This window comes from Leuresthes tenuis, unplaced genomic scaffold (genome assembly GCF_036924035.1).
Source record: "Leuresthes tenuis unplaced genomic scaffold, fLeuTen1.0.hap1 SCAF_2, whole genome shotgun sequence".
In the NCBI taxonomy this organism is placed as follows: Eukaryota; Metazoa; Chordata; class Actinopteri; order Atheriniformes; family Atherinopsidae; genus Leuresthes; species Leuresthes tenuis.
In genome coordinates this window covers 12,741,989-12,814,077 of record NW_027325356.1, presented here as the reverse complement: position 1 = coordinate 12,814,077, position 72,089 = coordinate 12,741,989, and the positions used below count along the sequence as shown (strand labels likewise).

The 72,089-nt window shown below is 38.8% G+C and overlaps 3 protein-coding genes across 5 annotated transcripts; 2 read left to right on the top strand and 1 right to left on the bottom strand.

The window, feature by feature from the left end:
* Nucleotides 1-20,873: 20,873 nt before the first annotated feature.
* On the bottom strand, nucleotides 20,874-30,757 carry ube2q1 (ubiquitin-conjugating enzyme E2Q family member 1). Of its 3 annotated transcripts, none has more exons than XM_072380235.1 (14): nucleotides 30,669-30,757; nucleotides 30,058-30,241; nucleotides 29,538-29,642; nucleotides 26,344-26,466; nucleotides 26,071-26,124; nucleotides 25,612-25,752; nucleotides 25,032-25,116; nucleotides 24,618-24,678; nucleotides 24,448-24,538; nucleotides 24,294-24,352; nucleotides 24,147-24,195; nucleotides 23,954-24,049; nucleotides 23,221-23,287; nucleotides 20,874-21,543 (listed from the first exon to the last, which is right to left on the bottom strand). In XM_072380235.1, the coding sequence occupies exons 2-14, from the start codon at nucleotides 30,214-30,216 to the stop codon at nucleotides 21,512-21,514; spliced, it is 1,122 nt and encodes a 373-aa protein (XP_072236336.1). In that variant the 5' UTR covers nucleotides 30,217-30,241; nucleotides 30,669-30,757; the 3' UTR covers nucleotides 20,874-21,511. The 3 variants fall into 3 exon arrangements, with proteins under 3 accessions (XP_072236336.1, XP_072236334.1, XP_072236335.1); XM_072380233.1 differs by having other exon boundaries at nucleotides 30,332-30,751; XM_072380234.1 differs by having other exon boundaries at nucleotides 30,058-30,752.
* Nucleotides 30,758-50,840: 20,083 nt separating this feature from the next.
* chrnb4 (cholinergic receptor, nicotinic, beta 4 (neuronal)) lies at nucleotides 50,841-60,333 on the top strand. Its single transcript, XM_072381216.1, has 6 exons — nucleotides 50,841-50,889; nucleotides 54,856-55,001; nucleotides 56,575-56,619; nucleotides 56,868-56,977; nucleotides 57,251-58,304; nucleotides 59,692-60,333. Exons 1-6 carry the CDS (start codon nucleotides 50,841-50,843, stop codon nucleotides 59,854-59,856), a joined length of 1,569 nt encoding a protein of 522 aa, XP_072237317.1. The 3' UTR covers nucleotides 59,857-60,333.
* A 2,463-nt stretch (nucleotides 60,334-62,796) lies between these two features.
* Nucleotides 62,797-69,144, top strand: chrna3 (cholinergic receptor, nicotinic, alpha 3). The gene is made up of 5 exons (XM_072381215.1): nucleotides 62,797-62,928; nucleotides 65,295-65,339; nucleotides 66,763-66,872; nucleotides 67,028-68,228; nucleotides 68,364-69,144. Exons 1-5 carry the CDS (start codon nucleotides 62,908-62,910, stop codon nucleotides 68,490-68,492), a joined length of 1,506 nt encoding a protein of 501 aa, XP_072237316.1. The 5' UTR covers nucleotides 62,797-62,907; the 3' UTR covers nucleotides 68,493-69,144.
* Nucleotides 69,145-72,089: the final 2,945 nt, after the last annotated feature.

Below are 72,089 nucleotides of genomic sequence, written 5' to 3'. Positions count from 1 at the left end.
GATGTGCCGTATCTGCCATCAAGCTTGGAGAAAACCTGCCAACAGGGAGTAATCTGACAGTTTGTTGGGGACAGTCGCACCAAGAATCCCAAAAATGAGAGACAACTTCAGGCAGCCCATGACTTTGCAGTTTGGCAATTTTTTTGAGGTGAGTGATTTGTTGAAATCTATTGGAGTCTCTCTGACTGGACACGCCAACATGCTGTCACTGCGCCCAAATTAAACTTGTTTTAACTTCAGTGCAGAGCACGAGGACGGCATGCCCCACTTTGCTCCAAGCTAGACCCAGTGCAAATCAGTTCTCACATCATATATCCCATAGACATGAATGAAATTTAGAAACGGAGTGCAGTGCTCCTTTGTGAAAGCAAATCAGGTTAAAAAGGGAACCACACACTATCCAATTACAGCCGTCTTCTACGTTCAGTCCAAGCCACTCTGTACAACAAGCATCTGATGAACTTGGCTCCCACTGGTTTGATGTTTGCAGAGTGTATGGTGATGATGATACCTGCTGAGTCGTGGCAGGCTGTGACTGTGAAGAGCAACATGGCTTCGGAGTGTCACATTAATGTAAAGAAAATTTTTTTTGATCTTACAGACTGAAAAATGACCGCTTTGCTTACTACAGCACATATTAAAACTTTATACTCACTGGTTTACTACTCATTTAGAAGTTATATCTGCTCCACTAAACCTTTTAATTCCACATCTAGGATGATTACCTGAATTTTCTGCCACTCTTAGAAATTTGTCTCTTTCATCACAAGATGGTGTCAACGGTGGTGTTTGAACCTTTATCACAGTCAAATGTATGGCTTCTGTTTTTGGCCATGATCAAAGATATCTCCTTAGTTCTTTCATGTTCTTCTAAACAAGAATTGCACAGATTGTACAAAGCTTAGAAGCCTGTGTTTGCTTCATTGCAAAGACACGAATTGTCTGGTTGTTCCTATCATCATGAATTCTTCAGGACCGTATCCCATGCATTCCAGCTGAATTGCGTTACGAATAAAGACAGCTCAGTCACCACAACACAGTCATTTGTAGAGAACCATCTGCACACCCAGTGTTGATGACAATTAAACTCAGAACCCCAATAATAACTCTACCACACTTTTTTGCATTTACTGCTCTGACAGGAACAACACCCCTGTAAAAAAAATAAAGGAGATGTCATCTCGCAAAGCAACTACCGTAGATTGTGATGAGATTCTTGAGATCGCAATCACAAGAGAATCCATCTTTCTAGGTTCCAACACAGGCTCCATTTGTGGCTACAATGCATTGTGGGCCAATCAGCATACTATACTATTAGCTACCTATCCAGGAGGGTTACAACTGTGACAACAAATAACACTTGTAGCTCCTACTCACTGACTAGTTCCACATATAATGTCAGTTCATCTGTTTGGTAGAAGCTCACTCATGACTGATAGGCAGATGAATCACTCAAGAGGAGAGGAGGAGTGGAATTGAGGATGCAAGCTTCTTATAAAATTATTATAAGAGGAGAAGCCATGCTTCGAATCAGTAATTTCAGCAATCATAGTCTTACATATACATCTTTTACTGTTTGGGTGACGCATTTCAATTTGACGGCCATCTCTGCTTATTTGAGTTGGATTGGAGAATAGAACAGCTCCAACAAATTGAAGAGAGGACGAGGAGGCAACGGATGAACTTTTGCTAAGCCCCACTCAATCAGCAGCAGTGCTTTCCACTTTCTAAATGGAATGTTTCATCAGTAAAAGGTACTTTGGCATACATTTCTTCTCCTGTCTGACAATCAGTAGTCATTATGGTCAAAATGTGCACTTCAAACATAACAGACTGCAATGTGTAATGGGTGATCAGGGATCCAGATGTAGTACGCTTCGCCAACAACTTTAGTATGTCTCTGCCTCCCAGGTAGTCTGTGAAAGCTTTGTCAAGTGTGGCTTGACATTTTGAAAGCACAAACATGCGCTAGTGTTTGTTTTTTTGAAGACAATATTTCCAGTCGTCTGCAACATTACTCCACTTTTGAATACCGGGTATGATAGTGCTCAGGTTGAAGAACGTTTCTTCAAGCTAGTTTGTCTTTGGTAAGGTCAAGGCTACTAGGTTTTTGGTTGTCAACTGATCAACCTTTAATTCAAACATTCGTAATAGCCCTAAACTCACAAGTGATAGCTTTATGACATACTGATAACATTGTTGCTGCAGCCCTTGGGCTCTTGTGTTTAAGACTCTTGCGAACAAAGAAATATCAACCTGACGGATGACGTGCTTATCCCTGCTGGGTTCCCTCTAGATCCCTGCCAACACTCATCTAATTATACAAATCCTTGTGAAAAGGTCATCAACTACAGGATAGATGAAATATCGTCAGCATTTAGAGCCCATCAATGAAATAGTCTGCCATCGCTCCCTTACCAAAACGTACCTTTTGTATGATTAAAGTTAGAAGAATTATATTCTAATTTAAGAAATAGTAATAAGACAAAAAGAATGCTGTTTTTTTCATCATAACTTTTCCAGTCTGATGTTTCCTGCTGGTAAGAGCTACTGACTGGGTTTAGCTGGGTTTACTGATTTCAGTTGTTTTTGGAAATTCTGGCTCATTAAGGATATTAAGTCTCTAAAACCTGATGTGTTCCTGATGTTGCTTCTGCTAACATTTGACTTGCAGATTCATAATTGCATACTAAGAATGGCGTGACATGCTAAAGGTCTTCTGAGGCACTATGATTAAGATGCACACAAACCTCCTCTGCACCACCTGCAAGGCCAAGTGATATTTAAGCAGCTGGAGATTAAGGGACTACCTATATCACAGAACTTTTTCCATAACTTGGGATGGCAGTTATAAAATAAGAGATTTTCCCATGACTCTCATACCACAAAAACCTGTGGGTGTTTGGGACATTAGCTTAAAAGAAAAATGCTTCATCTGTGTTTTCTTTCTGGCATTTATGCTACTGTCACTTCATTCAAAACTAAATACAGAACAAAACTAAGTGTCAAATGTGCAACTCACTAATGTTCATTGTATATTTCAGTCAAATCAAGAGTTAATGCGTAAATATTAGAATTTTTCTCATTAACATTTACAGGAAACTTTAGGTTTCTTTACTGTAACAGATGCTAATCCTTGAACATTTGGCACTGACATAGCATGAGAGGTATAGTTTAGTGGCGTAGTCCACAAACTTGTCATGTCATGTTTGAGACCAGGAAATTGATTCAGGGACACAGTAAAGCCCACGTGCTATTACTCATGTGCACGACTGCTGCTCTCAAAAGGAATACTTGTGATCGCCAGTCACACATGCCAGACCAAGAATGAGATGTTATGCTGTGAAGTTGATGTTACAAGACTAAAAGGCCTGTTTCTATTCATCATTTTGTTCCTCTATCACATTCATGCACAACAAAACTTGATACACTTCTATTTGATGTTACACAAACATTAAATGATTACAAATAGTTTCCATTTAATGTAATTTCACTTTAATGAAGCCAAAGTCAAAGAAGACACGAGCAAATTCATTTAATTCAGTTAATTAAAACCATACATACTAAAGCTCAAAGTCCCTATTTTAGAAACAACTACAACTAAACCCGAACACACCTTCAATCAGAGAGATGCTGTTCTTATCTCATGCATGCTTGTATTTTCTCATTTTTAAAATGTTTTATTCTTTGAAAACTGCAGTTATAGTGCAGTTGATGAATGTAATTTCCGTCCATATGCAATTTAGTGAGTCGATTTATCCTGTGGAAGAAATGTAAAACTGTTTGAGGTCATCCATATCAGGCATATTGCTATTTCTACAGTAACAGTTTGTCTATCTACAACAACAATATGTTGAACAGCAATATTGAAAAATCAAATTGGTTTCTTTTTTCAACTTAAAAAAGGTTTCTTGGAGCAATGATCCTACTGGAATTATCATCTCCTGTTCAGTGTTCTGGTTGACTTTCATCTTTTTCATGTAATTTTTGACAAGGGCGAACAGGTGGTTTTAAAAGAAAGCACCAAAAGGGGGGCTAACCTGCACTCTTGACTGAAGATACTGTAAAATAACTGTGTTGCTCCTTAGTGCAAAATGTTACAGAGTCACAAACAAAAAGGGCTCCAAAATTGGACCATTTCTGTTTCCCATGCTTATTTATCTATAAAGACAGGAAGCTCACATGATGATGTATGTGTTCAGCGTCTACCCAAATTCTCGCTACATGATGACATAATTCACCGGAGATGCCTTGCTACATGATAATCTACACATGGCAAATCCCTTTTACGAGACACTGCAAAAACATTGTGTTCGTTAGATAAGACACAAAACATTTACAAATCAATGTGAGAGGATAATGCAATCTTTTTTGTTGTACTTTCTTGAAAAACAAAACTAGACTATTGATTTATTTGCGCTACCATTTGCAGGATATTTAGTCAAGTTGGTGGCATTTCCTTTAACAAAATCCCTCCTGTCGCTCAATTTCCTGTCTCACCTGTTTTTCCCAGTGAATTTGTGAAGATGAATATCAGAAACAAATCCAACAAAAGGAAATGAGACTGACGTGTGAATCACACAGTAATGTTTTTTTCCTAGCATTAGGAGAAAAAAATTAGGACAGTCAAATTTTCCTCTGGGATATAACAAGTTGTCTTTTGACCACAAGGAAAAAAAAAATTGTTGTATTGTTGGATATTGTCATCAGCTAACTATATATTCTTTTGTATCAGTCCACATGTCTCCTTAAACATTTTTTGAATTTACCAGGTAACGCAGAGGTTATTTCAGTGTCCAGATACAATATAGATATATACCATATATAAATATACCCCATCCAGACACCCGGCGTATAGATCCAGTTTCTGTGTCAAACAGCCCTGCTTTAGCCTGATATGTGTGTAGGAGCTCATGAGGAAGGCAGTAGCATTTCTCTTGTCAAGGACATGACAGGAGAAAAGGAAGAAGCAGGAGAGATTGTCAGCAGCGTTCATTCACTCCTCTCCCAGTTGACGATGGGTGGCTGTGTACCTCCCTTGCTGCTGGCCTCTGATAAGCCCTTTTTTTGACGCCCAAGGTGGAAGGCCTTTTTAATGGAATTGCTCTCATCTGGGCAGCCGTAGACTATCGACTGCTCTTGCCAATGAAAGAGAACCCCCTTTGTCAACAGAATGAACTAAGAGATTGATGAGGCTTGCCTGTGTGAAACCAACCTAACCTCCTATCCAGCCTCGAAGCCTCCAAAGGTCCATTTAGAGGGGTATAATGTCTAAATGTATGTGAAAATGAAATCCCTACATCTGGTTGTTGGAAAAACCAATGACAACATATATCACAATCAAGTGAAAATGCCTGGAAATCCTCCATGTAATTGGCAACAGAAAACACAACATAATGTATGTTGCTGTCTATGCTGTGTAATAGCAGTCTCAGGAAATTTAACCTAGACTAAAATGACATGCTTAAAGTGCAAAAAAGAATGGCATGGCACAAACTTTTAATTAGACCTGATTTCTTTCTGTCAGAAATGACTTATGAGATCATTGAAACACCATCAAAGCGATGTTTTGTCTTTATTATATGTTGTGCAAAGGTAAAAAAAAAAAACAGAAAACCCTTTATCTGCTGGTGGCCATGACTGTAATACAACAGATATCCTCTGAGAGTTCAGGAGGCAGGCAACAAGCTGATAAGATACTTATCACCACTGAGGCTCTATAGTCTCATCCCTTATATAGAAGCCCTTACCTTTTGGCACTCACACAGTCAGACAATGATCCATTCTCAACAGGACATTCTGTTCTAAGTGGAGGAGACCGTTTTTTTCTCTTGATTTCTCTGTCAGCTTTCTGTAACCTGGACACTGTCTGATCTGCTGGTGTAAAAAATACGTTTGTTGACATCATCTCTGGAAAAGTGGTTACAATTTTCAAGAGCCTGTTGAATGCCTTTTTAAAGTCATATCTGCAGGGTGAAGTATTTTTTTCATAGTCACGATTTTCACCTGCATTAAAACTATACTTTTGTCTAATGGCAATTCAAATATTACATCAAAGCAAAAAGCCCATCTTGTCAAAGCAATTGTCCCCCGGTAATGGAAAGTTCTTTGTCTTTTCTGTCCATCCCTGTCTCCGCCATGGTGCAGCAATTTAACAACTGTAGAGATCCCATTCATCAGGCCTGTGAGTGCCCTCATGTCTGATCATCTGTCAGCAGTGTCCTTCTGTCTCCAACATCCCTCTTGCTGCTTCTCAAAATAGAGCCAAAGATTAGGGATAGGGAGGCATTTTAGTCTGTTCCCAGGAGGTCAATCATTCCCCTCATCCCTCCTTCAAACCATCCTGTTCTCCACTTCCTCCATCCCTCCTTTTAATATCCACCTTCCCTCTCCTCCTCCTCCACTCCTTTTCCTCTAGCTTCTTCACCTAATGGAGCCGTCGAGGGAAATTATTGTCCAGTAGATATGTTGTGTGCTTCAGGGGGCAACCATCAGTCAAAGGCAGACACACTACCAAAGGAACAGACACATAGTGGGTACAGAAGATATATTTTGAGACAGAACAAATAGCTGATCAAAAGTTTGTGGAAAACTTGTTTATGCATTGTTCTTAAATTCCCACACACTTTTATTGGAAATTGGTGCAAATCTAGATTCTGGTTAGTAGGTGGGGATGAATTTTAAGCAGGTGTTGCATATTTAAATGAAAGAGTCAGAATTAAACTATAAAACACGCTACAAATAGCAGCTGAATTTAAGCCAAACAGTGTTAGACCATCAAGCAAGATTCTAATAAAAACTTCAAACATAGTGAAAATAACTTCCAAATTCACTTTTTATTTGGGTTTTTTTGGGGGGGACAAAAGGGTCATTCATTATCAACCTAAAGAGGAAATCACATCCAACTGCTGTAACCTAATGTTACAAATAGCTGTGCAGCCACTCAGGAGGATCTTCAGCCATGAACTGCCAACCTGGTCTCCCAGTAAATTGTGAAAAATTCCTCATGAAACTAGGATTCCCTATGTATTGGCAAACTTGATTTCATTTTTTTGTATGTGAGTTTTTTTTTTTTGAGCCAGCATGACTGTCAAACATGCAGTGACTTTGTGAGTGGGGGTATTTTGTGTCAAGCTGTGGTGTTTTTTGTGCTGCTAACCACGCACCATATTTGCGTGACAAGCTCCAGCACCCATGAAATACAGCCTCACAAGGGAGGGCTTCTGCTCATCCAGCACAATCATGCAGGGAAAACATCAGAGGGCATATCATTGCATGTTTTCTCATTGTTTCTAGGGCTGTAACAACATATACTGTAGCGTATTAAGAGCAAGAAAGTGAAAGCCACTTGCCATTTGAATCAGAGAGTCAATGTAAAAAAAAGGCAGAGTGATATCATATCCACAAATAAAAAAGGTGAGAAATTATGTACACTATATATGTTGTGCATCTTTAGTAAACTGTCCTTTCAGAAATAAAGATGATATTCTAACGATGCTGCAGTCTTTGCCTTCTGCCCTGCAAAGGTACTCACTGTGCAAAGATATTTTAAATAAGACCTCCGAATTGCTGCAGCGAGCTTTACATGTTTTGGTAGTAACTACAGCAACAAAGGACAAACAGAAGATTATCCTTCTAACCTAATGCAATGAAACAATAATGAAGCAACAAGGCTTTGCATTAATCAGTCTACAAAGCTCTGCACATGTCATGGAAATGTGATAAATCCAATAAGGCTAGATTCATTTTCTTTTGAATCAATTTGTGTGACTTGTTCACTCCGTTGATGATATCATTGTTAATTTTCTCTTTAATCTTGAAACCATTTAGAAGTTTCTTGGCCATATTTTAGCTGATACGATCGTTTTTTGTGATGGAGGTGTTAATAGGAGTAGGAGAGAGGGGAAAATTTGTATGATCAACAGAACCAACAAAGGAAGTTAAGATTCAAATTCTTATTCAATTTTTTAAAAAGTTCAACTTGCTGACCTATACTTTCATTTGCACAGAGCATGCTTTTGAAGATGTATACTGTAAAACACTTTAGGAAAGGCATCTGCTTTTCTTGGGCAAATGCTCTATTTCCATTTAAATTACAGAGAAGTTTTAATGAGATAAGGTTTTATATCCATGCTTGGACAATGATTCATTTCCATCTCTTCTCTGCAGTTAGTGTACTGCATGAGTGAATCACAGTAAGATGGACGCTCCATTTCACTGAGATCATTGCTTTTCCTATCGATCGCTCCATGCAGGTCCAGCCTGAGTCCAGACATAATGCTGAAGAGATGCATACATTGCGAATAGGGGAACAAAACATGCGCTCACAGCCTTGAGCTCCACCACACACAAAACAGATGATGATTTATTCTTTCATCTTAAGCAAAATGATGGGTCAAAAACACATTTCAATCCAAAGAATTACAATCAAGACTGTAGGGCTTCAGGAGATCATTATTTTCCTGCTTTTTCTGTGGACATTTTTCCATTTCTTTTTCACTGTATGGATGGCGTAGCATTGACAGCATTTCCACCTAATGTTAGGCACGCTTGTTTTGCAGAAGGAACAAAGCACAGACTTCTATAGACACTGTCCTATACATTAGTCTTTGGCTTTGTTGTTGCATTTTATTTTGTCCTGAGGAAACTTTCTGCTACACTGCCCACACAGTATTGAGTAAGCATCTGGAATGAGTCATAGCCCCTCTAATGGAAATCCATTTAGCCCGCTCTGAAGTATAAGTCTGCGCAGGGAAGCATAGCGTCACGCTGAACTGAATCTCCAGCTATCTTTCACCATAGGGAGGACAAGAAGGCAGCACTCAAGGTGAAAAGACTCCCCCTTAACAATCACCAAAAAACTATTTATTTCGCCATTGTGGAAGAGCAGAGGTTTTTGCTACTGATTGCATCTGTATCAGACTACTTTTAAATTGTATCATTTTTGTCTTTGCATATTTTTTAGAGAATTTTTGAGAGATGCAGGTGTCAGATTCCTGTGCAGTCAAGCGCTGGGTCTTAATAATGAGCAGCTGAAAATTGAGAGCCCTCACTCGGAGATTTATCTGATATGAATGAAAAGAGCCATGGCATCTACAAAATATGGGGCAAAATGCAGATTCACGGAGCATTAATATTTACATATGCATTAAACCAGGGAAGAAGTGGATTTTGAGGGCTGGCCTTTATGAATTCTGGCTTTTGATTGTGATGTTACTGCAGCCTAAGAGGCAAATTTGTGAAAAAGTGAATCTTTTAATGGAGACATGAAAGAAGCCCTACGAAGGTTGGAGTCTCAGTGCTGTGAGCAGCAGAGCTCCGCTAAACTGTTTGATTTACTAAAAACTAAATAAGACTTCACTTTCTTTTTGGTACTGTGACGTAGTGACAAAATTATGCAGTTCCCTCCAATATGACTGTAAGTACAAAGCTTAATGTTAGAGACAGAGTCTCCAAATGCTATTTGAAATGAGTATGCCCATCTTTTGTAGCTGTACTTTTATGAAAGGCATCAAGCTTTCGACTTGCTGGATTATATTACTATAAACTCTACTAGCCACTCCTGGCTGATAGACTTTATACATGATTTGTGAGGAAAAGAGGAGTCAAACCCAAAGACACTATCAATGCTTATCAATACTGTTGCAAACTGTCAATAATAAGGTGGCGCCATCTATTTTACTCTAAATGATGAATGCCATATTAAAGGAGATGTGAAACAAGTGACTGATACCATAGTTTACTGAAGTATTTAATCATGAAGGACGTAGGGTCATCTTTTCATATAGTTCTATACAATTTGACATATTTTTTCAATCACAGACATTAAATCGCTGCTGGCCAAGTACTTTTGGAGGGATTTCTGTTTTCAGAATAGTCGCCCATACAAAAATCAGCTATCAGGTTAGACACCATAGTTTAGAAATCTCCCGCAGCAACAGACTTCAAACTGTATTGGAAGGTCTCAGAGAACATGATAAAGAGTCTGATATGTATATAATATAATTTGGTTAACTCACACGTATTATGAATGTATCTGTGAATGTATTCAACCAATGTACTGGTTGAATCATACTAAAACACAAAAAGTAAAGTTTTCTAAAAAGGTTTTTTGTCCAACTGCCTGGTACCGGCTGGAACCGGCATGGTGGGACACCATTACCTCATGAAGAAGGAATTTGAGTGGTTGGTTGAAAGCCAAACCAATAGGGTAGAAATATTGGGTGTAATCTAAGAATTTTTTTTAAGAAAAGGCAGGGCTTCAGCAGAAAAGCTGTACGATGGCGACTGTAAAATAAATAAGTCTCTTTCCTGGGGAAGGCTCGGGGTGACTTACTTTTTTTCTTTCAAGTAACTTTGAAGGTGTTTTTCTTAAAGTGTTGAGAAGCTGGACCTGAGTCAAACTCTGGTCCAGGTTGGGTTCCCAACACACACTCAGATGTTCTTTGGCAGCATGAGGATAACCTACTCAACATTAGGCTGCTGGTCATAATGTTATGTCTGATTGGGTAAAGTGGATACAAACCTGAGCTCTATGGTGGACACTCATTTGTCACCTCTTAATTTGATCACACTCCCAACCTGCACTCACTCGCTTGTTAGATTTAACACTTGGGCTGGGCAAATATTAAGTTCTATAATCGCGTTAATCGCATGATTTCCTGTGATTAATCACGATTAATCGCATTGTTATATGCAAAATCCAATGATGTATTCAAAATTAAAAAAATATCACAAACTTTTATTGAAACTGTACAGTCATATGATTGAAGTACTCTGGTGATAAGACCATTCAACGTTGCAGTGCTTACAAATGATTTTGGCTCTGTCAACTGTGCCATCTGGTAAAAACCTTGAAATGAAAATGGCCAAGTAAAAGTTCCGTAACCTTCTAAACCTCTGGTTAGCCCACTTCATTCGCCATTCTTTTCTTTTCTGACTGTCTCCTGTGAGTGCTGCAGCAGTAAGCAACATACTAGGCTAGCCCACAATGGACTTTTTCAAAATAAAAGCCAGTGAGCAACAGACGTTTCAATAAAAATAATAATAAAAACGGTGTTAATGGGAGACAAATAAAAATTTCGTGATAATGATTTCATTAGTTAATGCAAAATTAATGTGCCCAGCCTCATTTATCACATAAACTTTTGTTGACATTGCTAACACTCAAAACACACAGCAGTGGAAAGAAGATTTCCCTTTTTTAGCATCACATTGTGTGTCTATAGGTTTTTTTTTGTTTTTTTTTAACTTTATGTTTCATTTCAAATTCTGTGCCCCATGTCAGCCGGCAATTTATTCCAAGGTCCTTTGAGGTAAATTTGTCATCAGCGACTGGTGATTTGAAGGGAGATATTCCCTGCGAAGGACAGACCTGGAGGCTATAAAAGAGATGAAAGGCAGACGGATTTGTATCTTTTTAAATTCTGCATGAGTGCCTTATGAGAGGTTTTGCTTTAGTATTTGTTTACTAACCCTTTGGGGGATTTGTTAAAAGAAAACAAATCCCCCAAAGGAACCAAAAGCTGATGTTTACCTTCCAGCACAGATGAGTTCTTTCTGTGTTTTACACTCATCGAGACATTTAGAAATGTGCCTTGAAAGCATCTTGGATCTTTGGTTATGGTCAATACAAGCTGTTTAGAATGGACAAAATGTATATGCCATCCCCTGAAGAACAAACCCCCCCCCGTCTAAACAGCAGGCTGGGACTTTAGACATGAAGGAGCCAAAAGAGTGACCAAGATAGTAAAAGCTTGGTTCTCAAAGCCCTTTAGACTGGTGATAAAACCAGCTAACACTCGGTAACATCTGGCTTTTAAGTGAATTGGAAAAGAGTTTAACTGGCGTTCAGTCCCGCACCAAATGAACCTGCAGGAATTAAGGTCATCAATCAGCTCCGCTTCTGATAGGAACCCAACATCTAGGTACAGGGGTTCATTTCTAATGAGGTTGCTGCATTTGGAGCTACAAGAATGTGCACAGTTTCACTTTTTCCTGCAGGACTGTAACGTCTCATATGGAGTCTCTTAAACTGACAGAATAAAAAGAGACAATTAGATCAAATTACCCTTTTTGTAAGACAGTTCACTCTCAGTCCTGCAGCACAGGTGGACTTCTGTGGTCCATTCATCAAAAAAAAAAAACACAAGATAAATCAAATCAGACAGCTTTTATCATCAGAAACTGTTGTTCACTAAAGCATGCACGATCCAGTTTATTGCAATCATTTGTGTTGTCTTATCTTGCGGGTATCAGGGTGGGCACACAGAAGGATTCGTGACGCAGACTCGGAGACAAAGGTGGAGGTTCAAACTGTTAATGACAGTAAATGTACAGGCGAAGCTTGTTACCTATGAGGTAGTAGAAGTTAATGGAAGAAACTAGTTAGTGAATATGAAATGTTTCTATAGATTAACCACTATATATCGCTGAAAGAAGGTTCCTGGTTGAATCTCAGCTTGGGCTTTTCTTTGTGGAGTTTGCATGTTCTCCCCTAGTCTAGTTAGAGTTTCTCAGCTAAGCTATCAGCCATGCTATCACTTTAAAACCTATATATCTATCGGGCAAAAATGAAGAAAATACAGTACAGTCATGTGTAATGTAATGCATACTTGTCAACTTTCTTTAGTAATAATGTACAAGGACTTTCCGATTAATGTCCACCAAATAAAATGTGATTATTCATAGTGTATGAGAAGGAGATTTAAAAAAATCCCCCGACTGCTGATGTCATTTGGGTGCCAGATACCCAGCTTTATTTTTTCTTAAAGTGCCATGTCACTGCAAACTACTCAGCTTTGTGCACCTGCGCTGTACACACTAAATATACAGTACTCTTAAATCTCAAACAATATAAGTAACCAGTACTCATAAAAATATGAACGCCACACTTATTTTCTTTTTCCCTCCAAAGTACCAGGTAGGCAACCAGTAATTTCAACAATACTTATGGTTTACTATAATCAGTGCTTCTGTTTCCTGTTTCTTCTTTCTTCCAAAATACCTTGTAGGTACCCTGTAATTTCTAAAGACTAGTTGTGTATTTAGTGTTCTAGTTGAAATCCTTGTTGTGTACAGCCAATCCTGGGCAGGTTTGAATGTGCACTTACCATGCCATGGAGGAATTTTGGAAAGAGCCAGCATCACACCACAGTGTATAAAAATGTTGTGCACTTACTCAGAGTGCTGAAGTTTGAGGAGTAACCATGTTCGGTGGATTGATTTTATGGAGCTACACAGAGATAGAGAGTAAAGGACCATAGCAAACACCCGTCTCATTTTTTTACCTGGCAGTTTTGCAAACTTTTCCTGGAGACAGCCATTGCTAACAGATACACTGATACCCTGCCGCAACAGCTGGATTGAGACTCTTCCTCCCCTAATGGCCACCTCACATTGAATCAGTATCTCGGCTGAATCCTCGGCAGGACATACCCGCCACGAGAAAGTAGGTAGTGTGACTTTTCAATGTTGACGATTTAGTCCCCAGCTTGAAAGCAGCCAAAATATATCTGCTGTTCATTTAAGCAGTGTGGCTCAGTTAAAACAAGCTTTCTGTTTGTGTGGTAGAGTTGTTCATTTGAACTGATCTGAGATCTGTCAGTCAGCTTCCTCAGGCAAACATGTCCTCAACGACTCAGAGCTGAGAGCACTGCTCATTTCCTCATAATTCAGAAATCTGATTATATACGTTCGGTGATTGTTTTAATTGTTGTTGTTTGGTAGGCATGATTAATGGCATTTTTTCTGTTATGAAAAATCCTGGTTTGGCTTAAAAAGCTGCCTTTCAGTTTACTATTCATTCCTCAAAAAGCATCTCCATGTGGCACGGCGGGAGTCAAACCAAGCTCTTTTGGCTGGGAATAGTGTGAATATATAGGTATTTATTGTTTCTTGACATGCAAAGTAGCAGTGGTTTACTCTGGTGGCCAAGCAGTTTTTGCTGAATCAAATAAACTGTCTCCCTTTACAAGTTTGCCTCAACACTGTGCAAATACAAATAACTGTATTTGCACAGTTATTTGCTCTGTATTTTCAAAAGTTTGCTGTTGATTCTCACGGGAAGACCTGCATTCCTCTGTACCCCTCTGAGTGTATCTGGCAAGAATTCATTCCACACATACATGAAATTATTCTGTTGCCACAATAGTCTCCACACAGACAATCATTCACAGCCAATCAAAAATACTATTTCTTAATCATGTGTGGTCTTAGTAGACTGTCCTATTCCTCAGCTACAATTTGAACTTTACTATCTGGTTCAACGTATATGTGGCCCGTATATGTGTTAAACAACATAAGCAATTTCAACCAGTTTTTTGATCAACCAGTGGCAACACATGAGCGGTGGAGACTTGAAAGCCGGTGAGGTAATGATGTGTGTTGGTGACACCTTTCTTGTTTCCCAGATGATCTGTAACATCGGGTCATTGTGGGGCTGGCTGCTTCTTCTCTCATAGACAGACATCATTACTGCAGCTCTGCGCCAGTGTTCTCAGTTTACTCTAACAAGGTTCACACAGACCACTATAACATTTCTGCCTGTCTATTAACACCAGAAAGCCCCAGCTGTCTGTAAAAACATATTGTTTCGTTCCTGTATTTCTGCACTGTTCAGTGCATCTTTGGGACAATTACTCAGCAGGAACAGATTACTTTAATTAAATGAATCTTAAAAAAACTGCAGTTTGTATTTTTTTTTCTAACCTGAAGTATCTCTGCTGAGGTGAGAAAACTCCCACGTGCAAGAAAGCGACATATTGTGCATATATGTTTACCGTCTGTTTCTGAGTTTAAAAGCTAAAAAGCTTTACACATTATCAACAGATGAGTGAGATTTTGGTACATTAGAATTGCATTGAGATCCTTTTTTATCATACATAACTGAGATGTAAACGACAAGCATGTTTCCTCCACAGGTGGTTAAGAGTTTAGGTTTTACGTTAGTTCAGAATCTTTTCTTTCATCTTTAAATGCTCACGCCTTTACCCTTAAAGTGTAGCTAATTGTGCAAGATTCTGTTGCTTCTGGACAGAGCCAGGTTTGCTTTTCTCTATATTCTAGTCTGCTTGTTAAAAAGCCAAGCTAAAAGCTAGCTTACTGTTGCCTTTTACTTGATATGAAAACTGTTTTCTGAATATTTTTTTTGTGGAACTGAAATCAGTGAGAAAGAAATCTTTTCTCCATTCAGCACATACAAACGACCAGGGTCAATTTCACACATCTGCTCATTAATCCATTATGTGGCATCTGACCCATCACTCAGGCAAGGCAAAAGGCTAAAATCCTCACGACTCCTCTGATACATTCAGTCTGAATCTGTATATACACTTTAGTATGTTACTGTGGAAGCCAGAGCAGTGAGGGTCAAGCTCTAATGGACGCAGCCGTTCAGCCGCTGGCTATCAAGCAACCCCAGCTGATTTTGAATGCGGCCCACCACGTGGTGTGCTTTTGCTCCGGGTGAAAGAAGTAAAAAGTCAGCTTTTCCTTTCTTTTCCGTGTGGACACGTGCACGTTAACCACAGAGATGCACAGCCACTTTCCTCCAGGCCCAAAGCCTTATTGGTCTCCTCACAGTGCCGTGTGTGGCAAGCGGCAGACTTAACAAACTGTTTGGCGCAAACTGGATATTAAGGCCAGATAACCAAAGCCACACATGAACAAAAATAATGATTGCAATTAGCCTTTCATTTGTGAACCGCTGGGATCCACTTATCACTCTCATCGTTGTGATTCAATGTGAAGTTATTTACACCTTGAAAAATTGCGTTCTGGTTCAAGGTTTGAGGGATTTCTAATATCTATATTCATCCAGGACTGAGAGAAATTGATCAGCTATTTATCACAAACCTGACATCTAAGAGAGGTGTGCTTGCCAACCACACAACGATATCTGACTCTAAACACGCTGACGGGAGAATATGAGGGATCCAGGTCCATATAGGACTGCATCCCATAGTTCTCACTGAAAGGAATTACCTATTTGTTCATTCATTCAACCTTAAAGAAGAACAGGAGTCATTGTTATAATGAAGCACCTACTATTGACTAATGTAACAAGCCTGCAGAGCATCTTGATTTTGTGAGGTAGCGAGAAAAAGAAAAAAAGTACAAAACCTGAAGTTACAAGAGTGCTCCAGTACCATCTAGTGGTGTGATACAGCACACACAGACATAGATGAAAAATAAATAAGAGTATTTAGAAACGTACACACAATCTTTACTCAAATACAAATAGTTTTCTGATTTTTATTTTCTTTACTTTATTTATTTTCTACATAAGAAGAGACAGTGATTAGACTTATTCGCTCAGGTAGACAGTGGGATCTACAGACATTGTTTGAGGGGAGTTGAGGTGAAGGAAGAAGACAGGGGCACAGGGTGAAAAAAAAGCATCGAGATTTTGGGAAAAGATAAAGCTGTTTATCATACCTACAGTGGTTATTTCAAGCATAAAAGAAAGTCAAATCTCAAAGCACATGGTGAAAGGTATTATTGAACTGCTATTGTTTATTCAGGAGTACGCCTCTGACCATTATCAGAGGGAGGTTCTTAATTACATTTATGCTGAGACTTGAGATACTTCACTTCATAAATAGCAAACAGCCTTGACAGATACATATCACCACCGATTTAAGCACCTGGGAAGATCGTGACGTGCGAGAGCCGCACCAAGATCGTGAAAGTGGTTGTGTTAACGTAGGAATAACAGGACTCTCCAGATAAAAATGTGCTGGCATTGAGACACTGATATGGTGCGATCACCTGCAGCCAAATGTGCAGCTGTTCACAGAAGTGTCCTCTGAACTTGCCAGTATGGTTTGCAATCACCACAAGGGTTTTCTAACTTTAGCTTTTTGATGTTTGCTACCACAGGACTGTTTCCCATGTAATGCTTCATAGTTGCAGTGGCTATTTTAAGGCTGCTTAGCCTTTGGTAATCTTCCAAATCATCAAACATAACTTAACTGTGCTTCATCTAACATCACCTACTGCATTCACTTGCACTCAGGCATAATCAAGCTCAATATTTCTGAATGTTTTAATTTGATTGTCTAGTAAAAATAGTAAAAGTAAAAGTACCTTTTAACTAACTGAAGCTCACATCATACTGTAATTTGAAGAATATCAAATATATTATGTAAAAAAGAATCACAGACACAAAGCATGCAGTTAACTTAAGACCAAGAATTACTCATCTATCTACAGTTTTGTCGGCTTCTCTCCCATCCATGTCACTAGTTCTTGGCTCTTCCTGTGCCAGACATTACGTTCAAGATATCCTGTCATTATGTCTGTTGTGTGCTGATGAAATCTATTCATCTTATCCAGCCCAACATGTAATCCAGACATAAGTCCCAGAGAAGGTGGTCAAAGTCAGCGCCATCCGAAGACAAACAAAACGCGAGCAGAGGAAGTCTACCCAATGATTCGTGTGCTCACACTTGTCTTTATATGTCACAAACATTTTCTTGAGATTTAAGGAAAATAAATAATAATTCAGTATTCTTTGTTCTATCAATGACTGACAGCGATCTTTGGCCAAAACCACGATACGACCACCACGGTGAGGTTCTTGTGCTGGAATTAAGTGTTTTTATTTCTTGAATCATAACACTTGAAACCAGAATGTTCTAAACTCTGAAAAATGACCTGACTTCAGTTTCAAATTCATTTTTACTCCTCGGAGTTCGGATTTTTTGTCGCTTGCTAATTTAAGGTCATAAATGATGAAAAATAGCCCGTTTGTCTTTTTTTTTTTTTGGTTTCTCCTTAACTAGTTCAAGCATCAAGATTAATATACGATTATTTTTAGGTCCTATATTGACCTAATCCCTTGAGTGATTCACAAACTTTCAAATAGATGTTTGTATGGAAGCTCAGGCAACCACACAGTTACAGACGACACTGAATTATTATAAATTCAATCGAATCAGGTAATCTGACAAATGATCTGCCTCTATCGCTTTACAACATTTAATTAAAAGAATGATTTGAGCAATACAGGCACAATTGCTTACATTAATAAACACGAGCTGCGATTTCGTTTTGTAAAAGTACGAACAAATTCTTACAAGTTGAGCTGTAGTCGTCTGCCTCTGCTGGAAAATATAATAAGTGTGTCAAAACACCTGGAAGAGCAAAACACATCTATCGCAGCTCAGGAGCTATAAAGCGGTTCATTTATGGTTGGAAGTATGAACCTTTAGTCTAACAACTCAAAGGTAGCATTTGAATTTTACTTCTCTGTACACAGAAGCCCAAACAGTTGGCTTCTCCGTATTATCTGGGGCTCAATCTTTTGGATCACTTAACTCTGGCAATTTTCTCAATGAATTATATTAATGAGAGCAGAACCCCTAGTTATTTCATAAAAGTCTTTATTCATAAACTTGATGCAAGTTTACAAATTACATTGTCAAAATCACCCTTGCAATGGAAAAAAAAAAAAAAGAAAAAAAAGAAAAGAAAAAAAGGAAACCAAACCAAAGCATGCTTACAGTGCATAACTTTATAACCCGGCCACCGCAGTTAATGAAGCAAGGTAACAAACCCAGAATAGTTCAGTTCTCTGGCCAATGTGTTACTCGTCTAAGCTGAGAAGTTCTTGTTAGTCAGACATGTGTTGATGTAAGAGAAGTTGTTCAGTGTACAAGACTCAAGTACACCCATTTCTCCAGAGATCAGCTTCATGACGCAGGATAACAATGGTTCTGATGGCACCCAAATCTCAGCCGCTGCTTTTCTTGGGAACCATCCTGGCTTCTTTAAAAGATAATTCAAGCTCCATTGTCGAGTCTGTGTCAAGTCATGAAAAGATGGATTTATCTAGCCTTTCTAGCCACCAAACACAACCACTCTGTCTCCCAGAGTTTGTTTTTTTTTTTATTTTGGGGGGGGGATACCCACTGATATACTGACATGCAAAATACAGCAATATCAAAGAAAAATTGTAGCTGTGCTCTGAACTCCTCATCAAGCGCAGATTAATCCGAGGATTGGGAGCCATCTCTGCTCCACATATCCAATCATTCAAAAACACTCAATTAGTAATCCTTAGCCTAAGTAACGATGTGTGTGGGATGCGACAGCAAAACACATCACAATGCCGACAGGTAAAAACGAGGGCGTAATTTTAAAAGGAGGAGAGAACACACAAAAAAAAAGAAAAAAATATTGAGACATTCAGTCTTTGCCATTTGTAATGATACTCTGAACCAATCCTTTGCAAAGAAGAGTGTGCAGTATGTATTCCTGAGTTTGCTTCTCCAGAGAATGCACGGGTGGGCTCAACAATGTGACCAGAATGAGGTGATTAGTACATTACCAATGCACATCACAACAGCTAACAACCATGCCAATGATTCGTAATATGTCCGATTTAAAAAAAAAAGAAAGAAAGAAAAGGATCATCCGTTTTATTCTGCAAGTCTAAACAAATGTCAGATGTGCTGAACGGGAACACGTTTGTTTAAATTAATCCATCCATTGGGACTGAGGTTATTATCACCCTGGGATTTCAAAAATCAACTCCAAAATGAGGACTGACTGTATGAAATGGCATAACCAAGCCTTATACCCCGGTTATCAGGACAATATACTTCAAAAGACGCAAAGAAGCCACACAACAGAACACCCACAACAAACGTGGAACTGCATTAATTGGAATGCTCCACACAGTTTTCTGCATATTATTCACATTACATCAAAGCCTCAGCATGCTGAGGGGTACAGCAGTGCTGAGAGTGGTCATGAATAGTAACCAGAGAAGTGGTAATGGGAACAGCTGAGTCTTTCCTGTGGTAAATCTGAACAAATATTTATTAAACCTGAACAAATATTCTGGAAACGGAACAGACTCCAGTTGACTCCCAGGTGTGAGGCTAGAAGGTATGTGGTGGAGACTATTGCTGTGAACATGTAACTGTGGCTGCATTTTAAAGCAGCCTCGAGTTTTAAGGAAAAGTCAAAAGGTAAAGGTCACTTTTTTTCCCCCCCAGACAGCTGAATTGGGCTGGTAGTCAGGATGCTAACCAACTTCAAGAACTAAGCAGGTGACGACAAACTTTTTTTAAATTTTTTTTTCATAATACCGCGTCCCCGCTGCATAGTCTTACTGAGGTTTATGTAGTTTAAGTGGGTTAGATATGAATAGCCAAACCTTTGATATGCCACCAACAGCTGTCTGTCATTATTGTTATAGCAACTGTTGGTATGATGTGCCATCAAATGAAGGGTGGGAGGGGGGGGGTGGCATGGTCACTGTTACCAAAAACATTAGGATTACAAAAAAAAAAATAAAAAAAGAGGAGAGAAATGAACAAAACTGCAGTAGTCATTAAGCTTACATAAGAATATGGTGCACTTTTGTTTTCTTCTAATACTTCAAGATAATCCATGAAGCGACTTTTTTTTTTCTTTTTTTCTTTAGTCTAAACAGGTCTTCAGAAGTTGCAGTGCCCCAACCATTAATAGTCAAGTGTATATAGCAATACGGTCTCTGCCCAGCCAAAGACCTCGACAAGGTTACATTATAAACAATTAAATCCATTTGCAGAAATACAAATATACATGTTTACAGCGGAGTTAAAATCAACAACATAACAGTGTGATCCAATCCATACATGCCCCTGCTTTGCCTGATCATGCTTGTTCTGCTGTCAGACCGACCACACATCAAACCTCTCCCACAGAGAGTTGTCCAGCTCCGGTTTGGGATGACGGTGGAGAGCTCCAAGTTTGAAAGTCAGCAGCATGCTGTTCTTAATCATGGCATCTCCCTTCATCCTCCTTCCAGGTCAGGGCCTTAAGCTTTAAAAGATAAGAGGTATGAAAGCAACTAGCCTCTGAAGTTTTTTTTTTTCCCTCACCCCCTTCTCAAAGGAGGGGTCTTGGTATTAAAAAGATGATGCATGAGCGCAATATTACAGAGGCCATCCCAGGAGAGAAAGGGCAGCGTTCTGTCCCCACCACCAGCTTTTTCTAAATGTTCATCCCAGCTACCACAGCATCATATCAGGAAATGTTGCGTGCCAGTCTCAGATCCAGTGTGTGGCCAGAGAAGCAGAGTCTGGCACCTGGAGTGTCAGACTGCCACTGCAGGAGGATAAAGCCATGCCGCACCTTTCAACTCAAAGCCACAAAGTAACCTCGGCATGCTTGATGCCAAAACCAAAGGGTGAGACTGCATGATATCTAGACCACCAACTTTCGGGGTATGGGATCAATGTTGCCGTCAGAGAGAGGAAAAAAAATAAAAAAAAACCCTGCATCACACAACAGATGTACAGTGAGACGAGTGTCCCGTTTTAGGCTGGGGTGAACGCATCTGTGTCCATGTGCTCGCTTTTGGGTGGTCAATGTATGAGGAATTTGGTCTGGAGCTCAAACTGTCATGTAGGAAACAAAATAACTCGCAGGATAAAAAAAACAAAACAAAATTGGTCTCAAAGAAAAGAAAAATCTAAGACATGTGGTCCCAGCGCAGGAAAGGCAACAGTCTGTATTAGCCGTCCTCCTTGGGGGGTGTGTACCAGCCTTGAAGAGAAGCACAGAGAGCACAGTGAGTACAGGGTAACGGGACAATGAAACCAAATCCATTTGAACATGTGCATCATTTTCTGCCTCATTGGCTTGTGTCTGCATTTCCAACCAGCTCTGATTAGTCCAACAATCAAGACACAGCATGCCACAAAGTGCTGAACGGTTTGCACTCAGGACACATGGTTCAGCAGGGCTTTCAGCTCTCATTTTAGTTGCAATTAAATGCAGCTCTATGCAGCCCGACAGGGGTAGATACAACTTACATAAAGCCGTCAGCAGCTTTATTTTTAAAACACACGGTCATGCTTGAATGAGGTCACGGACAACAAGAAATTTTCTTCTTATTGCACATTTTCCCCCCAACAGAATATAAATCTAACTTTACCGAAAGGACTAATCAGAGGTGCTGATCAGCTCTGTTTTTATTCGAAGAGAGGAAAGGTGAGCTGAACGGTTACATCACTTAGCATCTTTCCGCTTTATGGGCACTTCGCATCTATGTGAGATCGTTTAAAAGGAGAAACTTTATGCTTATCCGATGATGTCAGCAAACAAGCAGTGGGGAGATGTCACCGAGTGAGAAGAACGTCAGGGTTGAAAAAACAACTTGGAGCCCACAGGAAGATATTTTATTGTTATTGCCTCAGTATAATTCATGCCCAAAATGTGGAGAGCTGTAAACACTCCATTTGACCGTTTTTAACTCTGATTCTTATTTCATGAAGTGTCACTTGTTTAATACTATAACAACAGCCGTAATTCGAGTGTCAAACTGTTTCCAATACTCAAGTGCAGCGGTCTACGAGTGGACTTCTCCTCATGTCCACATCGAATACCTGACAAACAAGGTGAAAAATCACAACCATTCACTTCATATGGAGAAAAGGTGCCGCGTCTGTGAAATGGTGAAGGTCCGGCGATCAAAGGTTCGGGATCATCACTGTTTGATGGCATTTCAATGATGGCACTATTCAGCCATGTTTGACAAATGGAAAGCAAGACAAGTCATCTAAATAGTACAAAGACCTGACTGCATCAGTTACAGTACGCATCTCGTAGCAGTTAAGCACCCCGATTATGTTCCAAAAACACCAGCTATACAGAATGCCAGTTAATAACCTCCTTTTCTCATTTATGTCATGTATGTGGACTGCTCACAGAGCAGCTGCTACAATGATTGAAACATGTTAGTGAAACATACTTCAGTGTTTTCATGGATCCAAAAGGTGAGGGAAAACTAACTGGAATTAAAGCTTGCTGTATTGTGCTGCTTGTGACTGGACAGTGCACGGGCTGCAGGTGCATCCGGTAAGATGAAACGTGCTACGGCTCATCTGCTCCCTCAATGTTTCCCACATTTTACATGTTGAGGTAGGGATTAAAGTCCAGATGACATTACAGCCAAAGTGATATTGACATCAAAGTTTGAATTGTAAACAATTGCTGTTAAATCACTTGCACAGTATACAGTCTGCAACATGTTGCCTTTATAGATCCTGTTAGTATAAACCCCAAAGACACCAGTTACATAAATGTAGTGTAATCCTGTGGACTACATGCTTATAAATCCAAGCACCAACATACCTCCGCTTTGATGTAAAGGGGAGATTTGGTTTCAGTAAACAAGGTCATTAATGCAGTCTGTATGAAACCGGAGACGGAGACACTCACCGTTCTTTTCATGGATCTGAACCAGGGATTTGTATGACTGCTGTGCTCTGGCAAGATTGTACTGGTTCTGCATCACAAAGTTCAAATGAAAACAACTTCAGTGTTTGCATCGCAGCATCGGGTTAGGGTGACAGAACAGAAAGAGAGACCGTGGTCTTCTATGGATTGTTGATTTTTTTTTTTTAAAAAGATTTGGAAAGATACATTCATCACACTCCCAACATTCTCATCCGCTCAGGAGTAAAGTTAGAAAAAATACTGTGACTGAACCCATCATATGTAGCTTCTGTTTAGCTGTTTAATATAATTCTCTAAAGTTACTGGAGTTTCAAAGAACTTTAGAGTATAAATATTGTCAGGCTGAGCAATTGACCCTTCAACACAGGACCTGACACTGGGCTGTCTAAAGTCTTGACCTGCGCACACGCTGGTTTACTCCAGGTCACTGGCTTTATATAGCAACAATAAGCTGCACCTGTGACACAAATCTTTCAATCATTGTTTTTTCTTATTTTCTTTAACTTCTGAACATAAAGGAGAAAAGCCCCATTAAATATAGATTTATGAAAAAAAGTAAGTGAAAACTAAGGTGCTGCCAATAGGAAAAAAGGAAGAATGGTTACAAATATAGCACATAGCTAAATTTGGCAGCAGAAAACCAACAGATGGTCCAGATAATTTATCATGCAAAGCAAACGATGTCACAACTTGAAACAACATCATCCTCACTTACTTTATTGGCTCCGAACTGCACTCTGGCTTTTCCTTTGACTAAAGTGGCATTGATCTGCATGATGACAGACTCAATGGAATAGGCACTGCTCCAACCCTGCAATCATGAAACCCAAGGACATGAAGAGCAGGTTTCTTTTTCTTTCTTTTTTTTTTTTAATGTGAACAGATACTAAATAATGCACTCAACACACCTGCTTGGTGAGAAGTTCCATGCACAGGGCGCCTCCTCCAAGAACATAACTGCAGCAAGAGAAAAAAACAACAACACTTAATTGTAACATGAACTGTGCTTCATGGTGGTAACTCGTGATAGAAGAAACTTCAGCAAATGTACAAACCCTCCAGAAAGCACTGGTGACACAACCCGGACGAACGGTGGATCGAAGGGGAAATTATCCTGCGCGGACAACCAGCAAAGATGCTTCTTAAACAGTCTTCAAAGACGACAAAATTCTAGTTCACTTACATTCATGCAAAGTCACTTTTACTCACTTTATATGAGAAGTTTAGTAATATGTAATCCATTCCTTCCTTTTCCTTTAAGACTTGTAAATCACTGTGTAACGGGCTATCCGGATCCACCCTGTTGGCCAATAAACAGTGCAGTCAGTCCGTGTTTATGCTGACACGAGGAGAAAAAGGCAGCAACACACGATACTCACGTCCTCAGTTTGACGTGCCACTCATACAGGCTGTCGTTAAGCAGCTCCACCGAGTAGATGCCTGAAAAGGAAATGCGTTTCATGAGGCTTCGGCAACATGTCCCACTGCAGTCAATGTATCAAGATGAGTGATTTATTCTCGTTTTTCATCCCCTTCTAAAAAGTAACACAATGAGGAAAAGCACATTACGCTTTTCAGGAGAACAAATCCTCTCATAACACCACATAACAGCAAGTTAGAACAGTCAGTATGCCTGAGGTTCTACAAAACTAAACCCGATACGAAGCCCTTTCTCCTGACCATGCATGCTGCAAGCTGCAATGCTTCCTTGATGTTAAGCAGTGCTCATCTGTCATAACTACGGGAGATAATCTATTACGGTATGTTGGATTTGTGCAGTGTAATGTGCATACCTGTCTTGTAACTCTGAGACCTATAGATCTCTCTAAGCTCCTTCATCAGGCGGTCAGAAGCTTGCACTGAACCCGACACGGCTCCCTGCAAAATTATACATGCAAAAAAATAAAAAATAAATAAACAACTGTAACAACAAAGACAAAGAACACGGTGCTTTGGAATTTACCGCCGAGGAAAACCTGTCATTTGTACTTCATCTGGGCTGACATCAAAGACACAGTTTCGTCTGTCTCGATGTTAATATTTAGATCAATGCAGCCCTTGAGAGAATGTTTCAAAAGATCCTCAAAATATATATATATATATTTTTTTTAAAGTCAAACAAGTGTATGACAAGTATGCAATATTGATTTCACAGCGATAATAATATATTTCTCTATTTTTGACACCTTTCAGATCCTGAGTCAGCTGCACAGCTGAGTCACTGAACAGGATTATGGAAAAATCTCATCCCTTTCAAAGTGGAAATACAATATCTTTCATGTTTTTGCTGCCTGGAGAGGCACACACCAAAACTAACTTGACAATAGGCTGTATACAGGTGACAAATCTCAGGTATAATTCACATAGACATACATTCAAGTGGTCTTGTCTCTGGTTCTTTCGGATCTTCTCCAGGATTGCCAGATTCTCCTTCTCGATGCCATCGTCCTCGGATTTCTTGCCATCCACGGGCTCCTCTTCTTTCATTTCATAGTGGTCCAGGTCTTCGATGTCCTGATCAATGATATTTTTAAAAATGCATGATTGGCGAGCAGTAAAAAAAAGAATAAAACTAAATAAAACAAAGAAATGCATATCAGTGATTGTACAAATGTACTGTTGCATCGTTATAATGAAATAAAGTGAAGAACTAACAACAGGAGCAGGAGGGAGGATGGAGGGCTAATGCTCCCACAACTACATTGCATTAAAAATATCCACCACCTAAAACACTCCTCATAAAAATATGTGATTAAGATGACAGCAAAAATACTGAAACCTGTATCATCACAAGTCATACTATTAAAAATACAATCAAAGATGATAACTTACCTCTCCCATCTCCTCCTCCTCCTCTTCTTCAGATGTGACCTCCTCTGTTCCATGCTACAAACACAGACAAAACCCCGTTTAATAACCAAGGCTCTCTATAAATCAGACTGATGTTTCGTAACCATCTCAAGTAGTTTAGAAAAGCAAGTAAATGTCCTATTTCAAATGAGCATCTCACAACCAACAAAAGTGATCAAACAGTGGACAACAGTCAAACTGTACGGTCGCTGGGCGGCATTTCCCCAACACGAACCGACTCGCACACACACTTGCCTTACGGTCTTGTCCCACAGGACCTGCAGGCAGAGGCTGGTCCAGCATCTCCACATCAGGATGTTGTGGAAGGTTGTACAGTCGACAAAGGTCACAAATGAGTTTTTTCAACTGCTGCAAAAGCTGGAGGGAGAAGAGCACAACGATGAAGGGACACAGACTTACATTAGATTAACTATTTAAGTTTGCAAATGCAACTTATGACCGATGTCTTCTGGCAGAAAAGTCCATGTGTGTGTGTGTGTGTGTATATTCTGTTTGAATGGGCAGGACTTTTTTTCTTCTTTCAAATCACATGTTCATGGAAGCAAATGGGGTGATCCATGACTGTGCCAGGTTGAAGATAAGGAATGACTTCCTCTTCAGAAGGTGTGTTACAAATAATTCAAACTGAAGATGAGGGATGTTGCAAAATTGTGCAATCTGTTCAAGTAGCAATAAATTCAGAGCAAGGTACTCCCTTATGACGACTATTACAACATAAAGATATAAACATACAACTCACTAGAAGTGCTGCAAACAAATGTGGGGAAACTAAAATGTTTGTACTCCCAAAGAAAGAGATGGGTGTTAATCATTAACCGATGAACATGGGATGCAACATATGTGCATCTCCCTTTCAGACCTGGAGCCACTCTCCAGGCTTTTTACCCATCACCTTGAGTGTTGCATTAAAATTGTTACTTTCAAGACCTATTATACAAATCTTTTCTTTCAAAATATTGATTAACACTATACCAAAAAATGTAGCCTCTAAAATTAATTAAATTTCATATTTATTGCTTTATCAGAGGATGAGAAATAAATGTTTTAGTTGGGAGCAACAATTTTGTCAAACTGTTCAGAAACCCTGCGGTTATAGGAAGCTGTTTTCAACCTATGTTTGGGTCTTACAACCTTTCCCTGAACAGCACCCCAAATCTGATTGGGTTAAACTGCCAGGAGAGTGTTCTGCCTTTTGCAAATCTGGTGCAGTTCAAATAAGGCAGACCACTAAAACATCTGTGCAACAGAAACAAGCAGACTGATCTTATCGATTCACAAAAGTCGAGGTTTGCTCTAAACTAACGCTCATCTTTAACAATGCTGTAATCTGAAATAACTGAAATTCATGCACAAACATAAATAATAATAATAATAAACCCAGACAACATTTCCTTATAACACACATTTTGAGTTGTATCAGGAAGTAAGTAGGCTAACAGATCCCAGGATTTCTACACATAACTGGGATTTCAGAAGGAGCTGCCTGTCGCAGACATCTGGGGTCTCGTGTATAAAAGGCCGAGCAGCTTTCCAACTAGAAGCGGGCATAGTCACATAATCTGAAAAGTATCTACGCCAAGACAAACTGGATCCCGCACACATTTCCTTTCACAGTTTTAGAACTGCAGTAAATGCAGTCAGCTCAGAGAGGTGCACGGATGCTGAAATCTAAAAAAATAAATAAATTAAAGTCTTCAAGAAAAGGATGACTGTGCAGAGTGTGGCTGACACAGGTCGGCGTGCAGGAAACCTACAGACACGGTGGCTGTAATTTTACTGCTAATTTACAATTAAAGAAAATCTACATCACTCACAATAGGTAGGCTGGACACAGCAACACAATGTAATGATAATCAGTGTCACACATTCTGAAGCGGAAACTAGGAAGTCCAAAGAGCAAGCACCACGGGTCCATCCGACTCAAGCAGACTCGCAGATTTAAGAGAGGGACCATCAGAGAGCACCCAGAGTCTCCACGGCAGCTGACTGTTTGCTCCTGCAGAGACCAGCTGTGCACCAAACCCCGACTGTGTAGACACAGTCTGGTCGGGTCCTCACAAGCACTGGAGTCACAGAACGAAATTGATGAAAACATTTGCCATGACTTACAGAGGACTGATAGATTATTTTTTCATTTTTTCTACCTTTGTGTTATAACCTAATGACAATGAATAGCAGCTGTATTCACCAGGGGTTTTCCTTTCTGGAGAGATTGATCTGTACGCCTCGGCAACTGGGCAGTCCCTGACGTAATTTCGTCCAAATCACAACAACAGAGTTGTCCAGTTTACTGACGATCGTGGTTGTGGCAATGTAAGAAAGCCTGTCAGTTGTGGGAAATTATATCCAGATGGTTTTCAGTAATAACAGTTCAGGTTCTGGATAAAATTGCATTTGCCTCCAGTGCTAACTTAATGGTAATTTGTTAAAGATGATGCTAGGTGGGGTTTAGTTTCTGATGTTAATCTAATTCCTTATAGATTCAAAGATAGATTGTGTATCAGCTTATATAAATATGATTTTGAGATGTACAAGAGTCTGCAGGACATTCGTCGTTTTAACGACGGCTCAAGACTTTGTGCCGATGCCGGCTCATTCTCACCACCCTCATTTCAACACACACTGAACAATGCGTGGAAACTGGCTTCGATAATCCAACGTCATGGTCCTCTTGCCTACTGAAGATATGGTCGTCGGCACGTTCATCAAATGCCAAAATAAAGTTTCCAGATTTGAGCACAACGTGCAGGCTGTTTTGAAAGCCCTTGTAAAACATGGAATAATCTTGTAGTTCTGAATATCAAAGATATAGAACACTAAAAAGTCCAAACTCAAAAGTACAATGAACTCTTTCCAAAGTAGTGCAAGTCTTGCACTTCTGTGGTAGTCTGGACTAACCCCATAAAAGCCAACATTAAGTGTTTATCTGACTTCAGCAGACTGGAATTAGGTCTCAAAGATTTAAAGAAAATCTTCCTCGTGTAGCAGTCTGGTCAGTGCTGATTCAGTAAAGCACAATTAGGTATGTTAAGTTCAAAATGTGGTCTCCTTTTGCAGTCATATACCTCTTACTTTTGGCAGAGTATGAAAGTATTCAGGTCAAAGCTAAATCAGCTCTCACTTGACATAGGGACACATATAAAAAAGAGTCAGGTGAGCATTACAATTATCTGCTGGACTTCATTCTTGTTTACCATGAACCAACCAAAATAGCAGATTATTTGTTTGTTTGTTTGTTTTTTTACCTGAATTAAGCCCCCTGCCTGACTGTGAGATCCATACCATCTAGTGTATTTCCAATATCCAATCAATATTTAAGATGTCAAAGGTTTCCAGGTAAATATTTGCAGTGATAAATAACGCTGTCAGAAAACCTTTCCAAAGTGCCCATTAAAGAATCGCTAAATAACCAGGTATGGCTGACCTACCAGAGTGCTTCCTTTTCGCACATCTTCCAACCTCTCCAAAACTTGCGCCAAGCTCGGGTCATCAGAGTCCACAAACCATATCGGTGGCGTAGATGGATAAGACTCCTGAAGACAGCAGTAAACAACATAAAAAAGACAGTTGCAACAATATATTTGACAAACGCTCTTGTGTATTGCAGTACTAAACACACATTCAAAACATAAAAACAACATACGTAAAATCTGAGGTGACGACATTAGCATTCTGGACGCATCATTAGCCGAATGCTAGGATAGCTTCCAACACGTACAATGTCTAGTTGACCGAACGATACAATTGCCTGACAACAGTACTTAGCTCCCATTGACACTCGCTAACGAAACTACGCATCACCTGTCCCATGCAGCAGCAATTTGTACAATTGTAGAGGTAGACTGCTACCAGATTAGCAAATTGAGAGTCTAACTTTAGCTTGCTAACACCCAACAAGGGAAGTATATAACTAGCTACACCCCGGTACTTGTGTTTCTTTCTACTTACCGTTATATTACAGTGGATAATTAACAGCTTTTCCCCAGTTACATTAAACTGGCAGCTCAGTTCGTCAGGCTTCCAGTCAATTATCCTGAACCTTTCGTGGTTTGGATCAAAAATGGACTCCAAAAACTTCAGTTCGGCCTTCAGCCCCGACACCGACATCTTCCACGCATCTCCGGCTGGGCCGCTGGGGAGGGGGAGAAGTCGGAGAACTTAGCTTTTTAGCTAGCTCGGATAACAGCGTACATTTGACAACAAAACAGATGTTTAAAAGTACCGAGGAACAACTGGCTGTCCCGATAAATGTTGCCGATTTTCAGTGACAGCTAGAACCTTCGTCGGGTCAAATTTTAGAGCAACCGGATAGATTTGCTAAAGAAGTAGCTAACGTTAGCTAGCTTCTAGTTAGCGTATGAAAAAAAGCGCAGTGCTTAGCAAGCTGCTAGTGAGCTAGTCCGTTGTTGTTGTCTTTCCGTCTATTGTTGTTGACTGCCTATGATAGCAACATTTTTAAGGTCTCGCATTGTCCCGTGATCGTCTCCTCACAGTCCCATCGTACACTTCAATGACATTTAAGTGACTGGGAAACAAACATATAATTTTTACAATCTGACCTATAATCCGGCTATAAGGATAGTGTTTTTCATCCCAGTGCAACTGTAGCTGGCCTCTTATGGGGTTTAAAGATGGCGTTTGGCAATCTCCCCGTTCCCGCAGAATCCCAGCATTCAGTGCGTCCTCTGTTTATTTAGGGATAAGAAAATAAAGAAAAGTTTATGACAGTGGAACATGTCATTAAACATTTATAGCGGACAATGGTTTCATATTGAGTGTAATTTGCTTGCAAGAGAAAAGTAGTATTTTCCTGTCTTAGATTTAAAAACCCAGCCTTGAATACGGGATGATTTTCCAAATGATTTGAATGATTATCTAATGATAAAATAATTTTATTTGTAACATTTTGTCATATGAATAATACTTATATTTTCAAATTACAGTTATAATAAGTGAAACGTACTTTTACTCAAGTAGCCTACATTGATGAAATAGGCCTCTGTTATGAGTATTATCTTTTATGCAACACTTCAAAACTTTTATCGATGTACGCGGTGGAGGTCACTACATTTCTCATGGAAATATTACGCAGTACTCACCAACATTTTTTGACTGCATAAGTTACTGTATATTTTAGAATTGACTCAATAGATAGTACTGTTAGCTTTGCATTGCTGAATATGAAATCCATGGTTTCCTATTGTTTGGCAACTGACCTTTTACAAAATAAAGTATTTTGTTTGGTTGGATCACATTTTATATGTAAGCTGCTCACTCTCAAATGTCAGTTGGTCCACCAAATAATGAATTTTCCCTCTACTGCCTCACTGTGACGGGGTTCCCCTCCAGTAGCGACTCAGGCTTTCTCCCACATTTAAAAAACATACATGTTAGGTTGATTGGTGAGTCTAAATTGACTGTAGGAGTTGGTGTGAGCTGCGTGGGTTGTCTTATTTGGCTCTGTGTTGGTCAGGTGATTTGTCCATGTGACTTGTGTGCCTGGCCTCTCTGCCAATGGTAGCTTGGATCATGATAAAATATTTTTTATCCTTTAAGCTCACTTAATCATAATAATTTCTAACTCTGTGTAACTGCTTATGTTGCAGCTATTGAACCTATGCATAAGAATATCTGTACTCGGAGGTCACCACTGTCTGCTCTCATTGCTGTCAGAAGAGAATGTCCCACAGCCTCTGTGGTATCAGCAGCACTGTCTGCTCTGAGAAGAGGATTTTCCACAGCCTCGTTATAATCGACACCACTGTCTGCTTCCAGACGGGCAGAAGGGAATGTCTCATGACTTGTATAAACAAAATCCAAGCCTCCATCTGTTTACCCTGTAAAAGCTTGCTTAGAACTTTGTATCTTTGAACATTTGAATCACAGCCTCTGTATGTAGATGTTCCCTTGTTGCAACGTGATTAAATGTCCTATGCTTTTGAATTTCAGACAGTATTTCTTAGTATTCTTATTAATTTTGCTCACAGATTGGTTTAATAACTACCGGCAATGTGTGGATCAGATCACCTTTTCTCCCATCTTACAACCCCTCATATTTATCTAATGTTCCTGTATATAGAGCTTTATTTCTAGCAGGTACAAAGGTAAAATGCTACTTACATACTGACACTTTAGTTTTGCTATACTAATGATGCAGCTTATATTAGTGAGGAGGACCAACCTGAAGTTTTCATTCAGGATTTTTATCAGTAGTAAATTACTTTTACACAGCTTCAATGATATTTTCATTATAAGAGAGTCTACAGAAAAACGAAAATTCTTTCACCATCAGTTACTTTATAGACCCCTTATCAAAAAGTATGTGCAGCTAATTTATACAACATTTTCACATAGGGGGAGTACTGTAATGTTTTTGCTTGGCCACTTTTTTCTGTTTGACAATAAACATGATGCTGTGCATACAGTCAAGTGATTGCTTTTAATAGCTTTTATCAATTATATTTAATAATTTCCCACATCTAACAAAAACAGGTAATAAAAAAATTTACCCTTTCACTTGGTTTTAGTACCACCCCTTGCAGCATAATTTTATGCCCCTGTAATACACCTATTATCGCATTCCAGATGGTTTAAACCCTTTAGTTATTGACTGTTCCTTAATATGTATTGTTTACCATCAAATAATTTTTACAATATCTTATTTTCTTCTAATTTCTTTGACTATTCTCTATCACTTGGCTGCAGTTTGAAGTAAATGATCAATGCTTATTATGTGAGCTTGCTGACTTGCTGACTCTCTGAAAATGTGCCCATGAGCAGTGGAGACTTAAATATGACAGCAATACAAATAGACTTTATGTGCCCAGAATGTAAAAATGTGAAGAATCTTTGATGGACACTTTGACACTCACAGCTAGATTTTGGACTGAGGAATTTGGTCCTAGTAGTTACTCATATACATGTACATTAAATTGACTATTACAATGTCACTGAATTTGCTGACAGTTTTAAACATTTGAGTGTGACTGCCTATACAATGTCATCATTGATTTTTGTGTTATGCTTAACAAATAATGAGTCCACATCAGCCAGACCGATGTTTATTGGAAAAATACCTCTTAAGTTTTGATTTACTCTGCATAGTAAATTGGTTAATCATGTACTGTTTTACTTGCTCTCCTTTACAACCTTTTGAGGAGCTCACATGGCAAATGGCAAAACGATGATAAGATTTTTTAGATAAGATTTTTTTTTTTTGATGACTGCATAATCAAACCATTAGTTTTGGTATCTGCAGCCCACTAGGGTGCAGTGTTGGCTCAACATTATGCCATAGACAAGATTAAGTTATGGATAATACCCATAGTGTTGGGCAACTGTCTGTTTCTGTGTATCAGGCTAAATGTATGTCTGTAATTCAGATCTTAACTGATATTTTATGGTTAAGCAAACTGGCAAAGTGTTTCTAGATTAAATGTATGAAGGTAAGCTATTTTATCACTGTCACTTGGAAAAAAATAGAACTTCCAAATATTTTGGAGTTTTAGGTTCAAAGCCAGATGGATTTGATCTTAGGAAGATCACATTAAGCTTTCAAGATGCAGACCTTTTAGTCTTTAAATATAGTTAGAGTAGACAGGGTGGGTTACCATCAGCATGCAGCAGCTTAAAAGCAAACTTGAAATGTCATCTCTGATATGAGTAAGCCTGCTATCGGCAGAGATTTTGGAGCAGTTGACTGGTCCAGAATAGTGCTTTTCTGCAGCTTCTAATTAGGCTATCATAGAGTGTCCCCTTAAATACACTTACCCTCTCTTTTATTTGGCCTTCTGCAAATTAGTATTTTATTATAGGCAGAGGACAATGTAAACAGCCCACTCAAAGATTACTGGTAAAAATTCAAAGCTTCATGTCAAATTTACTCATAAGCATGCACATCTTAGAAATGTTATAACCTATTAGTCAATTCAGTAAATATAATATAAATTTGGTTTTTATCTCTCATGTTGCAGTCATGTTTGACTTGTCATTGCTGTCTAAAGGCCTATAAAAGAAGCTGGTGGTGTTGGTTAATATCAAAACCTGCGCCAGCCACTGATAAAATACCATAGAAATACAGCTTAAGAACCAGGTCTAATGTTAATAACAGGATTACAGAATTCTCCCATGGCCACATCTGTCTCATTTCTCTCTAAGCCAGCAGCAATTTTATTCAATTTATATTTACGTGATTGTTGACCAACAAAGTCACCATGGAAAATATTTCATTTGAGTGATAAACTCTAAGAATCAAACTGAACTCTCTGAGTGTGCAGTGAGGTCAGGGACTTTATTATTGTAATGGTTTTCCTGGAAAGGTCAGGGTTCCAGTCTGGTAAACATAATAATTAATTTGAAGGTTTTGAAGGTTTTGGGTCACTAACTGTGGAGGTCGGGCTATATTATCAACACAGGTAGGAGAGCTAAGCTGCTCTCATGGTCAAATGTGAAACAGGCACAAACAAAAATCCTTGTATATAGAGAGATGGTATGTCCGTTTATTTATTCATCGAGTGATACCCACCGTGACTCTTAAAATAAAGTCTTTCAGTGTCTACAAGACCGTTTGTGGCCTCCAAATGAGGTGGGAATCATCACCCAATAATCCAGAATAAGATGGTCTGTGACACTTAATAGATACGATGAAAAAACAGAGTGTGTTCAGTCAGAGGCTCCTTCAGCTCTGCTGCAACAAAGAACTATACAGGAGGTCATTTCAACTCACAACAACAGCCATAAACAATGACTGTTTACAGTGAATAATTCTGAGTTAATTTCTAATGAATAATTATGCACTCTAACACAATCATTTCACTGCACGATTAACTAAATATTTTGAATTAAATTCAATTTCATTTGGGCTTTCTCAGTTAGTGACTTGTACTGTTTAATTTAAAGTATAAAGGCACAAAGTTTCTTGAGTTTCTTGAGTTTTTTGTTTTCACATTCTAAGACATTCATATATTTTCGGCCTTTCCAACTGGTCGCATCACTTCATTTAATTGCCAGGGTAATTCCAAAGCCACAAACCTACCCTATGTTTACCAGGTCGACTTTTCATTTGCAGGTTAAATCGATAGTATCCGTTCTGGATCAGGGCTAATTATGCTACATCGATTGCTTATTGTGGACACTGTGAGGTACTGTCTTCTACATGCATTGGCTGTTAGAAAGTCATGTTATAGCAGAAGGCAGCAGTCGTACAACATTTCGCTAAATTCAATTAATCTATCCAGCTAAACAAGTTACATCCACTGCTGACTCCATGCTCCAATATTAATTACAGTGACATTTGCTTGTTTTTATAAGCAATCATTGTCTTGTGTAAAATATATACAATCCACCTATATGTATATATTTCCACAGATGATAATAACATTTTTCATGAGAACCAATACTGCACAGCTAAGAAAAATATTGTATACTGTACTCAATTGGTTGCATAGACAGCTCCACATTTATTTCACTCAAGAAGAAGACAAATTCAGGGGAAGGACACAGACAAGAGAATCATGGAAAGGGGCACTTCAGTGTTAAATATTTTAGGCTGAGCGTATATGAAAAAAATTCAGGAAAAGCACATCCGCAGCAGTGTCACAAAGGCAAGCCCAAGGACTGTCAAGTGTAAGAACACACTAAAAAGAAATATCTTCAATTGCACCCTGATAGTCTTTTCTCTCTAGTTTTATGATTGAGCAGTGGACATGTAGTTTGTCAAAGCATGGTTCTGTACGCACTAATAAAGAGGCAGATTGCTGCTGTCCTCTGTGATTTATCCCACTCTTCTGTCCTCCATCTGCACGAGAGGAAAACTTAATTAAAACCTTGTGTTGTCACCTCATCTCATCCCAGACAGCAAAAACAAATCATTTCCCACCATTTGCAGCCTTTATTATTCCTCCATGAGAAACACCACCACTGACGTCAAAAGGGGCAGCATCAAGGTTCTAAATGTCATCTTTCTCGGAATAAACTAAAACTTAATTTTACGATGTAAACACTCAACTGCTGGCATGTTTAATTTTTGTCATGCCACGTCTCTACAAATTACAAATGTTCACAATTAGGTGGTATTTTTCTAATATAAAAGAATGTCTATCTTGTTATTGGAACACATAATTAAACCTTGCCCTATTTAATGCCATGCCCTTTACAATTATCTTTGAAAAATATTCTAGCCAGGTTGAGCACTTGAAGTTCATCATTGCTAAAAACAAATATATGCATCTGAAGCAGGTTAAACCACTGTTAAACCACTGTCTTATGAGTATTTGAAGGCGCTTCGATGTTTAGCTTGGGATCACTGAAGCCATTCTTCAAGTGCTTCTACTGCTGATTCACCACATACAGAGAAGCTGTTTGTCAGAGGTGACAGCGCCATCCTCACCAGGGAGGAGCAATATATATCCAGTATTCCTCTGGGAGACAGTGAGCATTCAAGGAGAGGCAGAGAGGGAAGTTCATATCCAGGATACAGGGCCTGGATAGTAAGTGCTGTCAACGATATGACTTAGATTATCCACACAAGAATGAGATTTCAGTTTAATTACAGAGAATGTTTATCACTCATATCTTTTATCCGTCATGTAAATACACAACTATCTGGACAAAAAGCCCCTTTGTGGCTTTAAAATGTTTCTCAGTGTGGGCAAATAAAGCTTGCTGTACCAGGGGAAAACCTGACAGGACACTGATCTTGAGGGAGCCACTGACACCTGTCCACAATTTTTCTTTAGAATAGGCATAGTCGAAGATGTGCAGATATTATTTTATATTCTTTTATCATTATAATTATGATCATATTATATTATTTTACATATTAATTTCTTTTATTTACAGTAGATATAGTTTTACCTTATCATGTTAACGTACATTGTTCAGAATTCACTGAATTTTTTCTACAGATGGTTTAATCATATGTATGTTGACAGAGAGGCAATTTACAATGAAAAGATCATCGAGATTGAATAAAAAGACAATTCACTGAAAATCCAACAAATGTTTTAAGAAAAAAAAAACACATTATCGTAACTCACAGCAATGACTAAGTACATCACATACAGCCTCTTTATAGCTGGAGTGATTAGTTCAACAAGCGGCATCTGTGCACAGACCGAAAGGGTTACTTCCAGTATCCAATGGCAGGCCTCCTCCACATACTGGAAGGCTCCCTTGGAAATTGTCACCTCGGGAGTTCATGATATATTTTCACTGGGGTTTTCCCAAGACCCTGCAAATGGACCGCATGTAAGACGTAGGCCAGAGAATGAACAGAAATACTGATTCAAGGTGACAGTAAGAAATGCACATCAATATACCAAGCTTAACTCTAGAAATCTTTTTGGACCACAAAGTTTGAATCTCTACATCTCTGTGAAGTACAGATGTCCATCTTAGTCACAGAGAGAAAGAAACATCACATGCTCTGGCGGATTCTTCTAACCGTGTGTCATTTTATCTCCATTACATGAAGGAAAGAAGAAAAAATGGACAAATGAAGACAGTCAAACGTAATAGCAGGTTGTAGATTTGGTATACAGTGTATTTTACTAATTGGTACCGCACATTTACTTTGTGCACCAGTGTCTCCCAAAACATAATTACTTTAAAAAGGCACTTGTCAATTCCATGGGTCTTAGTCAGTTTAAGTGTCTCTTTAATGAGCCCAATGAGGGTCATTATTCTCAAATAGTACCAAATAAAGAGCAATGTCACCTTGAACTGCAGCGACTTCACCAGAAGTGTCAGGGCACTTCATCAGAAGAAAACGCTAAAGCTATAGATGGAGTCAGGTTTGAAGGACAAGTAGAAAAGTAAATATAAAATATGTGCACTCAGAGGCTTGTGGAAATGTAGAATGAGGCATCACATGGATGAGCTGATTCTGATCCAGATCACACTTACAAAAAAGCAGGTTAATACTAAGATGCATGCTGACATTATTACAACATGAAAAGATGCAAAGATGGCTTTCACAATCTTTCATAAAGCAATGTATTCTTCACGAGTTTTTCAGTGTAATGGAAAAATGCGGTGTTGTGCCAGCCTAATTTGATAAGGGTTATCTGTGGAGCATCACTGTTCAGTGGGATCTGTTGTTCCTCATATGGGCTAACCAAGTAAACTGCTGCCTAATCACATTCAAGCCAGAGTCTATTTACTTTCTGGGGCACTGCTGCTCTGGCAACACGCAAAATGGGTAGGTGGAAGGGGTCTCATAAATGCACGCACCATTGCCAGTCTATCTATCCTAATGCAAATATAGTTTACTGAGCCAGAGAAACACCTTGACAGACTGACATGTTGGGAAGGAGGCACAGCTTAAATCAATTAGCTAAGAGGAGAAATATACTCTAAATCATACCCTGCCTGGCCCTGGCCAACAGGCCTGAAATGTAAGGCACATGAAGACAGAGAACACTTACTCAGTCCTGCCCAGAGTAAAGAGTAAAAGTACTGTGCATATTGTTTCAGCTAACTCTGATAGGAGCAAGTACTTAAAGTTGAACAATGGGTCAAACTTAGAACAAATTGCTCACGAAGTTAGATGTGTGTGGTAACACGCAACCCTTTAAATCATTCACAACCCAAGTTCAGGATCAACATATTAAACCGGTTAGTTTTGGCAAAAAATTGTTTTGGGGCTAATATGCCTTCTTTTTACAACAGGATGACACCCTTGTAGATTCCATTTTGCTGGTTGCTCTGGTTATAAATAAGCTCAAAACGTTGTTATGACCCTTTCTCACATCCTAGTTGTGTTTAGCCAGTATCTTCACTTAATTAGACATAGAAACCAAAACTATTTGTTGAAGGTGAGAAAATTATTAATGGTGGGGACTAAAATGCTTCTTAAGATTGCAGCCATCACCTTCACTAACGTTATTTTTATAATTCACAGGAAGTTGCTGTGACGGCCACAAGAAATTGCATATGCTACAAATGTTATTATAGGCCCTTTCGCCCTGCATGAGCATACACCACAAGGGCTGTATTTGGCAGAGGACAGTTTCACCAGCACAGTTCACAGTTTTGAGCATCTCTCAAACTCTTTTTATATTTGTCACACAACTGATCATATTTTTTAAAATGATTTTTATGTTCAACTAAATGGAGCACCTTGACTACCTTTAAGGCTGTGATATGTGACACATTTGATCCTTTTTGTAATTCTATACATCTCAGCAGGGTATAACACAATATCTCACCTTGGCTTTGTGTCATTCCACATGGGCTGATATTGGCATTTCATGCCTCATTCATGGCTTAACTATCAATGTTTCTCCCACCCAGTGCTTACTCTAACTTAATGTAACTTAATTCAGCCAAACACCACTGCAATGAGCTAATTAAGCAGCTCATTACCGTTACATTTGTGTGAACCGCTGAGCTCAGCAATCCTCTCAGCACAGCAGCATTAACTTACTGAAAAGAAGTACTGTGAGCCACGAAGCTCACACTAAATTATGTATTGTAGGCGGAGTACTACAATGAATGTACAAACCCTACTCCCTTTTCTTCAACAAGTCCTTCCAAGCACAACACATTTTGTGTGATCTCAACTGTACAATTAGCTACATTGTAAGTTTCTTGACTGGCAGAGCATGACTGAGGAGGAATGCAATCAAGAAACTTTCTTTCAAGTGTGTACCCAACTTCCATCTTGTCCTGAGAATATGGCAGGGTGTGGGAAATAGGGAGGGGTATCATACAGTGAGAAAACGTGGGGACATATGGTGGCTCTGCTGAGAAGCTGTAGGTGGCAGATAACATTTTCCACAAATGATTCTGATCACAGTGGAGATTTCGAGAAGGAGAGGGTCTCAAGGGGAGAAACACACCATCTGGAGTCCTGCAGGCTGTGACACATCCAATTTACCTCTACCTGTGGACCAGTCAGTAACCTCTCTGTAGAGCTCACCAGGGCCGAGACAAGAACTTGGGAGGTTAGATGTGGCCAGAACTAGCAAGATACTCAGATTTTGCTCCAAAGTAGAAAAGAGCAGATGTGATGTAAGATTTTGTGAATGAATTAATTCCATTTCTGAGCTGTATCTGCAGAGTCTCTTATTAGCTTGAGGCCTTGAGGCAAATGTCAAACTTCTCCTCTAATTGCCCTCTTCAGCTACCATGTTATAAATAGATTACAATTATTAATTTCAATATTTTGATTACAGAATAGATAATCAAGCTAAGAGCATTGCCCTAATCTTGCTCGGTGGTCCAATGCTAAGGAGGGGCACTTGCTTTCAAACCAAAACATAAAATGATTATTAAGATAGGATTGAAAAAGTCATCTGTCACATTCGATACCTGGAAGATTTCTCTCTGTAATAATTTCTATTTTTTGTCAAACATCAAATAAATGTGTTAGTATCAGTCAATCAAAACAAAATATTAGCAACAAAGTGTAACGTTTCAGACACTAATCACTGCCAAACATTGAAACTCAACATCTAAATAACTAAGAAACAGCTTCTAACCGAGTTTTCTAATGTTCGGAAACAGAATCTGCGGTCACAACAAGAGATTGAGGAGGTACAACAAAAATGCTACGGCAAGTGGGGGGCCAGGACGACATGTCGGGGGGGATACATCATCATCTCCACCATCCAAAAATAGGTACCAAGCCCCATTAGAAAGCCCAGATAACCTTAACGCAAGTGAAGCTGACCTGAGATTGAACATCATAGATAACCTGGATACTTGAAGTCTGTGTGGCCCTTTGCCAAGGCTTAGAGACAAAGTACCTCTGAAAGTCTTCAAGTCTTCAAGTCTTCAAGTCTTCAAGTCTGCATGTGAATGCAGTACTATATGCTATACCTACTAGGACCATCACATGTAATAACGTGTAGACAACAGCTGCAGTTTTCCTAAATAATGCTTGGCTACAGGATAAACAACACAGGTTGGAGGCCAAGATTAAGAGGCTGTCTCTTTGGTGTAATTCACAGCTATGTGCTTTAAAGCAGACAACAAGTTGGAAAGAAAATGGCGTTCCTCTAACCTTGAGAAATGATGATGGTGAGAGGTGTGTATACATATCTATAGATATATATACTGTATGATATGATATTTATATATATTATGATATATATCTATATATCTTGATATATAGATATAGATAGATAGATAGATAGATAGATAGATAGATAGATAGATAGATAGATAGATAGATAGATAGATAGATAGATAGATAGATAGATAGATAGATAGATAGATAGATAGATAGATAGATAGATAGATAGATAGATAGATAGATAGATAGATAGATAGATTGTTAAATAGGCCTAAAAAAATTACACCTGTCTTGGTTGGATATAACGTATTTATCTATACAAGACTGCGGTCTGATTTCTATGTAATGTATGTATGTCTTTCTTTCTTTTTTCCAGGAAAATCCAAACAAAGTGACATTCAGTGCAGTTACCCGATCCAAATGATAACTTGATCCAAATGTACATTGAAGTGCATGTAAACGACAGTGGATCGGTTCGAGCGTTCTGCGCATGCTCGAGATTTTTTCCCACGATCGTCAACCAGAAGTCAAAGGAGACAGCATTACTGTTGTTGTTGCCGCCGTCTGAAGGAAATAAACAATGCGATGGAGAATGCGCCTTAGTGCCATAGCCATACTCATCCCAAACGAAATGTAGAGGGACGTAGCTTCATCTTGCTCTTCGTTCGCCATCTTTCTCGAATACCTTAGTTTTGTTGTTGTTGGTGGTGAAGACGTCAACCGGAAGTGGATCTATTAGCGATAGTTGAAATGGGTACAGCGCTACTAATGATACTGGGGTATGACAAGCTTTGTACTAGTGATTGATTCATTCACCGCCATATATTCAAGGATAATTACCCTTGCTCAGATAAGGAGCATAACCCAACTATAGCTATAATCAAGTTAATCTCATCATGTAGACCCACTGACTTATGCTTGCTCCCTCCTCCCCTACAGCACAAGTGGAGTGGAACACAAAGCCGTTACTAGGTTAGAAAAGGAGAATGCTGATGTCGACAAAGATCAAGCTCTGTGTACCAAACAAACTCAGTTGAAAAAACAAAAAGAAAGAACGAAAGTAAAGGGGGTTGGGGGTCAGGCTTATAGTTCATCACAAAGATTCCTTCTAATTAATTAATTAATCGCTGCTGTTAAAAAAACTAATCAAACAAACAAAAAAACTTTATGCCCAATAAATATGGAATTGCTCTTGTTTCTGCTTCCTGTTTACCAAATCATAATGACGGATCAGTTTTCTTCCTTTTTCGGTCATTGTAAAGCCTGTTAGTCCTTTTGGTCTCTGCTTTTAAAGTTGGTTCGAAATGAAAAAGGTGATAAAATAATGATGAATCACTAAGATTTTCACAAATGTCATGACAAGCAGGAAAAAGATCGTTCAAATCAAGTTCAGTCTGTACCATTCTTAACCCAGTCATCTACTCTTGGAGTTCAGTTTTTCCTCTGCAGGTGCCACCATATAACATGCATTAAGGGTCGCTAATTCTGCCCTCTCTGATTTAACGCTTGACAACTGATTCTCTGTTGGGAATATCCACCCCTCTGTGCCAGATCACAGGTACCTGCAGCTATGAACCCAGAGAGCAAATTAAATATTTAAATACACCTTGCAAGCTGTACTGGTGAAAGGCTCTATCAATTGTTGTCTCTTGGTAAAAGCAGCAAAAATAAATTTGTTTACTTTTAAGAATTGCGGCAGCCTATTGCCTATTTCAATTTATGAACAAGATGTCAGTCACATTCAGTCTCGTGTACTTAATGTCTCTGTTTTGTCATGTCACCGCTGCTCAAGAAGTTATCAATTTACATGCAAAAATTACAACTGACCTTTTAATGAAAGTTCATTTTTCAGTAATTTCTGATCAAGCTAATATTGAGATCCAGAGGTGGAATACAGTTGTTTTATTACTGTTTCGCAGTTGGGCTAACTGCTTCCCCCCTTTACAGTCTTTCTGCTTTGAGCTTCTAATTTTTTTGCCAAACAGAGGAAAAGCATATTTCCCAAAGGGGAAACCATACTTTATTTTAAGTAGAAATTGATTAATTTGAAATTAAAATGAGGTCAACAGTGGAATTTGCTTTCAATGTTTTCACAAAATGGAAGTTGCTGTTCATGGACTTTATATGAAATTCAAAAAAACATTTTATTGCTTCAATAATTAATTTGACTATAGGTGGGAATGCAATAATATTTCAGTGTTTACTTGTTACTTACTTCCCAAGCAGTGCATACATTATTTGTTGTTACAACCAATTTTTCATTTTTCTCTGTATACCTCATCTCATTTCTAACACAAATGATATGATCCCATAATTCAAGATCACAGTATCTGATGTGAGTTGCATCACAGACACCGGATGGAATGTAACCATGTTGGTACACTTAAGAGCTATATTCCACCAATAACAAACTAACCTCTTCTACCTTAGGGTATTTGCTTTCAGCTAATTGATGGATGGTCAGATTTCCATGCGGGAACTACAGCTCTGTATCCAATCTGTTTCACTTAGTTTCGAGTAACTACCAGTCACACTGTCAGTGGTTAGCTGATTGTTTCTGCCCTGCATCATTAGCAGCAAATCCAGGCAGACGTGCTGCAATCAGTCACCGTACCATCTGAACCCAGCCCCCCCTCAAGGGGTTCTCTGGGGTAATGAGGGCCTCTGTGGTCCCCAGGGTCTTATGGATGACAGAGAGGCTTTGTCCTTTCAGTCTTTTCCCCTTGAGAGTTGGTTTGATGGTAACACAGACACCCAATTGAATCACAGAGATACAATCCTGGCCAAATGTACAGACACCATTAACTCATATCTACTCAGAAATGGCTTGAAGGGTAAAGTTACGTCATGAAGGCTCCAGTCCTATACAAGTTTGTGAAATCAATCACACAGCTATTTCCAGGTAAAACGTATTACAAAAATGACGTCACTTGAAATTCAGAAATAAGAATATAAATCTTTAACAGAAGCCTGAACATTTTTACTCCAAACTGTTTATTTAAGATTTCTTTAAGTCAAGTTTGTTCACTTGTTTGATTTCAGTCATGTTGAACTAATAAATAATAACTTCATCCCACTTCATTCAGCAGTGGACATAATCTTGTGGTCCTCCCACAGGGACCACCTTCGTAGTGGTGCAAAACCCATCTGACACTCCTGGTCAGGCCCATGTGGGTCATTTCCATGTGCAGCATTGATAGACATTGATCGAATCTGTACAGCTCTGACCTTACTATGAGCCCCAGGAGGGGGCCTCATCTTCCAAGGTCCATAACACCGGAGTCAGTCCTACTCCATCATAATTATGTTCAGCCAGCACCAATGTCTCCTGTTCTTCCTGTTTAACACAAATGAGTTCAGGGGATTGAGTTTTGAATTAGGATTTTTCATGTTGTTATATCAATGGCAGACAGGATATTGCATTTCCAAAATGAACAGGGTGAACCACAATTGTGAGCAATGTAATATGAAAATAAACAAAAACACATTCTCCACATACAACTGTACATATTTTTTACAAATATATATTTCTATATTGTTTGCTTTGCTTAATGTTTGATTGTGTAAAATGTCTTATATTATATTATCTAAATGTTAAATCTATTATGCTTTTTCCATACAACACATATCTTGACTGATCTTACACCTATAAAATAAAAGAGCACATGAACGTACATTAAATCTAAGTGGATCTTAAGCACATTATATTTTACTGGTTACAACCAAACTTTTCTGTGATCTCTCTTTATTGAATGAATGAGGACAGGGTGGACTTGAAATAATCAGCATCCTATGGGGCAGTGACATCCTCTGACATTTAAGGTTATGCAGTGATAACCTGGGCATTCTAATAGTACTATCTTTATCTTTCTAATCAAGTAGTCTTGCTATTTTTTTGTTTTCTCTTACACGGTAGTGACTTTTGTGTCTTTATTAGTTTTGTCCCTAACATCTGACTCTTAGACACAATTCGCCTGGCTTGGTTTCCTCTGTGGTCTTGTCTCAAAGCTCTTCGGCACACCTTTCTAAGCACATTAAGATCTCATCTAGGGCAGAAAGAATTGATTCCAGTCAGTTACCATTGTGGGGATGGATGTCAGTAAATTGTGCCCATGTAAACGATCCCACAGTGACAAATGAGTTCAATTTTACAGTTCTCTTAACACAGCGCCATAGATTACTCACAGGCAAACAAACTGATATTTTACTGAATGTACACTTATTATCATGCATACTGCACATACATATTTTACAATGTTCAGTGAGACTGTCGAGAGCCATTCACAGTTTTTTTTTCCTTCTCAATCTTTTATTCATTCTGTCTTGGGAAAACCATTTAGGGAGACATAACTAATTTATTTCCTGCAGTTCCTGCTCTGCCAGTCTTTTCAGTTAATAATCTTTGACATACAGTTTTATAAGCCAGGCTTTCAACTTCCAGTCTTCTTCAGAGGAGGCTTCGATGACAAAAAATAAACAAAGGAAAAAGAAAACAACAGCAACAACCTCGTTGATTGTGGACGTCTTGGGGTGTGGGGGGGAGGTCAGACATGGCGCAGACCAATCGATCAGTTCAGAATGTGTGGGGGTGTGCCTCGAGACAGGTGTTGTTTAACACCTCTCCATGCGCTGTAAAAAAATGCCACTGCAGAGTACTTCTGCAGGTGTCACCTAAACACCATCTATCTTCTTCAATGTTGTTGTATGACACATAGGAGTCTGAACTCGGGAGTGGTGTTATTTTCCTGTCTATCACTGAGTGCAGAATACATTCATGGGCGGATAATATGTTCTCTCCAGTCTAATGAAATAGATGTGGACCACGGAGATATGGCTTTACACTAGCTTTCCATTGTCTAGCTTTACTCTCCCATCCAATCTTTATTATCCACTATTTATTTGCTTCCTTAAAAAAAAAAATCTCAGTCCTAAGTTATGTACAATATGATATCACCTGTCAAAATGTGGCCCTATTGTGGTTGTGTGTTGCAGTCTTTCACTTCATCAAAATGCCCTCAGATATGCATATGCATTCATTATTTACACCTGTGAAATGCAATATGATCTCACACAACATCTCCACCATCAATCCTTATTTTTACATAGCCTTGACAATGTAAAAAAGATTCTATTCTACTCTAAGATTATTTTCAAAGTCATAATGACAGGTGGACTGTATGACATTGCATCCAGAGGTGTTTCGTGTTATGCAGGATTGGACCAGAAGTACTTATTTTCACCTGTCAAGTTTTATGGGGGTTTTTTGCAGCCACACAGAGTTTGTGGATTGGTTGTTCAGGCCAAACAGAGGTGTAGATAACTGTGTCTGCCAGGGAGCAGGTGCACTTAAGGGCATGCCGCAAACCATCAAAGAGCTTCCATTGCTTTGAGTGTAGAGATATCAAATATAATGTATATGATAATATCGTATAGTATGTGCTATTGCAAAGGTATGCATCGACAGCACAAAGCCTCAGTGCAAATTGTTACTTGAATCTGTGTAAAAGTGTCATTTATTTATCTTTTTAGGGAGGCAGTGCTTCAAAGTACAGGTGATCCAATGCAAATACAATGCTGCTTGGGAGTTTGAAAACTCTTCAGGAAATATAACTGCATAGATATGAATTTTGAAGAAAATAAACAAACAGACCTCACTTAAACAAATTTATTTAGTGATAGAAACTTTTCAATAATACATACATTAAATATGATGGTAATACCTTAGATTAGCTGTTAATTTGGAAAGCATATTGTATTTTCAGTTGATGAGATTACAATCAAGTGAGAGAGTGTTTTTTTTTCTATTTTTAAGAACACAAATTTACCAGATAGAGAGGTTTCTGAAGACCTCAGACAAAAAAATTGTCGACATTCACCTGACACAAAGTTATCACTGAAGAGTTTCCGGTGGATTGTTGACAGGTTGAGGAAATTCAAGGCCTCCCAAAGTGGAACAACAAAAATTTCTCCAAGAGCAAGATGTGTCTGAGAGTTCACAAAAGAAGCCAGAGAAAGGACTTTCTCATATTGGCTAATGTTAATAGTGTTTATTAGTCCATCTACAAGAGAACACTGAATGGAGATGGCAGGGCTACAGTGCAACTATTGTGACTGTGATACCTAATACAAATACTTGAGTTATGTTAATCAAAGTTATAGTTTAGTTCATTTCTAAAACTTTTTACAACTATTCTCTCCATGTATTCTTTTTTAGGGTCTTCAGATTTTAGTTTTGATTTAAAATATGGCAACTATGATAGGCTCCAGTCCCCCCCACTGGCCCGTAGATTATAACACTTAAATATCCTAAATAAACCAGTGGGATGGCTGATCTTCCTGCAGGCGATGGGACGGTGCAGCAGGTGATCAATATCTACACATGAGCCTGAGACTCTCTGGCACGGCAGCCAAGCACTTCAGGTAATGAACTGCCTGCTTGATATATATCCCTCAAAGGGTTGGATTGCAGTGGTGCAACACGGTACTGCAACAGCAGCAATTCTTTGATTAGCCATTTCTCTTCCATCACGCTTCCCTGGAAAAGAGAAAAATCTCTCACACACATGCTAACCACCTGCCTGTGTCACTACACCCACTCCAAGCACCTTTTACATCTGATTTGTGAAGACAGCAACGGGTGTATGTCACTTTTCAAAATTCGCAGCTTTTATCTAGACAAGAGGGTTTCTGCAGATGCTAGAATTAAATTCTCCACATGAAAACAATACACCAAAATGATCAGCATCCTGTGATTAATCAATGTCTCTTAGGGTGCTCACTGTTAAGCAATTGCATTCCTGTTTTAATGAATATAAGTAGCTCTGGAGTGGAATATTAAAGAAGATATAGTACCTGGTCCTATCTTCACAGTTATTATGAAAATAATTTATATTTTTCATGCATCATTCAAATATTCTGGGAGATGTTACAAAAAGTAAAAACTGTAATGTAATCAATTCTGTCTCTTTTTACTTGTATATAGCATGTATTCCATGTGTTTCAAGTCATTGTCTCTTTTAGGCACAACTTAAAGAGTTGTGCAAACATTTCTCACGTATCAATCAATCAATCTTATCTTCTTATCTTTTTCAGAGTCATCTTTGTTTGCCAAGCAATCTGTAATTACAACTAAACAAAACAAACTCAGGCTGATGATGTCGGGAATTTTATCTGTTTCAAAATGTGATCCAGGTGCAAGTTCAAATATCTGCGACAGCTTTACAATTCACAATGAACTGCATATGCAGAAAATTGCAGCAGCAAAGTTGTTCTGTGCATTTCTATATGTTGCTACATTTTCAAAGAGCAGAGAGACCAGGGAGAATTTTTCCCTGAGGCCTCATCACTGACGTTAATAAAACAGTGCGCAGCCAACATCTCACTTGATTTCCTCAAACAGAGTGTCTGCCTGCTATACATGAACTCCAATATGTGTGGGTACACATGTGATCATTTACAAGACGTTGTAGGGGATTGAAGCAGGATTAGCATATCATAAAATTGCTTGTTTGACATTTAAATGTATGAGCAACTGTGGCCCACCAAACTGTTATTATGCACCTTAAATTCACTCCTTCAGAGTAAACTAGATTTTTTTCTTTGGAAAGAAGGAAGTTAAATTATTACCTCGGATGGTGCTAAAAGCTTTGTTCTTTTGGAATGAATAGTGTAATTATCTATCTGCCTATGAATTAAGATATATTGGATGGGATCCTATTACTGATCGCGGGCTTTAATCCAATGAACAAAGAAACCTCCTGCTCTCCAATTAGTAATTGTATTGTAGATATTGAGCATTTCACAGTATGTGTCGCTGTAAATTGCCACCACTAATATAATGAAGTATGCAGGCATTTAGAAAATGAACTGGCTCATGGTTCGTTGAGCAGTCATGTTTCACCACTTATGACAGTGTAGTTCTTCTCCACATATTCTGAGCTGGTTGTCAAGTCCTATGCAAACAAATTCTTAAAAAATGGAACTGATTGACATTTTGTCAATGTTTTATTTGCTGAATTAATGAAAGCATGGTGTAAAAGAACAAAATGACTTGTATCGAACATGGAGATCTGGGGTTACTGTACAGATTAGGTTACAACAGGTTAAAATACAGTGAATTATAACACTGTAAAAGCTGCTCAGTTTCAGCTAAATGATTCTAAGACTGCACAAAAAGTGCTTATAAAATATTATTTGAACCATTCTTTAAATGTCTCAGTCAAATGATAAAGGGATTTATGATGACTTTAATGTGTTCATGGAAAAATCTGTAGCTGCATGTGCCTTCAACTTGTAAGGCATAGAATTGTTCAGTTTGCGCTACTCAGTTGTTCAACATGAAGGGGAAAAAAGCAACAATTTAAGGTTTACAATGAATAACTTGGACGTTTCAAGTTTCTGCCTTTGAATACGAAGCAATACAAAGTGATAAATAGCTGATCAGCAGCGTTAAGGCAGAAATGGTTCACTAAGCAATATGAAATACCATCAGAAAGTCTTAGAAATGTATCTGCAGTATTGGCAAATGCATGTAATTCGTGTATATTTGACTGATAATAATAAAGTTTTAAAAACCACAAAAACCCACTTAAAACAATCAGTACAGAGCTCTGTCAACTCAAGACTGAGTTAAAAAAAAACAATACTGTGTGAAAACCTGATCAGCCCCTATTGATCTGCTTGCAATGATCCAGATCAGAGGTCTTAGGAGTTCAGATTTAAAACCGCAGGAGAGTCCTTTGGACTGCTCTCAATGACTGATACAGGTTCTTTACTGGTCAATAAAATGACGCTTTTAGCAGCTTGGTGACTGTAAATCTGCTATGCTAAGATTACTCTGCTGCTGGTCTGACTGCTTGGCCCTCACCATACCGAATCTCACATCCAGAGAATAATTTACAGTCTTCCTCTGAGGAAAAGAAAGTCAGCAAATGATCTCAAGCCACCAAGTTGTGTTGGCTGTCTGGAGGAGAATTGAGCCCAAATGTGACAACAGACATCTGTACCTGGATACTTTGGGTAATCTCACTGAGGATGCTGATTGACCAAATCTGTGGAGGATAGAGGATGAAGGATACTTGTAATGCTGACATGTAAATAAATGCTGGATTCAAGATACCCTAATATATTGAGGGATAAAAGATGGTGTAGGGAATACTGACATGAGCTTTTAAAATTACTTCTTGTTTTCTCTGTGGTAGTTTTTATTTATTATTTTTATTATTTTATTTATTGGGGGTGTGGGGACAACAGAGGTCATAGAAATAAGGATGGGTTGTGGAACCCCTTTGATAGGATCACCTCATTTCCCTTTTCTATTTTCAAAATAGAGCGAACAGCATCTTTGATGATAGGCTACGGTTTGACGAACCTATCATGTAAAACCCATCATGTAAAACAGCTGCTGCGCTGGTGTAAACTTGCTGTAACTGATCACAGACCCGGGGACAGGACCTGCGGGATTGACGGGGAACAGAAACAGCAGCCAGCCAGAGCAGGGTCCTGCTCTTTTGCGGAGTCCCGTGAGGTTAGCGGAGGCTCGGTGAATTCCACAAGGTGGGTGGCAGCGAAACAAGCCCACGGTGGGGCAACAGGCAACAGCACATTGCTGCTGAACTTATCAAACCGACATGTCCGATGGGAAGACTGCTGAACACCGCAGCTTTGGGGCTTCGTCACTTACAACTCCCGCGGACCAGATGATGCAGTCAAAATGACTCGGGCTCTCCTCATCCTCGCGCACTTTTTCGCTTTGATTCACTGTAAGTATGCCTTTCTTTTCTATCCGTATCTTAACCAAAGAATGAAGGCAGGTTTTAAGCGTGCGCCTCTGTCTGCGCGTCAGCTCTCTTTTTTTTAAGAGTAAAAGTATTTCTGCAGAGAAATGATTTTCTCATCTGGGCGTCATGAAGTTGAATTGCAGGTTATAATGTGAGCTAAGTGTTTTCAGTTTTCAGAGCAGTGGCGTGGAGAAAATGATAAAAGTTGCAACTATTCCAAAGTTCTTTTGTTTTGATGAGAAAAAAACGAGATACGATTAGAATAATTTATTTCGATTATGGTATTTTGATGAGTCAGTGATGCCATCCGATGTGCTGTAGTGACCAAATAATCAACTTTCATACGACTGTAAGACACAACATTAAATGTACGCAACATTCAAAGTTAAAATCACAGCTTGGCATTCTTCCTTTCCTTTAGAATTTCACATGACCCAATGCACTCGGTAAAATAACATATAATTAGTTCGCACTTCCTCACAGGATAGGTCTAATTCATGAAATGGAGAAGAAATACCCCAATCTAAAAGTTTTGTCATCAGTGATGACATATATGTGATGAGTCCTCTTTAGCATCACAGAAAAATGTCTTTGTACTCCTGCATTGTTCCCAATATAAGGCATTAAGTAAAAACACAGAGGAATAGATAAATGCTCCAGTTTTATTAACTCAGATTATTATAGGACATAGAGGAAAAGGGAAAAAGGTTCCTTTGCACACATCATTATAAGCTCAATTATCCAACTGTGTAATATTTTCGCAGAATAATGTTTTTTTCTTTTCAGAGTGCTGTACAGAATGACCTTATCAACACTGCAAAGGCTTACTCTGGCATTGTTTTAACACGCCTGACCTCACTCTCAATCAGTGTAACGTCAATGTAACATTTGCAAGAGGCTGCCTCTTTTGCACGTTAAACCTGCACACACATACAAAAAGGCATTATGGACTTTACACAGCAGCCGACCTCTCCCAGACTGGCTGCTCTGCAAGTGGCCTTCACCTCTGGGGAAAAAAGAGCTTGTTTGACTCTGTTTTCCAAGAGGTTTGACAATGCACCATCTGTTGAATGGTGCTGTAGAAGTCACACTGGGTGGGACCTCAGCCAAGTGACTGAAAAAGGCACAGTCGTGGCAGCATGCGCTGACCTGTGGGGTACGATACTGCTGGTACGCTGCACCCTGCAAAGCTGCAGGAGACTGCGGGCTCATAATGACATGCACAGTTTGATTCTTAACAAGACCAGCGATAAAACCACAAAGCAACATTACAAAGCTTTATGAAAGACACGTTTGATTAATTTTTGTAGCCATAGACACTTCCTTACTGTATGGTGATAGTGGTGGTTCTTCTTCAGTGATCCTCTTAGCAAGAGTGTCACCTCATTTGAGTGTTTCCCCTGACTTTGTCGACTCAGCTGCAGCTCTCCACAGTGAGTGAGGGTATTAATTAATATGCATCTACATATAAAGATAATGGAGAAGGCAGTGCCTCATACACCCATTCTGCTCCAGATGAGAAGAGCCAGTCATCAGTTTTAATCAGGCTTGATCTCACCTGTGACTTTGGCAACATTTATCAGGAATGGGGCTTTAGCTGTGTTTTGGAATTTATATTCTCATTTAAAAGACATCATGGTTTTGCTTTAGGCATATATCCAGAATTATTCCCAGCTGTGATAATATCTACCCAAATCCCACATTTTATTACTCATTTGGAAATTACTTTGGGGCCTCCAACATTTCAGTTTAATTTTCATAAATTACAATCCCAGGCTTTCTTAACTGACAACAGCTGCCGTCCTTAAAGGGGATATATTATATATTATATTATATATATTATATTAATATATATATATATTATACCTTTTTCACAAGTTGATGCAGTTTCCTGATTTTAAAGAAATGTCTGTTACATGTTTTGCCAGCATGACACAAAGAGACACTAAAGCAACTCCCTTTTCTTCCATTATTTTACAGCTTTTTTCGAACAAATGATTTTTGGGAGGAGGGGCATGAGTGACCCACTCAACTCCACAGGGCCCCTCTCTTATTCAGGCTCTGCCTCAGAGAACTTACAGTAAATTGCCTGAGAGCTCAGACCACACAACTGAATTTCAATAAAAAATGTTATTCTCTAATACGTTTCACATACATTTCCCTTGTCTGCATGACAACTATGGACAGCTGATAGGGGACTGTTCCCTCTGCAGGACACGATCTAATAGGGAGTCAAGTGTTTAACAGCTCAAGTTGTTAAAATATATACTGCAGAGCATAACAGCTGCTGGCCGCTTAATGACACCATTGAGAACTCATATCATAATTTTTCCATTACGTGTCTGCTCCATCGCTCCGTTCCTTTGTGTTTTGTCTAAGTTTTAATTGTTAACATTAGGACTAGCTTATTTGGACGATATATTATCATATGTGTTTATTTTTTGTAACAACAGTTACCAATGATGTACTAATGGAACATTCGTTGACAAATGGGAAATTAGAATATCTAACTTGCAACATAAGAAATTAAAGAACACTAATTAGAAGTCAGACTGCTCTTTCAGGATATAAAACATTCAACAAAGTTGAATAGCATTTTTAGCTAATTTATTTCATGAGTTATTTAATGATGAAATCTGATATTACAAGCAAAACAAAAAAGCAAGAGCTGAAGAGTGCAGTGACATCTGAAGTTGAGTTTAGGTTGAGATACAGCAGGAGGCTAGACAACCTTGTAGAGTATATATAGATATATATATCAGTATGAAATAGTTTAACAATCCAAACTTTAAAAATTGTGAAATGACTATGTTTTGGTAGGTAGTTGTTCTGAGTAGGGCAGCATCCCGTCACCTAACGGGAACAATGTATGGTTTTCTCCAAATATCTATTCTTTTACATCTAAACCTTTAAACTCATACAATAATATAACACTTTTGTCCTAGTCAAGAGTTACAACTGTCAACATCATTACCCTATGAGCATTAAAATTGTTACCACAACAAGAGTGAAAAACATCATTAGTCTCACAACAGGAGCTGTATTGCAATAGAGAACTGAAGATGGAAAACATAGATATTGAACATTTTTTTGCCTTTGCAGTGATAGTTCTACTTTTTTTTTTCTATGGACACACATTCGTATTTAACGATTACCTGATGTACTGAGCTCATAATGACGTGGTGTGTTTCAAACCTGACTTTGGTCTTTTCCTAAACCCTAATCAAGTTGTTTCAGTGCCTGAACCTAACCAGGAAAAGATACAAGTAAGTGGACAGTGAAATAATGAAAACATAAGAATGGAAAGAAAAGTTGTTTCATGTTTTTATGTCATGTTTACTCTCCCTCAGCCACCCAACAAGGACTTTATCATTTGATCATAAGCAAACACTTAATAATTATAGCTTTGTTTGTTATTAGCGTCTAATACATGACCAATGCGTTGATACTTTGAACACCTTATACATATCTTAGAAATTCCACAGACCTTGACAGAAGAGATGTATTTGATGTTCTGAGAGTATCAGAAATGTAGTAATCCACTTTTAATTGACATTATTTCCGTGATGCTGTCATGTAATACACTACATGCCGCCATCTAATGTTGTTTTTGAAGGTTGTGGCTTTTCATGTAATTCATGCAGGTACATTTTGTTATATTTTGAGGTTACCATGAGGAATAAGAAACAGTTTACTTGTCTTTTTTTCTCTCTTACCTGATTTGTGAACTTACCCTGAAAACTATAGGTTGTATAAAAGCATAGCCATTAACCAACAAACTGTGTTAGACGCATTTACATCTAGAGCCAGCTGCATGTGCAGCTACTAATTTCTCCACAGCTCTACTACTGATAAGAGTGTTTGATGTTGTGTAGGGTTGTCTGGAAGCATATGTTTTGGATGTGCAAACATGACATGCCTGTGAAAAATATTAAATTATGTCACCAGGTAGCAATAGTGCTGACTCAGAGGAGCGTTTAATGAACTGGCTGCTGGGAAAGGATCGCTACAACCCACTCATTCGCCCGGCTGTCAACAGGACCGAAAGAGTCACAGTGAAGTTGCAAGTGTCCCTAGCCCAGCTAATCAGCGTGGTAAGGCAGCAAATACCCAACTCATGAAAATATGTGCATATTTGTTTATGTTTTTGTTTTTTTTTCTTCATGCATCTATTAGTGTGTGAGAGAGATAATGTGCTGAGACAAAGGGGTAGGCGAGAAGTCATGGACTGGATGACACAAGGAGGATGATGGAACAGACCAAGCAGGAGCCTCAAACCTTTGTGAAAGCAGTTAATTTCAAAGAGCCCTCTGCTTCAGAGCTGTAGTTCTAAATGAATGGATGAAGAGGAAAATATATCTGGTCAGCTGTGACTCCTGCCTCTGTCATGTCCAGATAGAAACTTCAGCACATTGGATTAAAAGAGGCCATAAAGCTGTTTTAGCCACAGTGGTCTAGGCTTCCTGCTGATTTACGGTGGAGGCTCCTCTCAGTTGTAGACCACGATAGGAGGCTCGTTCACAGCTTCAGGTTATGAGTTTGTATTGCACCCCTTGGGGTAATTGCTATTTGGTATCACTTTATTGAAAGTGTATGTTATGGTCACATGAAGGCAATGCAATCAAAAAATACGTTAACGCATAAACTGAAAAAAAAAAAACAAAGCAAAACATGCACCCACTGGTTTGTATCTTTGCATTCTAAAGCCCCAGGTTTTGTATTTTCATTGTTGCCAGTCTTCCCTTGAAACATGATGTTATGAACAATTGATGGATCTGATTGAAAACTGCAAAAACTACATATACTCAAAAAGTTGATGTTTGTCTAAAGGTAGCCCCATCCTAAAACAATCCCCTCTTAATTTAATGTTTTACTCCAAATTGGATCTAAATAAACGCTATGCTGTCATAGGGGAAAAAGTCAAGCAAGGAATCCAAGTCCATAAACTCAAAAGCAAAATGTTGAGCAAGTTCAGTGAGCAGGGATTTCATGCTTAAAAGCAAAACCCATCTTTTTGTAACCATGAGTGTAACAGCTTGGTCATGATTTAGATTTGTGCAAATTGATGCAAACTAACTATTTCATTGTGACACCTATCAGAACTTTAGAAAGTAACGGATTTGAGTTGGCGGTTTTTGTTTATTTCTATATTATGTTTGTGTTTTCATCACATCTCACCACTGCAAGGTAGACAAAAAAAGAAAATGAAAATATGGGAAATGTTGTGAGACTCTATTTAAAGGCAGGGAATTATTTATGTTCTAACCATAAAGGAGCACTTTCTAATGCCTAAACCTCAGGGACCAAAACCCACCAAAGAAGCAAATGAAAGCAAAAGTCAAATAAGCAGCAAATGAAAACAGAAGTGAAGTTTAAAACACAGTGAAACATAAAACATACTGGAATAGATAGCCAACTTGGGTTCCCTAGTTGTCAGTCATGTAAGTCCCTCCTCGTCCACCCACACCAGTCTGCAAATCTAGACTTTTTTTCAGCTATCAGAACTGGTAAACATGCACTACTTGAAAGTTTCACAGATGGGCTACAGTTGTGCTGACTTCCAAAGCAAAACATTGCATAGCTTTGATATTCCCTCTGGATTGATGATTGTATTTGTGCTTTAAACCTGTACTGAATATATTTTTTTCCAAATATGTATGTCTTCAGAATGAAAGAGAACAGATCATGACCACAAACGTTTGGCTCACTCAGGTAAGCATTATGGAACATAGCTTCAAATTCTCTGAGACGCCTCATGTCTTTGTAAATGTCCTTCCTCCTGAACTTGAATTAAACCACATCCATTCTTCCTCTCTCAATGTGGAACAAACTGCTTTGGTAATTGTACTTCAAACATATTTCACTGATAATGAGGCATGTAATTAGAAATGAGCTGTTACTGAGGAAGCTCACTGAATTCAGAAATGAGACTTGAGGATCAAGTCCCTTTGTCTCTCCAGCACTGGGTTGATTACAGGTTATCTTGGGACCCTGCAAAGTATGAAGGCATCGACAAGCTGCGTATTCCATCCAGACACATTTGGCTGCCGGATATAGTCCTATACAACAAGTAAGCTTCCACATGATGTTGGTATATACGTTTTTTCTGAGGGATTCTCTGAAACCTCTGCGGTTTCAAGCATAATGAAGGTTTCAGTCTTTACTGTATGTACTAGTATTTTGGTTTGATTGATTGATTGGAGTGTTGTTAGCTTAACCAGTACTATAGTACTAGGGGTTACCTTTCTTCTTATCTTCACAATGATTGCAGTGTAGACAATACTTGCCTCAATGGTCAATTGACAAGCTCTTTAAAATGTCTTTCTTTTTCCTTTGCCTGCAGTGCTGATGGAACATATGAGGTAACAGTCTTCACCAATGCCATTGTCCTTTTCAATGGCAGCATCAACTGGCTTCCTCCAGCCATCTATAAAAGTGCTTGCAAGATTGAGGTCAAGCATTTCCCCTTTGACCAACAGAACTGCACCCTCAAGTTCCGCTCCTGGACTTATGACCACACAGAGATTGACCTGATCTTGAAGTCTGAGATGGCTAGTATGGATGACTTTACTCCCAGTGGGGAGTGGGATATCTTGGCACTGCCAGGCAGACGAACCGTCAACCCTTTGGATCCCACTTATGTGGACCTCACATATGACTTTATCATCAAAAGGAAGCCCCTTTTTTACACCATAAACCTTATAATTCCATGTGTTTTAATCACCTCTTTGGCCATTCTGGTCTTCTACTTGCCTTCAGACTGTGGAGAGAAGATGACCCTTTGCATTTCGGTCCTCCTGGCTCTCACAGTGTTCCTGCTTTTAATCTCAAAGATCGTTCCTCCTACATCACTGGACGTGCCCCTGATTGGCAAGTACCTGATGTTCACCATGGTGCTGGTGACGTTTTCTATTATCACCAGTGTTTGCGTGCTCAACGTCCACCACCGCTCCCCAAGCACCCATACCATGCCCTCCTGGGTCAAGTTGATATTCCTTGTGAAACTGCCTGCCTTACTCTTCATGAGACGCCCTCACAACTACTCTGCACGTCAGAGACTGCGTCAACAGAGATACCTACGGGCCAGGAGAGCCATTTTGGGTCAGGGTTACCCAGTTGACTCTAAAACAGGTTTCACTTTGTCCTCCTCTGCCCTACTATCCTCTGACTCTGCCTTCTCCACTCCAGGACACAAAAATGTAGCTGCTCCGATGGGATACGGCCACACCAACAGAAAAGGTGACTTGTGCTCCTCAGATTACCTTCACAGTGGTTTCACTTCCACACAGGACCTTCATCAAAGAAGCAACTCAGACTGGGCTGCTGATGTCCAGGAGGCGGTGAATGGGGTGCGATTTGTAGCTGAACACATGATGGGAGATGATGACGATCAGAGTGTATGTATAGACCAAATACTTTGTTGAATCCATTCAATTCAATTTTATCAAATTCAGTTTTAGTTCTATAGCACCAAATCACAACAAATGTAATCTCAAGGCACTCTCATTAAGGGTTGTTGATCAGATAGCTACAGGCTTGAACATTTTCTAGTTTTAATATTCATTGCTGTAAAAAGTTACATTTGTTCTTTTTCCTTTTGGATAACAAAAGACGGTAATAGATCTCAGTGGAATTGTAATAGTCTGTCACACACTCTTCTTGACCATAAAAGCAGAAGTAAAAGCAATACCCTGCCAGCTGGCTAATGTCACTATCTGAAAGTGAGCAGATATCTAAAATCACCGCCACAGCATGAGTTTTGTTTGATTGTTTGTTTTTCACTGCTACGAGTGCTCATTGAATTTTTGAAGAGTGGCTGAAGATAGAAGAATAAAATCTGTTTAAATGGTAAAATCAATGGCATTGGGCTGGAGCCAGGAGGTGGTTAGCATAGCTAGCACAAGGCTTGGTAACAAATGTATACAGCGAGATTGAGTTAAAATATCAAACTACCAATGAAGTTACTAATAAAAATGTTTTATGTTCCTTATTATTTTAGCAGCATGTATTAATATAAAGTTAATATACCATGTGATGTTTTTTCTTCCTCCAGTCTTATACTATGATAATAGCAAATTTCATAGTTCTAAAACTGTTGTAAAACTGCAGGAAAAAGAATATTTTGCCATCAGTGCTAACAAGGCTCTCTCAAATGTTTGACATCCAGGCTCAGCTGCCAGTGCCTATTTCATTTCTGGCTTATTTATTGATGTAATGTAATTTATTGTACACTCTGAGACCCTTTAGGTGTAGGAAGGAATACTACTAACCTCAAATAGTGGTTATGTCCTATGCAGGCAGACTTTGGTTAGTCGATTGCTTTGATGACAAATCAATCTAAAAGGGAGGGAACCCAGAATGAGAAATTACTTGTCTCAAAATCCTGGGAAAGTAATTACAATGGGGTGAAAAGGTCAAAAGCTTGTCAGTGTATATTTACAAGTTTTATGGGGCAGTATGGAGATGGGAATTTCAGAATGTTTACAGAGGGAATATCCAAGTCAAAGCTATTTCTATAACTGGATGACACAGACAGAATGTTATGTAACACTCAGTCAATTCAGTTAAATAAGAAATAAGCACTTGTTCAGTCATTTACACACTCAATGTGTTTTGAGATGTTTCTTTACATTTTTATTGTTTTATTACTCCCTTTAACACAGATATAATCACAGATATACTTTATTCCTGATAGATATCTTTGCTGTTGAAAAGAAAAAAAGAAAAAAAAGAACAAGAAGAACAAACATACTGCTTATAAATATGGCTTTTGTGTTTTTGCAGGTGATAGAGGACTGGAAGTACGTGGCCATGGTGGTAGATCGTATGTTCCTGTGGATCTTTGTGATAGTTTGTGTGGTGGGCACCCTGGGCCTGTTTCTCCAGCCTGTCTTCCAAAGGCAAATCATTCCCATTCAGCAGCCGAGCTCAGACACCCCACGCATCTGATCAGCATCGAGCGGAACAGAGTACCTTGTGGGCTTTCATTAAAGCTGTTAGGATAAACAGTTCTGAGGGCATCCAGTTCAGTAAAAGTTTCTTAATGTTTGCTGGCAGCTTTTAGGAGACAGATGCAGCAACATGATGTCCTTTGTGCCAAACCTTCCCAACACAATACCAGAGGGGATTTAATCAGAGTTACAACTAATGGGTATATCAGTTGACCAGACAGTATGTTTGGAAATATGTGTTATAATATATAATATAAAAAGAGATCAGGATAAAGCAATAAAACAGCCCCTGTTTTTAGAAAATGGCACACCTACGTCTACAAAGGGCAGCTGCAGAACTGGACTAAATGTGGCTTCCACTGCACTGAGATATGCTGAACTGTGGTGGGAAAAAATAAAGAAACAGAAAAAATCTTACATGACAAAGATATGTCTGCTGTTGTTGTTGTTGTTTAACTTCTGATTTGTGTTACCATGTCACTGAAATATAATAAAGACAAATTTGTGTTCTCTTTTAGTCTGATTAAGAATATATAAAATGCCCACAAAAGTCTTAAAATTGTCAGGGTCTTGCCAAAGTGCTTTGTTAATCTGTTTAGCTAGTGATAAAATGTGTTCTGTGAGCCAATTTGCTCAGTGAAGATGTGCCAGGTAGGACATTTTATCATATAGATAAGACAGCCACCCATTTTGAATATGAGAATGTGTGACCAGGCAAAAAGAAAACTGTTGATCCAACAAGACTGTTGGAGTTGAACCTAGTGTTAATTATAATGACTCAAGTACTTTCAGAAAATTTGTAGAACTGACACAAATATACTAAGGTTTCGAAATTATGAAGAAGAGGAAGCCAACTTTATTTACTTTTGAGCTGATCCTTGGCAAGTGCCCATTTTAACAGATGATTTTAACACAGGCACACATACATTGAGCCACACAAAGCAACACGCACACACAGACCCACTCAAGGTTTACTGCTCAATAAACAGTGCTGAGTAGGCTAGTTAGAGATTCTGCAGAGTGTTGGTTCTTTAGCGAGAACTTCCTTTAAATCAACAGATAGCAATCAGTACTTGTGATAACAGACAGAATTGCTGTGTTTGACTCTTGGAGTTTACAGTTTTCAAAATCATTTATTCCCTTTTCACTCACCTCCTAATGAAGACAGACATTGTAGTGTTACTACACCTTCCCAAATACATCACTTTCTACAACATAAACGAATCTGGTGGAGCCTTACTTCATCACTCAATAAATGTTTAAATTCATCACAAGCCTTGAGTCAGCAGCAGTATGTCTTAACTTAAACTGTATGTCTCCAACAAGGATTTAATATTTAGCATAATGCAGTCCTCTGAGGATTTTCAGTGATGTTTAAATCAAACGGATAAACTTTGAAACGAGTTAGCTGGAAGCTGTTTATCATGAAAGACAGTTTTGTTGAGTGATTCAAGCATCAGGTAAGTATAGGTGTATAAACAGTCCAAATTTCATTCCGCTTTGTCTGAATGAATGAAAACTTTCTGAAAGGGAAATGAGTCATTTTCATTATATATACCAGACCTTTATAAAATCCAATGAGACTGCTCTCTTTTCACTTCCCCCTTTTAGAGGTGTTTAAGTGCTGTGTCCCTTCTCCCAGAAAAGATTTATTTATCATCTAAGGACGCTTCAGTGGATGTTAGCTGAAAAACACTTGGCATTCCCTTTCTTCTTGTTGAAGGACAGACCACTGGGCCGCACTGCTGTCCAAAAGAGACAAAAATACAACTCTGAATAGATAAGGACAGAGAGGTCATGAAACACAGAGTGACATCTTTACTGTTGTATTTTGAAAAAAAAAACTTGTTAATAAAGAGATGGAAAAAAAAAGAAAGAATGAAAAATGTGTTATGCTGAAGGCCATCAAACCCCAACCCGTTGGCCTAGAAGCATTTTATTTTGATTGAAGTCAACATGGATGGTTGTGGGTGAAAACACAAGTATGTACCACCTAAGTTCAATGTCAGTAAAAGAAAAAAAAAGGAAACATATTTGTTTGCCAGAGCTCGATTAACTTATGATTTATAATAACATTTCTGCTGTAAATCAGCGGAGCAAAAAGCTAATTTTACTTGGATTCCATGCACCTTCTTTCAGTTTCAAGTCATTGGTGACACAGCCTATCATCACATATGCCAAGGAGGATTTTCACAGAAAAAAAATCTGTTTTGGGAAAGTCAACGAGCTTATTATAATTGTAAGTTTGAACTTTTTCCCCTTGTTTGATTCTGTTAAGAGGCTATTGGTTTCACATTTTTGCATTGTGTGGTTCCCCTCAGTAAGTCTCTGACTGGCTGCACGCTTCGGTGTGGCTCTACCTCCCTCCCCCTGCTCTCTGGTTCTGTCTGCAGCTGCAAACGCTCTTTCACTCTCCCCACTCTCTCCCTCTGTGTGCTTCACGGATCTCTGCTGTCGCTGACCCTGGATTATTTGGCATCTGTCAATTGGGACAACATGAATGGCAGATTCTGGTTCATATTTCCTGGCTGTTTGTTCCTTCTGTATCTTTTATCAGGTGAGTAATAGCTGGATTTCTCTCAAATGTTATCTTACTTGTTGCTTTACATAAGACTGCTATATATTTGTCTAATTAATCACAATAGGCCTGATGGGGACAGTTCAGGTAGATTACCTTAAAAAAATTCATCACATTTAATGCATGAATTAAATAAGCACAGGTATAAACTTTAATTTTAACCATGATAACAGTAATTTCATGTAATTTTGGTTGCTGTTCTTTGAGAGAAACATATTGTATTTGTAGTAGTTCCAGATGTTTTTCTTTGTAGCACTTAAAGAGCTTTTGGAAATAACTTGAGAATGTGAAATTTGACATGTGAACAATATAGCAGTAAATGATCCATATCTGATATTCTTTTCTGGTGCAGGAGGCACATGTTCAGAAGCAGAGCACAAGCTCTTTTCTGTGATATTCTCCAACTACAATCAGTACATAAGACCAGTGGAAAATGTGTCTGACCCAGTCATTGTGCAATTTGAGGTGTCCATGTCACAGCTGGTCAAAGTGGTAAGTGGCCAAAAGGTTTTTCCTCTTTTTCTGTGATGATGTTTTTAATTCCTGTTATTCATGGGGCACCACAGTCAAAAATATTGTACATCACTCTGCTCAATCGGCATGACCTGGAAAAAGAAAAAAACAACAACATAAGGAGTGTGAGGAGAGTGGGAAATCCAAGCTCAGAAAAAGGCTCTGATTGTGACTAGCTTGTGTATCCATTTGTCAAGTTATGTAGACAAAAAAATATTACAAAAGGACAGAATTGGGATGCTGTCTCAAACACCTGCAACACTCCCTGCCAATGAGAAAGATGGGAAATGTCAGTTGCCTGAGCGACTCTGAGGTTAGGCAGCCTCTGTCACTGCTGTTTAAGATGAGCTGTCCTCTTTTAGGGATGGATTTTGCTGGCATTAGTTGATTGTAGACCAGCCGGCCAGACAGAGGACACTTGGAACACAGACTATTGACACAGTCAGGTCCAGCGAAGGTGACGGTAATTAGGTTAAAATTATTTTGTTTGATGGGGAAATCTCGCTTCATTCACAAAATGCACAGCCTCAGATATACTTAATATTTGCTGTGTGTGCTTGTGTTCTGCTTCAGCATTTCACCAAATTTGATATTGAAGTAAGATAAATGTTTACTGCCTCACTCAAAATTATTTAAACTTAAGTACACTTACACATTTTGTACAATTCATGGCTAAACAGAAATAAGTAAGACTGTATTGTCATTTATAAGTCTTTTCTCATTCTATTGATTAAACAAGCAGATAATAGTTTGTCAAATAATGAGTGTTCATTTAGTGGTGGCTCTTTCATTCATGATATAGTTTTCTATTGTGTCATGTACAGATTGTTGTCATCTAACTATCAGAAAAAAGCGAAATGTTAAACAATAAAATAGTATTTTCATCTCGTCTCGTCTATCCCATAACCCTGGAGGGTCGTTGGGGCACCACAGATGATCTGTAGTATAATAATAGTATTTAACTATCTGAAATCACAACCACAAGGTTTCTGCAACTCAATTTTACTAGCTAATGGGAAATTTGACACCGTATGGCTCATCTATCATCTGTTTTCCTTTATCTGTGAATAAGCAATATGAGCTATTTTCCCAAGAGACTAAAATCACAAATACGGACCTGTCTTGTTCAAAAGAAGAAAAAGAGACAGAGAAATTCATATAAATATTAGTAAGAAACATTTTTCAAATAAATCCAGGAAATATTACTGATAATGTGTCAAGGTGCAACAAAAGGATGTACATGACAGAAAAAAAGCTTTTATTTAGCAGGTGATGGATGACCACCTCAACAACACCTGGTGCTCCTAGCCCAGAGGCAATTTATATTGGTTCGCCTACACCAATTACAACATGGCTATATGAGTTCATTTAGACCATCAATAGCTCATCGGCTGGGCTGCTGAGTCATCATCCCACTATCAGGGTTCAGACTCTGTGGGCAGTGACAGTGTGTGTTTTGTTACCAGTGCCTGTTCTTTAAGAGAAAATAGTTTGTCATTGTGTAAAAAAAGGTTTATTGACTTTATTTATCAATTAATCCATTTATTTTTGCAAGAGTTGTACATGTTTGTTAATTAATAATGATAAATAATGTGATAAATGCTAAATATTTTATTTGCAGACACAAGAGTTGTATCCATGTATTTCTATTATTCTTGCAAAAACAAAGGAAAGGGAGAAGAAAGAAATAAAGAAAGAAAGATGCTTTTCCAAATATTTCAGGCCGATAAATTCTTTGTTTGATCATGCAGTCAGCCAACATGTAACAGAAAAGTATTGCTATTTTAAGATATGTATGTTCGCTATAAAAGTGCGGTGAAACTTCTGTTCTCCCAAAGATAATCAACATAGATTAATCCTGGATCGTATGTCCACCTGGGCTTACCATCAAGCCAGTGAGCTCTCCTGGATAAAAAGTGGTCACATGAATGGTTAATGTTATGCACTGGGTCATGAGATTGGTTCATTTACGGTCTAAGTCACACAGAGGCCTGACCCTCACAGCTTCTTCCCTCCCCTCCTTAGTTCAGTTGCTCCATCGTTACCAGTGAGCCGTTAGAAAAAAAAAAAAAAGCTCCTGGCTACAAACATGACATGAGCCACCTCTTGGCTCCAGCTGTCATGTGTGCTATGCACCAGGCATAGAGCGCTCAGGTGCGTCTCTCTGAATCCTCATGTCTTGCATATACCGAGGCCTGACGCTGCAGAAAGCACACAAATAGTTCTCAGTGGTAAATTGCATGATCACCTGTGACAGCAGTCTTCCGGTTTTGACTGAAGATGTTAACATTTATCTGTTTTTCTTTGGCTTAATGTCCATATAATCAAGTTTACTCTGTTTTCAGGATGAAGTCAATCAGATCATGGAGACCAATCTTTGGCTGAGACATGTAAGTTTACGGCCCATGACTGTTAAAACAGACCTTGAACAAGGGCATCAACTATGGATCCAGACTGCTGTCATACATGATTCTTTGGGGCCAGACTGACAGGATGAATTATTCATGGGCAGAAGCTGTTTAAATACATTGATCAACGTTATCATACTTATGAGGAGGAAAAATATCAAGGATTTGCACTGAGATTCAATTCCATTGTGTTTTTAAAAAAAATTGACAGAAGTTAAGAAATCCTAAAATGTCAATCAAATAACTTTTGGTTTGCGTGATAGAAACCATCTGCATCAAGCTGAACCTGGGGGTTTTAACCCAAGTTAAAATGATTAAAAATCAAGGCTAAAACATAATTACAGCCCATGTACACACCTAGGTAAAAAGATAGCATCAGGCTTTTTACCACATGGTGCCTCTGAGCACTGAATCAGGTCTGAGAAAAATTAGGCAGGTGTCCATTTGACAAGCCCTCAGCGAATAAACCATTGTGTCAGAGCTGTATTTCTGCAAGAGATCTGAGCTGTGAAAGCTCTTTGGTGTTCATAGGAGTGACATTTTTTCTTTTACTTTAAAATCATTTACCTTTTTTCTTTGTGGCTATGTCTTTGGGGAATGAAAAAAGTACCCCAGTGGGGCATGCTGCATTTCCCCTGCCGCACATCCCAGTTTGACAAAATACAGTTTCGTAATTAAGTGAATTATTTATAGCACTCTGAGGCTGCTTTGATATTGCTGCTTCATGAGTCTCATGAGGAACACTGGCTTTGCCGAGCAGTGGGTCAATCGCAGTGACCAAAAGGTCCATAACACATACTATAAACTATAATCTCATTGATCTCATCACACACACATTACGGTATAAGCTCTGTTTTATGTGGCAGGAGGAGACGATGAGTTTGAATTGCTTTCATGTGGAACATTGTAGTGTGTATTTATACATTGAGAATGTATAAAACAACAATCAAATGAGATAATAGCAAGAGGAAGCAATTGGTGACTTGATTTATTTTAAGAGGTTTTCAGTTTAATGCCAAATTGTTTAAACGATAAAAGACTGTTGATACAGGCATACATGTTCCCCTTGTGATGAATTGCAGGTTCATTGGTGTTCCCGTAACATTGCATCTGACTTGTGGGGGTTAAACTTTGAATTTGTCCGATACTAAAGTATATGAGTACAATTCATTGCCATCAAAAGTTGAATTTTTAGTAAGCGTTCAGCAACTAAAGTGCTGCCTCACATGGACGTGGTCCGTTCTATCTGTTATATTATGGACTGCTGCTTAGAAATTTTAGCTTTATTTAAACTCAAACTGAAAATGTGAACTCTTATTGTTGCAAAATTCTGCCTGACAATATAAACTCTCCCAATTTGTTTTCTATTTTTTTAGGTAAATTGATAATTTGGATTGTTTTTCAGATCTGGAATGACTATAAACTCAAATGGAACCCAAAAGATTTTGGAGGGGTTGAGTTTATCCGAGTACCATCCGACAGGATATGGAAACCAGACATTGTCCTGTACAACAAGTAAGTATACTAAGTCAGTCTCCATTGCTAATTTGGGGTGCTCTTTGTTTTCATAACACAATATGTCTTTTAATTCAATCTGACCCTGCCCTTCCTCTTCAACTTTCACCGTGCTCCTGTTGTCACACGGTCTTTCTGTCTGTCTGTCTGTACAGTGCAGTTGGGGATTTCCAGGTAGATGACAAAACAAAGGCCCTGCTTCACTACAATGGTGATGTTACTTGGATCCCTCCTGCAATATTCAAGAGCTCCTGCAAGATAGACGTCACCTACTTCCCTTTCGACTACCAGAACTGCACAATGAAGTTTGGCTCCTGGACCTATGACAAAGCTAAGATTGACCTGGTTCTGATTGGCTCAACTATCAACCTCAAGGACTTCTGGGAGGCCGGTGTATGGACGATAATTGATGCTCCTGGCTACAAACATGACATCAAGTACAACTGCTGTGAGGAGATCTACACAGATATCACATATTCTTTATACATCCGCCGCCTGCCTCTTTTCTACACTATCAACGTAATCATCCCCTGCCTCCTCATCTCCTTCCTCACAGTGCTTGTCTTCTATCTGCCCTCTGACTGTGGAGAGAAAGTCACGTTATGTATCTCCGTCCTGCTGTCTTTGACTGTCTTCCTCCTCGTCATTACAGAAACCATTCCTTCCACCTCGCTCGTCATTCCGCTGATTGGCGAGTACCTCCTCTTCACCATGATTTTTGTCACCCTCTCTATTGTCATTACTGTTTTTGTGTTGAATGTCCATTACCGAACACCAAAGACGCACACCATGCCCTGCTGGGTACGAAGTGTGTTCTTGGGACTGCTGCCCAGAGTGATGTTCATGACCAGGCCAGAGAGGGACCCGGAGAAGGTGACCGTGGCTGGCAGTGTTCAAGCGATGCATGCGAGACCCTGCGCTGTTCATTCGTCAAGTACCCAGCAAAAGCAGCACAAGCCGCAGGCTCTTGCCTCCAGTGTGGTGTCGAGCCTTACAAACCGCCAGCACCATTTTAACAACACAGAGCTCTCCAATCTCAATAATTTGAGCGGAGATTCAGCCAAATGTGCTGGCTCGGGCTTCTTGTGCTGCGAAGGGCGATGCAACTGTTGTTGGCAAAAGAGATCTGGCAAACTGCCTTTAGACTCTGGAGGAGGGAGTGGGAGACTCGGTAGCCTGGGGACCCTGACCGGTGGGAGTGCTGCAGGTGTCGGAGGGGAGAGTCAGTGCTCCAGCTCTGAGTCTCTGGATGGAGGAATAATGTCCCTTTTGCCCCTCTCTCCTGAGGTCAGGGAGGCCATTGAGAGTGTTAAATACATAGCAGAGAACATGAGATTACAGAATGAAGCAAAAGAGGTGAGGACATATTCTAAATATGTATATTGATATTCTATGTTTATATTCTGAATATTTATTGAGCAACTTGCAGTCAAGGAAACAATGAAAATGTCACTTTAACACCAAAAATGCTTTACTGTGATCCTCTCACAGGTTCAGGATGACTGGAAGTATGTTGCTATGGTTATCGACAGGATCTTCCTATGGGTTTTCGTCCTCGTGTGTATCCTGGGAACAGCTGGTCTCTTCCTTCAGCCTCTATTACTCTGGGATGACATTTGATCCTGTTTAAAAAACAATTGAATACCAAAGTTCTGAAATGCACAGAACCTGTTTGCATATGATTGTAGCCATGCCTTAGAATAAGTGAAAATAGAAGATCAAGGAGAAAAAAGTGACCACGGATCAGTGATTTTTGTTTGTCTGTTTGTACGTGTATTGTTTTGTTGGCTGAAATATTTGAAATACTCTTTAATTCTGAGTAAATGGCTTAAAAAATGAGAACCTCTTTTTGGGTTTGCTTTAATTCAATTTGAATAGGCTCCAAAGCTCACAGGAAATCCCATAATCTGATCTTTCAGTGTGGAGGCATCCACCACCAAGACATGACAGTGAATAAAAGAGACAACGTACTTAACACACACAATGTTAATCTTCACTCTTTCGAGATTTTGTCTTCATTCTAACAATTTTCTGTCAATAAACACTTTCTATGGGTGATGAGGGCTGACAACAAAAAGTTGTTGTGAGTTTTTTAAAAAACATAAGAAAGAACTCAAAAATCAAAATTACCTTTGTTACTAGATGATGGTGCTTACACATAGCATCGGTCACAGTTTGTGTGTAATTGTATGACTAAACTGATGTGAAAGATAACATCTGGCAGCCTTTCCTCATCATTTTTTAACCTGCTAAGTTTCTGTGATGCATCTAGTAAAGCTCTGTCATCCATGCCGACTGTTTTCATTTGGTATTGTGAGAAAGTTTATGCAGCATTAGACAGCATTAGACATTCTACTATGTAAAGTTTCATTCAGGATTGTAATCCAATGTATGACACCTAGGGATTACCCTTACGGCATTAAAGATCCAACAAGTCCTCTGCTCGAAACACCAAATAGGTCATTTTTTTCTTACCCTTCAATACAACCTATAACAGCATTTCTAAACTGTTGGCATACATGGCAGGTGGTGAATACACCTGAGGAATTGGGATTTTCATTTAAAATTTTTTTTTTATTATTATATTCCTCACAACCACACTATCAGAAAACTCAGTATTTTTTTTTAACATCATTTTTGTGTTATATGTAATCTAATTTTAAATCTATTTCTGGAATTGTGAAGCACTTTGGTCAATCTCTGGTTGTTGTAAGGTGCTATATAAATAAATGTTGACTGATTGATTGATTGATTGATTAAAAACAGCAAATGTCCACACAGATGGTCTTGCTGTGACTTTTGGTTCGGTTAAGTTGAATTATCCTTCATTAATCCCCAAAGGGAAATTGTATTGTTGCTGTATATATTGCAACGAATAGTCATTATAGATTTGTCATTATGTGAAGCTATTGCAGTGGGAAGGATTTACTTTCCGTCGTGATTCTTATTGCAGTTGTACTGAAGAAGCCTCTGGCTGAAGACATTGCGTTGCTCAGAGGATGTACGCTGTAGTATTGTGTTGTGAAGCTTGTGCAACATTCTTCTTTTGACAATCATCTCCAAGGGCTCCAGAGCAGTACCCAGCACACAACCAGCTTCGTCCTATGAGTTTATTTACTTTTTGAAGTCACTGAGTGTAACGTTTTCAATACGCTGTAATGCTGTTTTCAAAATTATTATCATGAGCAGTTTTTGCTAGTCTGTTTTCTTTATATAAAGAAACTAATTTTTTTTTTTGGTTTAACAGTACTAGGCTGGTTGGAGTATTTTTGAGCATTTGAAATCTTTCTTTCCCAGCTGTCTCAGCTGCTTCTCAGTTGCTTTTGTCTTGACTCCATGATGTTGAGATTGGGACTGTTCTTTGATCTTCTTGTTGCTGAAGATGGTTTTCTACAACTCTGGCTGTATGTTTGGATCAATGTCAGGATTCAAACTTCATTTGGGACTGCTTAAAGACTTCCTCAATATTATCTGTATGTTGAATAAGAATTTAAGAATACAGTGAAAACATTTGAAGCTAAAAGATAATTGTAACTATGCTAATGTTTGATTTATATGTATGTTTTAAATTGCCCATTATGTTACATTTGGCTAACTAAACAAGTGATAAAAGAAAAAGGTAGAAGGTAGGAGACAGCTAATTGTGTTATTTATATCTCAAGCACAATGTCTCCTATCTTCTACCTTTTTCTTTTATTACTTCTTTCGTCTCTAGATTTTTTGAGTTTCATTGGAGTTTCATTAAAGAACATCATGTTCATTGTTTTTCTGTATATTCGCCAACAAGTTTAAGTATTTATGTGTTTCCACTCAGATTTTTTGACCACTCCTCTTTGGCAACATCCTACACGTCTTTGAGGTAAGAAAGCTCCCTTGCCATTACAGAGGTTTATTGTTTCCTCAACAGATTCACTGTGTGATTCAGACCTTTACTCTGGCCGGGACTGTGAGGATGGTGCTCTTGGGAGCTGAAGGTTCATCTTTTTTTTCTTCTTTCATGACTATTTGAAATAGCGTGGTATAGTTTTGCTTTTTCTTTTTTTAAATATTCTTTTTTATATATATAATTGAATAACTCCGTCATTTATTTAGATTTTTTTTTTTTTACACTAAGCAATAAAAAGCTCTTGCATAGTATACTTGATCACTTATATCTCTATTTTCCAGCCAATAGAAGTCTATATGTTGAAAAAATATATATATATATATATATATATGGTATGGGTTTGAATAATTTAAGGCTTGGTATAGTGGCTCAAACATTACATTACAAAAAACATTAGAATACCATTACAGTGTGAAATTCATCACTTTAGTTTGGACTTTTTTTAACAGGCCAATATAAAATTGGAACAGGTGAATAGAGTATTTCCTCCCCTGTTTACAGAAAAGTGAACCCCAGCTATGATGTAGGCTGTTAAAATGTTGACACCATGTGGTAATGCTTTGTTACTACAAGTGATTTACAAGTAGTTTTTGAAGGAACCTTGGGATTGCAGTGAGAGAAAAGACATTTTGATAGTAACAGAAACAGAAGCACACTATAAATCACATTTTTCCAGATCCTCCTTGTCCACCTTGTGCCAACTGAACTTACATAATCAGAGCTGATGTAGAGAGGAAATGATGACAGAGTTGGTTGGCTTCTCCGTTTTTATCATCTGGCCAAGAAACTCCTTGTTTCTCTGTTAAGACACAGCATCAAAGGCAGGCGTAAAGTTGAAATGAGCATAACAACCACTGGTTAATTTTCTCCTCACATGAAAGACATTTATTGATGGATATTAAAAACTAAAATTATTTTAAAGACAATGATTAGCCTCCCACACAAAAAGCTGTATGACATAAAAGAAAACATAATGATAACACTGCTATTGTGATCTCACTAGATAAATTCAAATTGTATGAGCGTGTGTGAGTCAGAGACATTTTTTAAAGAGCAAAGTCTGACCATGGACATGCAATTGTCTAAGTTAATGTACAACTAAGACATCAGAGCAGATGGTGAGCTCTGCGATTACCATCCATGCTGATAGAGTCCTTGCAGGGAAGCACAGAAAGCTTGTGTTTTAACTGAGGGTCTGGTCTGATAAGAGTTCCCTGGCTAATAGATTTCCTTCCTTAGAACTCATGCGGAAGGTCTGAAGATGTCTCAAACGGATACTGTATAGTGTACTAAATAGATGATGTTGAGAAGGACTCAGTGATTAATCACAG

Coding starts and splice junctions, on each gene's coding strand:
- ube2q1 (XM_072380235.1), bottom strand. CDS start 30,216: ATGTCGGTGTCGGGGCTGAAGGCCGAACTGAAGTTTTTGGAGTCCATT. Junction 29,643..30,057: donor TTATCCACTGTAATATAACG/GTAAGTAGAAAG, acceptor TGCTGTCTTCAG/GAGTCTTATCCATCTACGCC. Junction 24,679..25,031: donor GTCTCAGAGTTACAAGACAG/GTATGCACATTA, acceptor TTTCCTTTTCAG/GCATCTACTCGGTGGAGCTG.
- chrnb4 (XM_072381216.1), top strand. CDS start 50,841: ATGACTCGGGCTCTCCTCATCCTCGCGCACTTTTTCGCTTTGATTCAC. Junction 50,890..54,855: donor CTTTTTCGCTTTGATTCACT/GTAAGTATGCCT, acceptor TTATGTCACCAG/GTAGCAATAGTGCTGACTCA. Junction 55,002..56,574: donor TAGCCCAGCTAATCAGCGTG/GTAAGGCAGCAA, acceptor GTATGTCTTCAG/AATGAAAGAGAACAGATCAT.
- chrna3 (XM_072381215.1), top strand. CDS start 62,908: ATGTCACAGCTGGTCAAAGTG. Junction 66,873..67,027: donor GACATTGTCCTGTACAACAA/GTAAGTATACTA, acceptor CTGTCTGTACAG/TGCAGTTGGGGATTTCCAGG. Junction 68,229..68,363: donor TACAGAATGAAGCAAAAGAG/GTGAGGACATAT, acceptor ATCCTCTCACAG/GTTCAGGATGACTGGAAGTA.